This window comes from Dromiciops gliroides, chromosome X (assembly GCF_019393635.1).
Source record: "Dromiciops gliroides isolate mDroGli1 chromosome X, mDroGli1.pri, whole genome shotgun sequence".
Taxonomy (NCBI): Eukaryota; Metazoa; Chordata; class Mammalia; order Microbiotheria; family Microbiotheriidae; genus Dromiciops; species Dromiciops gliroides.
This window is the reverse complement of record NC_057867.1, coordinates 3,212,690-3,280,261: the sequence shown is the minus strand read 5'-3', so window position 1 is coordinate 3,280,261 and position 67,572 is coordinate 3,212,690. Positions and strand designations below refer to the sequence as shown.

The following is a 67,572-nucleotide window of genomic DNA, read 5'->3' as shown; positions in this document are numbered from 1 at the left end:
GGGGCCTTTTAAACAGACAAATGCACTAAAAACCAAACCTGCGTTTCCAGTAGTGTGTACAGAATTGCATTTCTTTGTGGACTGACTTCTTCAATGAGCCTGCAAGTAGGAGGGCAAGGAAGGGCTAGAGTGGGGAAGACCAGAGCCAGACCTCCTTGAGAGAAAAAAGGGCAATGCAGGGTGATAAGGGCTCTCAGCCCTGGCCTGCAAGTGGCAGAACAATGTGGAGAATGCCCCTACCTCTTCCTAGGCCATTCAGCCTTTGCATTCTTCTTGGCTTCTCCCAGGTGTCCTGCCCCAGTATTCTGAGCCTCAGAACTCTGCTCCCTCCCAGCAAAGGGAGGCTACTTTGTCCCAGAAGATAGCCAGTCCAAAGCCTATACTTTACTTTTTTGATTTTTTTGCAGGGCAATGAGGGTTAAGTGACTTGCCCAGGGTCACATAGCTAGTAAGAGTCAAGTGTCTGGGGCAGTTAGGTGGCACAGTGGATAGAGCACTGGCCCTGGAGTCAGGAGTACCTGAGTTCAAATCTGGCCTCAGACACTTGACACTTACTAGCTGTGTGACCCTGGGCAAGTCACTTAACCCCCATTGCCTCACTAAAAAAACAAAACAAAAAAAGAGTCAAGTGTCTGAGGTCAGATTTGAACTCGGGTCCTCCTGAATCCAGGGCCTGTGCTTTATTCACTATGCCACCTAGCTGCCCCCACAACTATACTTTCCAAGAACTTTGAACGGCATCTTTGAATGCTCATCCTATGACTGCCATCTCAGCTCACCATTACTGAGGTTCAGCAGTTCAGGGGCTTACAGTGCTTAAGGCAGCTAGGTCATGCCACCAAGAAGCCTCAAGTTCAAATCCAGCCTCAGCTGTTTTCTAGCTAGGTGACTCTGGACAAATCACTTCATCTGTCTGTGCCTCAGTTGCCTTATCTGCAACATGAGGACACTGAAAGCACCTCCCAGGGCTGTTGTGAGGATCAAATGAGATCATATTTGTAAAGCGCTTTGCAATATAGAAATGCTAGCTATTAGGAGTAATGTTACATGAAGCCCAGGCCTGTAGTTCATCTGCATAACTGAGGAAAGCATTCATAGAAAAACATCTATTTTCTAAACACGTTTTCAAATATTTTATATGTGGTTTGGTGGGGGTCTTCTGCTTGCACCCAATTTAAGGGGCTCTGAGTCTGGATCTGCCTGGACCAACTATCACCCATTTAAACTAAGAGAATAGTCTAGCCCTCCGGACACCTTCCACAAGTGGGAACACCTCTATGGAATCCATAGTTCAAAGGCATCGCATGGATTAAAGGCATCAGATAAAGACAGTGCCTTGGGAAAGAACAGTTGGGAAGAAAAGGGTCCAGCTGTATTAAGCTTCTTTCCTTGTCCAAACATTTTTCAGCCAGCTCAATTTTGGCCTAAACTAAGGCAGAGGGCTCAACCTATACCTAAATGTCAGGAATTTGCCTAACTGGAGACTTACCATTCCTCCATGAATGGCTGAGTTCCTAGGACCACAGACACAGACTTAAAAGTGGAAGGGACCGGGGGCGGCTAGGTAGCCCAGTGGATAAAGCACCAGCCCTGGATTCAGGAGTACCTGAGTTCAAATCCGGTTTCAGACACTTGACACTTACTAGCTGTGTGACCCTGGGCAAGTCACTTAACCCCCATTGCCCTGCAAAAAAAAAAAAAAAAGTGGAAGGGACCTCAGAGGTCATCTAATCCACCCCCACCCTACCTCCTCATTTTACAGAGGAGGAAACTGAGGTAGCCCAGAGAAGCGGGCTGGCCTTTGTCACAAAAGCCATCTCAAAGAACAACCAAACAGTATCATCTTTCCACCATGTCCCTCAATACAACCTAAGGGAAAATTCCTGCCCCAGCTTCTCTCATCCAAGGCTACTTTGTACCATCCTGCCCATGAATGTATCAAAAGGAAAAGCAGCTTTTTGTGGTGGCTAAGAATTGGAAATCGAAGGAATGCCCGTTAATTGGGGAAAGGCTGAACAAAGTCTGGTATATGACAGTGCTGGAATATTACTGTGCTATAAGAAACGACAAGCAGGATGACTTCAGAAAGGCCTGGAAAGACTTGTATGAACTGATGCATAGCGAAGAGAGCAGAACCAAGAGAGCATTGTACACAGAGATGGCAATATTGTTTGATGAAGAACTGGGAATAACCTGACTATTCATAACAATACAATGATCCAAGTCAATCCCAAAGGACTATGGATGAAACATACTATCCACCTCCAAAGGAAGACCTGATATTGATGGAACAGACGGAAGCCTGCTATTCTTCACTGTCTTTCTTTCGTTTTTGTCTTTTATTCCATTCTTATACAAAATGACTAATATGGAAATGTTTTACATGACAGCACTTATATAACTTAGATCTGATTGCTTGCCATTTCAGGAAGGTGGAGGGGAGAGAGGGCTGTAGGGATAGAATTTGGAACCCAAAACTTTAACATTTTGGAGGGGGGGTTGTTGTTGTTTTGTGTGTGTGTGTGTGTGTGTGTGTGTGTGGCAATTGGGGTTAAGTGACTTGCCCAGGCCGGATTTGAACTCAGGTCCTCCTGAATCCAGGGCTAGTGCTCTAACCACCGTGCCACCTAGCTGCCCCCAAAAACTTTAAAATTGAGCCAAATGCTTCTTAAAGAGGGAATCTGGCCAGGGTAGTAAGGGAATGGAGATGCCCGTGGGCAAAGTCAAATTCTGGAGAAGCCCCAACAACTCCCTGAGAAGGCAGTCTACAATCAATGTCTCTCGTTTCCTCTCAATCTTTTCCAAACCTTCTCCAGGCCGGCCTCCAGCCTCAATCATTCAACTCCAACTGCAAAAATCACCAGTGCTCTCTCTCAGCTGCTAAATGGACCAGGCTTTTCTCCATCATCATCATCCTTCTTTTTTTTTTTTTTTTTTGGTGAGGCAATTGGGGTTAAGTGACTTGCCTAGGGTCACACAGCTAGTAATTGTTTATTAGGGCAGGCACTAGCAGGGAGGAGGATCAGGAAAGGCTTCTTTGTGGGTTTTTTGTTTGTTTGTTTTGCAGGGCCATGAGGGTTAAGTGACTTGCCCAGGGTCACACAGCTAGTAAGAGTCAAGTGTCTGAGGCAGGATTTGAACCCAGGTCCTCCTGAATTCAGGGCCCGGTGCTTTATCCACTACACCACCTAGCTGCCCCCAGGAAAGGCTTCTTACAGAAGGAACTGAGACAGTTAGTAATTGTCTGAGGCTGGATTTGAACTCAAGTATTCCTGACTCCAGAGCTGGTGCTCTATCCACTGCACCATCTAGCTGCCCCCATCATCATCCTTCTTGACCTAAGTGTGGTGGTTGACACTGTTGCTCATGCTCTCCTGGATGTGATCTTTCTAGGTCTGTGTGACAGATCCATCTCCTCATCTGTCTGACTGCCCCTTCTCCATTGCTTTTGCTAGATCTTCATACAGGCTGCAGCAGCTGGGTGTGAATCCCCCCAAGCTCTATCCTAGGCCCTCTTCTCTTCTCTTCTCTTCTCTTTCTCTCATCAGTTCCCATAGATTTAACAATCATCTCTAAGCTGATGATATATCCAGTCCCAAACTCTCCTGAGTATCAAGTCTCCAACTACCCACTGGCCATTATCAAAGTGGATATGCTACACTCAGCTCATCATCTTCACTTCCTCCCCTTGCTCCCAATCTTGTCGGCATCATGGACTCCTCACTCTTCCTCCCCCCACCCCTTCAATCTGTTGTCAAGCCCCATTGACTTTTGCCATCACAACATCTCTCATATACAGTTGGCTATCTCTCCTCTGACATTGGCACCCCTCTGAGGCAGGCCTCACTCCTGGACTATTGCAAAAGGTGCTGGGGGGGGGGCACAGCTAGGTGGCACAGTAGATAAAGCACTGGCCCTGGATTCAGGAGGAACTGAGTTCAAATCCAGCCTCAGATACTTGACACTTCCTGGCTGTATGACCTCGGACAAGTCACTTAACCCTCAATGCCCCACAAAAACAAAACAAAAACCAAAAAGGTGCTGGGGGGCTGCCTGCCTCAAATCTCTCCCCTCTCCAATCCATTCTCCATTCCACCACTAAAGTGAATTTCCTAACAAACAGGTCTGACCATCTCTCCTCTCTCTCTCTCTAAACTCCAGTGGATCCCTATCACATTCAGGATCAGCTATGAAATCCTCTGCTTGGCATTCAAAGCCCTTCACAACCTACCCTATCTACCCATCCTTTCCAGTCTTCCTACGCCTTACTCCCTGACACATATTCTTGGATCTAGTGACACTGACTTCCTGGCAGTTCCTGACTTCAACCATTTTCTCTGGCTGTCCCCCATGCCTGCAAAGTTCTTCCTCCTCACCCCCAGGAAGTCTCCTGGCTTCCTTCAAGTCTCAGTTCAGATTATTCCTTCTGTAAGAAGCCTTTCCTGGGGGCAGCTAGGTGGTGTAGTGGATAAAGCACCGGCCCTGAATTCAGGAGGCCCTGAGTTCAAATTCAGCCTCAGACACTTGACTCTTACTAGCTGTGTGACCCTGGGCAAGTCACTTAACCCTCATGGCCCTGCAAAAACAAACAAAAAACCCACAAAGAAGCCTTTCCTGATCCTCCTCCTTGCTAGTGCCTGCCCTCTGAGATGCTCTCCCATTCATCCTGCCCACAGTCTGTTTGTAGGGTTGTTGATGGGTTGTTTCTCCCCTCCTCCCACTAGACTGGGAGCAAAGTGAGGGCAGAGCCTCTTTTGTATCACCAGGGCTTAGCAAAGGGTGTGACCTAAGACTGGTGCTTAATCAATAAATCTGATCTGCCTTATGGGATGAGTTCCTATGGTTATGATAATGTCAGGTGACTTGGAGCCCCTCAACCAAGTGCATTCAGGCTAGCAAATGTTGATTCAGCACCTACAAGGTAGGATGCCATGTTCTACAGACTTGGAAAACCAGACTCCGATGACCTCAAGAAGTTGCCATTCTTGGGGGCGGCTAGGTGGCGCAGTGGATAAAGCACAGGTCCTGGATTCAGGAGGACCAGAGTTCAAATTTGACCTCAGACACTTAACCCTCATTGCCCCGCAAAAGAAAAGAAAGAAAGAAAAAAGAAGTTGCCACTTTTCTGTGGGATACAGAGAACAGCTGATAAGGAGCCCAGTTCCTTGGGAGAATTTACTTGAGGCAAAGTACACCAATGAGGAGAAATGCTTCCCAGAGGGGCAATCCTTGAGCCAGAATTAGTGAAAAGCTGGACTTTAGCATTTAGCATTTCAGGAACCTGTGCAAGCTTATGGCTAGGGGAGATCTCCTGCTAAATTCAAAGAACACCGAGTAGGCCCACGTGGCTGAAATGTAGTGTTATGATGGAGAGGGCCCTCAAACAAGTTAGGCAAGGTCAACTTGAGCCAAGTGGTAAAGGCTTTAAAAGACAAGAGGGAGCCCCTGAAAATTCATGAGCAGGGGAGTGACATGGTTAAACCTGTACTTCAGGAAGATCATTTGGCAGCTAAGTGAAAGTTGCACTAAAGTGAGGAGAGACTGGGAGGAGGGAATCCTGGAGCCTACTGCAACATAGTCCATAGGAAAAGTAACTGCTGAGGCCCTGAGCTAGGGAGGTCACGTCCAGTGTACAAAGGGGAAGAACTAGGAAGATCTGGCAACTGATGGGCTATGGGCCAGTAGGAGGACAGAAATTCCCAAAGGGATACGCCCCATGGTAAACACCCAGCCATAGCTGAGTCCCTTTTTCTAGTCCTCTGGCCTATTCTGTCTGCCAACTCTTGTTCTAAATAGAACCCAGTAGCCAAGTCTTGATGTCTCTACCTCCATAACATCTGTCCCATTCTAGCTCCTGCCTTAGCCACCACTTTAATCCTAGAGTCCCTCCCCCACCTCTCACCAGAGCTGAAAGCAAAAGCCAGTTCTGACTGGCTTCCGGCTCTCGGCTCTCTCCCTCCAATCAGCTGCCAAAATGATCTTCCTTAAGCAGAGCTTGGAGCCTGTCATTCTCCGGCTCAAGAAGCTTCAGGGGCTCCCTCTTGCTCTAAAATAAAAAACGAGCTCCTCGGTTTGGCATTTAGAGCCTTGCAACAACAACGTGTGGAGCCCGAGTTCTCTTTGCAGACTTCCAAGTGCCTTCCCTTCGCTTCTCTTGCTCTCCTCCACTCCGTGAAGGTGCCGTCTACTCCCCCGGGCCTTTTGCTCCGCCCTCATGCCTGGGATGGTTTCTCCCCTTCCTCAGCTCTGGCTCCCTGGTTCAGTTCAAGGCTAAGCTTCCCACGTGAGGGTTTCCAGACCTCTCCTCACCCTATCTCTGAAGAAGAAAGGTGGTTTCACTTTTCTATCTGTAGCCCCAGCTCCTTGGCCCGTAGTTCAACCCTTAATAACCCTTTAGTTCCTGGGCACATCTTATTAGGGGAGCCCCTCATTCCGGGACTGGAGAGCTGCCTCCAACTCTTAGCAGACCGGAATCCCTTATTTCTTCTAAGCAAGCCAGCACCATCTTGGCACCCAGAGAGAGGCTTTACATACAATCGGCTGGCCCCCTGTTTGTTAGGATTGCTCTCCTCGGTACCCGAAAACACACACCAACTCTTTCCTCCCTCCCAAGGCCGAGGATCGGGCAGGATGGCTCCGGAACCACCATTTTCGTAAAGCGGATCCAGCAGCTCCGCCCCCCCCCCAGCCTGGACCCGCCCTGGCCACTGGCAAACACCGTTACTCCCCCCCCCCCCACGCACCCCCCCACCGGAGGAACAAATGTCAAACGAGTGGAACCCAAGGCATCGGCCTTGGCATCCCGCGGGCGCGGCGGGCGCCTCCCAGCCAGGCTTCCGCCCGGGGTCGACGGCGGCACAGAGGGTGGACGGGAAGGGGAGCCGAGGGGGACAGCCAAGCCCAGCGGCCGGGAGCCGGACGAAGGCGGCCCCCGGGCGTCCCGGCCCCTCGCGTCCCTTCGCGTCGCGTCCCACCCTCCAGCGCCGTCTAGGCTGGCCCCCCACGTGCGGCGCAGCGCAGGCCCCCGCTCCCCGAGCCGCCTCGGTCGGGGGCCCGGCCTCCCCCGCGGCCTCTCACCGTGGCCCGTGGCCCGTGGCCCGCCGGCCGCCGCCGCCGCCTGACTCCTCGCGGCCACTTCCCAGGCTCAGCCGGCCCGCCGCCCCCACTGCACATCCGGGAACTCCTAAAGGCTCCTCCCCGTAGCCGCGGCCCCGTGACCTCCTGGGAAAGCTCGTGGGGAGGGGGGGGGTGTCGCACCCCGCCCCGCCCTGGCTGGCCCCACCCCCCGCTGGGCCCCGGGGCTCGCGAGTGTACTCTCTGAAACTGACTAGCGGGGCTGGAGCCGGAGGCTTCTTAGCCCAGCAGGCCTGCGTTAAGGACTCCAGCTCTCGGGAGTCCTGGGAGACCGGCATCTTGGGCACTCTCTGGGGGATGGTAGTTACGGCGACCTCAGTGAGAACTTCCCCTCGGAATGACCGCGTAATGTCTGATCGCGACCCCAAGGTGGACGGCCACCTAACCACCACCGGCTAGGTTTCTCTCGGGCCTTCAGATAGCGTGGAGGCTCCGGGGCATAGACAGTTTGCTAACGTGTTGCAAAGAGTCCATGCACTAGCGGTCGGGTTTTGGAAAGGGGATGCCATTGGGCATATCAGCGCCTCCCACCCCACCCCCAAAGCTGTCCCAGTCAGAGACTTTTCACTCCGGACAAAGCGAGAGCAGCTCATGAGCTTCTTTGGGGGCTGCCCCAAATCCTCGGAGCCTTTCCCAACGAGGGCTGCCTAGTCAGGCCTCCCTGCCCGATCTTGAACCTTTTAAATTGACACAACTTTCCATTTCGTGCTATTCAATCGGCCAACTCCAGCACTCAAAGATTCCCAGAGGGAGGTCTTCCAGCCGCCAGAATTGGCGGAGGAAGAGAGGGGAGGGAAAGAGGACCTAGCCAAAGCGAAGATCTGTGGCCCTACGGAATCAGGCCCAGACTGCAAACGATCACAATAAAATTCTTCCTAAAGGATTTCAGCCCAAGGTCTGAGCTCTCCCGAGTCTGCCGGCCGGCTGGCCGACATTAGAAACAAAGCCACTCCCTGGAATCTTTGAAGCTCAGGGGCCTGGGAGCGCCGAGCCAGACTCAGGCATCGTCTCCATTCTAGCCCGCCTGTTTTCAAGCAGGTCCACGGGCTTCTTGCAGCCACTTCCCATTAGTAACGCCTACCTACCTAGGATTCGGAAGCCCAGAAACTCAGCCTTCTGTAGTTTGGCCAGCCAGTACTTGGGGAGACTGGAGGAGGAGGGGTTGTCTGATCACTTGTCCAAGGGCCACTGTAACTAAATCCCAAGACCAACCCCCCACCTACCCACCCAGCCCCTCCTCTTGGCAGGCAGGGAAGCTGTCCCCTAATCTGCCCGGCTGCTCACAGGGGGCAGTTGGAAAACTTTTTGTGAACTCATTCGTCTCAACAATTCTGTCTCAAACCCCGGCAGGGCACCCGAGGATTTTCACCAAGTTAAGACTGCTTTTCTCTAAGGTCAAATGCTCAGCTAGCTAGCTTTTCTTCTGAAAAGAATGGAACGACCACATCCTGCACACCCATCCAATCCCTGCCTGCTCCCGGGTGCTCCCTCCCCCACACCTCCACTCCCACGCATAGAAACGAAAACAGGAAGTCTGTGCCTAATGACGCCAGCCAGCCAGCCTCTGCCTAGAACGAGAGCCTCACTCCTAGTCCGGATCTGAAGCCCTCAGTTGGCCACCCCGCCCCACACAGGAAACTGAAGAAAACTCCCAGCTTGGTGGATGGAAGTGCAGTTTCGGGGCAGGTAAGAAAGACGTCCCTAGTTTTAAGGGCCCAGGAATCATGCCAAGTTGTGGAGAATTTTAAGGCAATAATTTTCAGGGCCTGTGTGAGCATGTTAGGCTAAAAGAGGGCCTCCTGAAACCTTTTACTAAAAATAAGCTGAGGGGCAGCTAGGTGGCTCAGTGGATAGAGCACTGGCCCTGGAATCAGGAGGACCTGAGTTCAAATCCGACCTGACACTTGACACTTACTAGCTGTGTGACCTTGGGCAAGTCACTTAACCCCAACTGCCTCACACACACACACACACACACACACACACACACACACACACACACACACACACACACAAAAGGCTGAATGTAACCCAACGTCCCACAGGCCCCTAGCTCACTCAAACCCTTTTTGGAAGGACTGTTGCTGATCAGGCCTCCCCCATCTTTGACTTGTTTGAGACCAATCTCTCAGTCCGGCCACTCCCTTTGAAGTGAAGACAGAAATGGCTGCTCATGGACCTAAAGTAGGTGGGGAGAGAAGGGGCAGATGTCTCCAGGATCTCTCTTTGAACCCATCACAATCGCCTCTATACTATACTTAGGAATGTACCTGAGGTATTGCCCTTTCCTGCCATTTTTCCTTACTTGTGGAGGGATAGCATGGGGAAGGAGCAGCTGTGGAAGTTTGGAAAGGCCATAATAGATTCAGCTCGTGAGTGAGCCAAACCAGGGCAAAAAGCAGGAATGGTACTGGAGTCGTTGATCAACCAAATCTACCTTTCCACCCTGGAGAGCCTGTGAGGCCTCGAACCATCCAAAACTGACAGCAGGGCAGCCCTACTAGTAAGTCAGCATTGAGCTTCCATCCCCCAGCCTTGCTGTCCATCCCATCTCCTGTGCATACCTTCCCATGCAGACCATGCCCCATGGCCATGGGCAAGTCACCTCACTATTTCAGCCTCACTGATGAAAACTGGAAGAATACCTTTAACATTGATCTTCAAGGTGGGTGTAGGGACTAAATGACAAGACATATCCAGCACCTGGTAACCCTTCAACACCTATCACCACTATTCTCCCTTCCCAGCAGCCTGAGAGGGGAGGCAACTATGGAAGAACTCAACAGGCCTCAGAATGAGGCACTTATAGTACTGGGTCCGAAGCCCAGTCCCAGCTGCAAGCAAGGCCAGTCTTCCCCTGCTGTCACAACCCTTGAGCCCTTGCACTTGTAGCATGGGAACGTTCGGTCATTTCTCCAACGTGGTTTGTCAGATTTTCTGCCATCCCAACTCAAGGAGAAAATCTGACCCCAGGACTACCAGATCAAGACTGTATGAATGATACACCTCAATTTACTCCAATCCACCAAGCACCCAATAAGAGGCAGGCACTGAACTAGGCTAAGTCCCTGAAGTTCCTCAAAGAGTCTCCCTTCTCCTGGGCCAGGGTCATAGAGAAGTAGACGTGTGTTTGCTGGAGATGGAGTCTTGTCCCAAATACTTGGTTTCTGACTCCAGAGTCAGATAAAGGCTACGCCAGCATTTCTCCCCTGTGTTCATTCAACCTTTACAGGGATGCAGAAGCAGGAGAGGCCTGGATCCAGGGCCCCAAGTCCTTGTCAATAAAGCCCACGTTAAGTGCTCTCTCTCCTCTCAGCCCTAATGGCTGTAGCAGCCATTTTAGCACTGGTCTATCTACTTTCCGGGGAATATCTGCTGTTGTTTTGCCTCTGGTCACCACAAGTGGGGGAGAGCTCCCTTGTCTCATGTTTCTCTTATATTCCTGATTCCCCCCTCCCCACCTAGGCTAGAAGAGGTTTGGGCACATGGCTTATAGTAAACATATTCAAGATTTATGTCAAAGACCAAGGGATAGTTGTGTGGGTTTGTTGGTTTTTATTTGGTTACTGCTGTTGCTTGTTGGAAGGGTAGGGAGGCAGAGAAAGCCATGACCAGGTACTGAGAGAGGGAACCAAGGCTCCATATGTTGTTCTTGGACTAAGGAGAGAGCAAAACAATGATACCTTGTGATCTGAGGCCCATGAAATTCATTTGAGCAGAAGTAACAGCATGGGAAGGCCCCTTCTTATGTTTTCCTCCCTGGCCTACAACCCAGTAGCCAATAACAGCATGCAACTGACCACGCCTGACTCCAAAATCCATGGGGAACCTCTAAGATTCTGCGAAAATACCTATCTAGTGGTCACTCTCCCTCGGCCTCTTCCTCCTCGTCCTCTGTCCAGCTCAAATCATCATCTGAATCCTCCTCAGGCTCCTTTCCCATCATCTCTGGCTCAGTGTCCTCCCCCACCTTCTCAGCTGGCATCCCTTGGCCTGGCTGCTCCAACTGGGCCCAAGGGCCTGGGTTGGCCTTGCTCAGGGAGATCTCGGCCCGGGATGGCATGAGGGAGACAAAACTCTGCTCCACAGTTATGACCTGGGGAAGAGAAAAGAACTTGGGAGGAGATGAGAGGTGGGGACAAGGAAAGAGAGAGAAGGCTACGTACAAGAGACAAGAAGTTACACAGAAGTCAGTATGAAGGGATGAACAGGGAGAAAGGAAGATAGAGGAGAAGAAGAAATCAAAGCAGGTGGAGAGAAAGCCTCTTTGACCTTCCTACTCAAAGCTTCAATGGTGGCCCCAACCTCAGAGATCTTCCAGTGTGACCCTTCCATAGCACTCCCCCAAGCCCACTTGCCCAACTGCACTCACCCCCCAGAGTTCCATTTGTTCTTGGAAAACCCGACTGCCGTCAAAAGAGATGTGGATGTGAAGCTGAAAGGGAACAGTTTTCCAGGTTAGGAACACAAAGGCAGGTGAGGGGTATGGCCCTCTCTCGGTCCCAGAGCCAGTCCGTGCCTGACCCAAACATGTCAGTTTGCTCTGTGCTCCCCAGAACCAGCAGTTCACTCACCTTGGTCTGACTGGCCTTGACCCAGCTGAGTGTGGGTAGTGGCCTCTGGCCATACACGGTCACCACCACTACAGAGGCTGTCTGGTGCCAATCACGGCGGCAGGAGACCAATTGCTGAGGGCGACATAACAAAATGATGAGGTCTCCAAACTCGCTTGGTTACCTAGTAGCTTATGAAGCTCAGGGCACCCAGTTGAATGCCAAGGAAATGTGTCTGCCTCCTATCCAAAAGCACCTGGAACATTGCGACAGAGCAAGGAAGGGGCAAGGGAGACCTCACTAGGCCGAGTTCTGGACAAGGGGTCTAGCAAAATGGGAGCTCAGAGGTCAAGCTTACCGGCTTCTGCCAGACATGTCTCCCAAGGCTGCACCCTGGCTGTGCCAGGAATGTACTAAAATCCATGGTGGTTATACCACAGCAGCTCCAAGATTTCATCCTGTGGTGGGAAGGCCATCAAAGTGAGTCTGGCCCTTTTCGTACCTCGGTTTCCCCTCCTCTCCTTTTCTTGACTCCTCCTTTCCCCCTTCCCTTACCCCTCATGGAATCTAGGCCCTCCAGGATGGAAGCTGCAGGGACTGGCATCACTCTCAGAGCCTTGGAATACCTTGGACGGAGTAGGAAGAAGGGGATGGATAAGCGTGTGTAGGAGAGCATCCCCACTTGGTTTCTCCCTGATACCCAAGCATTCCTCCCACCTCCCCAGGTTTCACTTACAACAGCACATCCTGGGTTCTGGCAGATGGAGCCAGGACAGACCACAGTGTTGGTGGGCCCTAAACAGAGGAGATGGGGAGGTCAATAAAGACAGTCTTCTACACTTCGAAATTCCATCTGTATCTCAGGCTGGATGTCCCACAGACATCTTCAACTCAACATGTGCAAAATGGAAGGCCTTCTTTCCTTGAAAGCTGTCTTCCTCTTCCTAACTTTGCCAGGACTGTTGAGACACCAACCTCCCAGTTACCTAGGCCTAGGAGTCATGCTCATTCAGCACCCTCCCCCCAAACAATCGGATATCATCCATCTCACCAATATCAGCAGACTAGTCTTGTCTTCTACCCTCCCGTCTCACATCCACCTCCTCTCCTGACACTGCCCCGACTCTGGATTATTGCAGTAACCTGCTTGGGGGTGTGGGGGGTGCTAGTCTGCCTGCATCCAGGCTCTCCTCCATTCAGTCACTGAAGTCCTTCCGCTAAAGCACAAGTCTGACATATCACTCCAGAGGTTCCCTAATATGTAATAAGGCTCCAGGATCAGAAAGAAAATCCTTTGGCTTTTAAAGCCCTTCATAACCTGGCCATCCATGTCCCACCTTTCAAACCTTCCCATGATTTACTCCCCCCACTCTAAGTCTTGATCCAGTGACAATGGCCCCTTGGCTGTCCCTCCCACAAGGTACTCCATCTTGGGACTGTGCATTTGTCTAGTTTTTAAACTTTTCAGTTCCAAATGATCTCCCTCCAGCCCACAATGAGAAGAAGGGAAAACACTTCCCCCCACCCCCACAAATACATAGTCATGCAAGACAAATTCCCACAAAAGGAAGGAAAAGAGAAGCAAATGTGCTCCGGTCTGCACTGAGGCCCAGGCTCCATATGGAGGTGGAGGTCATTTTCATCATGAGTCTTGTGGTTGGTCACTCAGGAATCCCACCTTCTGCTATTATGCTAGTACCTTCCCCGAGATTCTCTGCCATTTGGCCTATTTCTATCTTGTATGGACATAGATGTTTGCATGTTATTTCCCCCCAGACAGAGCTAGGCTGCCGCTTCTCTGTAATGCCGGCCCCTCACACAGGGCCGGGCTCAGAGGAGACACCTAACAAATGTGGGATGACTTGTTGACCTGCTCCAGGCCCAGAGTTCTCTAGGGCAAGTTCCTTCTGTTCCAGGGCAGTCTCCAGGGCGGGAGATACATTGAGCGGCAGGAGGTTCAGCTTCAGCCCTTCCCTGTGGAGCACAGGAGGTTCAGATCCCAACCCCTGAAGCAGGATCCCACATCCAACAACCCCCACGTTCCAGGAGGAAGTTCACCCTTACCTAGCATTTAATAGCAAAGGCCTCATTAAGTAATGCCAAGTACTCTTATCCACATTTTTGGGGGGTGGGGTGGGGCAATAAGGCTTAAGTGACTTGCCCAGGGTCACACAGCTAGTAAGAGTCAAGTGTCTGAGGCCGGATTTGAACTCAGGTCCCCCTGAATCCAGGGCCGGTGCTTTATCCACTGTACCACCTAGCTGCCCCCTTTTATTCACATTTTCAAAAGGAAACTGAGGCTCACAGAAGTTAAAGGCCTCTCCAGAGGTAGTTAGTGGTAGAACTTGAACCTGAATGGTCTTACTCTTCCACTAGACCACAGAAATCACTGAATTTCTATGTGGCTCAGTTTTCTTGACAGTAAAATAGAGATGAGAATAGCACCTATCTCCCTTAGTTGCTGTGAGGATTAAATGAATGAAGTGCTTTGCGAATTTTGAAGTGATACATAAATGCTATTAGGGACAGCAAGAAACTTCACTGCCCCAGGTGGCCAGGCAGGCAGGCAGACACACAGAGTAGGACTTCAGGGCTTCCTGGAGCCTCAGCTGCTCAGCTTCACTCCAGCTTTCAGAAAGCTGGCACCCAGACCTACCCCTTATCTTCGTCTTCAGGGCCCCCCCCACTCTAGGTTGTGGTCACCTCATCCTCTCCCTTCCTCCATACTGCTGCCCCCCCCCTTTACCAGCTTTACCCATCTCATCTCCCCCAGTGGCATCCATCAAGTGAGAAAGCTAAAACACTATTATTTTATATTAACCCCTCCTCACTTAGGCCTTTCCCGGCGCAGTGTCTCTGCTGACTTTGGAATGGTGTCCAAATGCTTGGGCCCCTGGAGGGCACTTCTAGTCCCAGGGGTCTCCAGAGGCTTCTTGGCGCAGTGTGGTCCCAGGGTACAGCCCTAGTAGCAATGGAGTGATGAGCATCAGGGAGATTGTGCTCTAGGGACTGAAGGGGGTGGACAATCAAGACAGAGTGCTGGGGTTACCTGGATGCTTAAGAATTCTGAGAAATCTGTCGTCCGCTTATGGCAGCAGGACCAACCCTAAGAAGAAAAGCTCAGTTCAGCCTGGACTGCTCAGCACCGCCCCCCCCCCCAAAAGCCATCCCCAGCCCACAGACTTACCTTAAGGGCATCATGGAAGATGGGCACTCCAGGGTGATGGCGGCAGCCATCTGTGGAGCAGGCAAGATTGAGTATGAGAAGAAAGAAGGTGCTGCCCAGCCCCCAGCCCTCCACTGGAGACAAGTGCAAGCTCAATACTCCATTTTTCATACATATCAATTGAGCTGATGGGGAGGGGCCTACAATTCTGCTCTCCACATGACTGCTTTCGGTACCCAGAATCCACCTCCCTCCCCAAAAGGCAGCTTAGGGAGAGTCAAAGCCACTACTCACCTGGGAGGTTGGCATCTGGGTCGAAGCGCTGCCCACAGCCTTGATTAAAGCAGAGTGTGGACATGATGGCGGGGAGGGGGAGGCAGGTCGAAGTAGAAGTCTTTGTAAGGGTCTGGTAGCCTAACACACAAGTACCTCTTACTAAACTTGTCAGCTATGGCCATCTGGAAGGCCCAGTGTCTATCTTTAGCTCCGAAGGAGGCACCTCCTAACTTGGACAAAAATCTGCAGGTGGCCTTGTCACTCAACAGAGGCAGCAATGGGACTGGTCGTGGGGGAGGGGTCAAATCCAGGAAAAGTGGCTCCTGGGAGAGCTGGATGTAGGCCAGTTTAACTCCACCCCCACCAAGACCTCAAAACCTTAAGAGGCAGGCACCTCTGACTGGCATGGGATTCTGATAGCAAGAAGCAAGCTGTCTTGGGTTCAAGCCAGTGAATGCTCCCCCTCAGGCAAAGGCTGGATTGACCACCTGTCAGCTACTATCTTTAAGGGGGAATTTGTTTTCAAGATTGGGGGCGGTCTACTCCAAGGTTCCACCTCCAAGATCAGTGGCCCGTGACAGTGAGATATGCTCCCCTCCCCAAATCTTTCCAGTGCACTGGACACACATCTCTCACCTCAGCACCCCCCTTCCCCCCCCCAAGACCTCTTCATATTCCCCTACCCCCAACAAAAGAGACAACACAGAAGGTGGCAAAAGGCTTAAAATCTGTTTTTAATAATAATGTTGCTGCTGCATTCCTGTCATTTCTCAAACTCCAGCTACACCAGTGAAACTTGTGCAGCACAGATCCAGGAAGACAGGCAAGCCCCAGCACCCAGCAGCCCCTGCCCCTGCCTCCAAGCTCGCACTTGGACCAACAAGAAAGGGTGTTCACGACACACCAGCACCTCCCAGAGGGAGGCAGCAAAGCTCCTCTACTCTGGGCTGCCCCCCCACCCCCCATCTAAGATACAGAGAAGTTGGAAAAACAAAACAAAACAGATAATGAATGGAAACCTAAAAGCAGATAACAAAACCTTCTTCTCAGGACATAAAAGGAACACTGGGTTGGGAAGAGGGAAGAGGTCTTCTATTGGTATTGTTGCCTGAACTTCATGGACACACCTGAGGTCCTAACCAGAGAGGAAATGGGGGTAAGGATTGTGTCTAAGTGACTGAGGGAGCAGTGAGGGGAGAAAGGTGGAATGGTCAAGGGAAACAGGGATATAGCCGGGTCTGCTTGTGCCATGGCCTCCCCCTAGCCCCAATGTAGCCTTCACATTGAAGTTTTAGGAATGCGCCACATAGAACTGCTTCACTAAATGCCCCTCCCTAACCCCTCTCTGCCCTCAGCAAATTTCCTACCTAGAGTAGTTCAAGTGGGGAGGCCTAACTAGTAGGAGGAGCGGAGCCCCAACACCCCTCTAAGGTAGAATCCTGGCTAGTCCAAAAAGGGTCCTTGTCTGCAGGGTCAGGGGAAACTCGACACTGTGACTCTATTAGTATCTGCGACGTTTGTTTGGGCCAAAGTCCCCTCCAGGAGTTCCTCGGTTGAATGCGGGAGGGTTTCCACCCATTGCCCCAAGTCCTTCCATTGTACCACCCTGGCCAAAGCGGTCACTGGGTGGTGGGGTCTTCAGTGCCAAAGGAGAAAGGGAAAGAGGTGTTAAAGCACATCCCCTAACCCCGAGCTCCCCACTACCCAAAGTCCCTCTTCCCCTAAAAAGGATGGTATGGGCCAGCTGCACGATGGGTCTCCACCAAAAACAGAGCCAAAGCTATCAGGGCCTCTCCACTTCAGTGTGACCAAGGCTGACAACACCAGCAAGAAAAGTTGTGGTAATCACCTCCCTGATAGCTCACCCCAATTTCTCACTGCTGACAAGAATCCAGACATTGTTCAATTCACTAAACTCCTAAATTGATCTTGTTTTGACCAAGCCCCTCAATTTGTGGATACTGGCCTAACTTGACATCCTCCTGGGCCTAGACAAATGAACTGGACCAGCCCAGGCCACAGCAGCTACAGACTTGAGCCTACCCAGTACTGACCCAAGTGGCCCACAAGTAAAACACATTTCTGGCTCATACAGAGCAAAAGTTTTCAGGCTCCTTACATCCACCTCTGTGTACATCCACCCCTTTTCCTTGTCTTCCTCAAAGAACAATAATCTGACCTTCCCCCTCCCCCACAGGAAACAGCTGAACAATCAGCTCCTAGAGTAATGTATCCACTAAACCCAAAGCCTGTCTCCTGAAGCGCCAACTCGTGGAGCCTATCTGCAGTTTGAAACATTGTCTCATAGGGAATGAAGCCAGAGTGGAGTTCAAATGCCGACTCTGGCGCTTACCGCCCTATGAACTCTGGGGCGAGTCATTCCTTTAACCTCCTGGGCTCTGTTTCCTCATTTTGACAATGAGGAAGTTGGACTAGATGGCCTGGGAGGTCACTTCCAGTTCTTGAATGAAGGAGTAGGGGGTCACAGAAAACAAGCGTTGCCTCCCCCACTGGTCCAAGGTACCCCTAAGGCCAGTCCTGCAAATATATTACCATTCCCATGGTTCCATCGGGCATCATTGGACCAGGCCCTGGAGCACTTGGGGCACCAGCTGGCACATTAGCACCTCCCAAGGATCCTCTGTTGTTTATGCCCATAGCACCTAAAAACAGCAATGTAAGGAGCTGGGGGGGACTGGGGACAAGGACACCACCACAATTGATAAACACACTCCCCAAGCTAGACGGGAACCAAAAGTAAGCTGGTACCAAGCCTCGAAGGCTAGACTAAGGATCAATGCTGTGGCCTCACACCCTCCTCTGATTACCTGAGCCAAATCAAGCATGGGGAGGGCAGGGGATAAGGAAGGACAGCAGAAGCTACCTTCACTGCCCACAGCCAACTCTCAAGCCAGATGACCGGCACCACAGGATGTCACACAGGGAGTGATCGCCTCGGCCCATATCTGATCACAGCCACCAACTGCTTCTGTATCATGCCAGTTGTTTTGTGAAGTTGTCTTTTTGTAGTCCTAGGCCCAGGGGAGTCTTGAGCCCAACACTAAACCCCATCAATAATGCTACCTGAACATAGCCATTGGAATCTGGGAGAGGTGAGGGGGAGGGGAACAACTGCTGGAGCTGCAGCCTCAAGTCCTTACCTCCTATACCCATCTGGCCCATCCGCATCTCCTGCTCTCTCTAAAATAAACAAAATGGCACAAAAGTTCACCACAGCCTGTTCACCAAAACTTCATCAGACCCACCTCTGGTTTTGTCCTAAGGAGCATCCACTCAGAGCTGTCCTCACCTCCCCCCCCATCCCTGGGAAACAGTGCTAAGGGAAAAGCCAAATGAAGAGGCCTGCCAGAAAAGCCCCACCCCCCAGCACACTGCTGAGGCCAAGCAGAAGGAGAGTCAAGATCATCCCAGAGCTGCTGAGACATGAGCTACAGGCTCTCCTGTTAGAAAGGGATGCAGGGTATGTGTATCACTATCACCCAGGATCCCAGACCAACAATCTGCCAGAAATACTTCAAGGGCATGAACTGAAGGGCATTGGTGTCACCACAAAACTTAGATCCTAACCTAGAACCACAGGGGAGGACAGTGGCCCTAATTTTTTACACTGAGCTTGAGAGTAGGCCTGATCTAAAAAACGGTTTCTCCCTGCTTGGGGAGGGCCCCAGGTCTAACATTAACATGATTCTACAGCAGGCCATGGTCTGAAATTAACATGACTGCAGCAGACCATACATATCTCCTCTCTGCTGGAGTAAGCTCTCTTAATTCCAAGCCTGGCTTCTAGTGCTACTTTTCTTCCAAGGGACTGGCTCTAGTGTCCTTCAGTGTCCCAGGCACCAGTTTCTAGTTGGTTTGTTATGCCATGAATGAGTAGCCCGTCAGGGGTGCCCGGGACTAAGGCACTCCGTACCGCATCAGGGAAGTTTCCTTTGAAGCCCTCCTGCTGCCGTCGCATCATTTCTTCCTGCTGCCGCCTCATCTCCTCCTCACGCCTCCTGCGTTCCTCCTCCTGCCTAATAAGGGGAGTATAGGGAGTTAGCCAGCAAGATGCTTAGGACACACCAGAACAAGGCAAGCTATCCCACATGGGCTCCTACCAAGCACACCAGGCCTTCTCTTCTGCCCTACTTCTTCATGGGAAAGCCCCTCTCCTGTCCGTCAGGTGCCCCTGGGGGCTAGCACTTTAGCAGCTTCCCTTTAATGTAGTGCCAGTAAACTGCCCCAAACTATGTATGGCCAGCTTCCAGGCTCACCTAACCAGAGAGAGGGCCTAGGAACAGCACTGTCTCAATCAACCTTGTAGGAAGTAGTCAATTAGGAGGCTTTACCTGAAAGGATTTCAGAGTAAAAGGAGAGGGGATCGAAAAGTACCTGAGCTCCATTTGCTTGCGTTTCTGCACCTCCTGGTTATGTAGCTCCTCCATTCTCCGCAGCTCTTCCTGGCGTCTCATCAAATCTAAAAGAGGAGACATCAGGCAAGTGGCACCCAGAGAATTTTTCCCAACCAATATTCCCTTTTACACAGCCAAGTGCATGTCATGAGGCTCACAGATCTAAGGCTGGTAGATACAGCCTCAGAAACCATCTGGGTTCAAACTGAAGCCCAGTGAGGGTACTCCATAGAAGGGTCACTCAGCTAGGCCACATCAGAAGTCGGGTCTTCCTGACTCCAAGTTGAGGGTCCTGTGTACTACGCTATACTGTCTCCCATGGCTGAGTATGTACACCCTCCAATGTTATTCCATGGGTCAGAAAAGAGAAAAGAAGTCTTTGGTCTGCAGAGGCTACCAGTACCCACAATGAGGGAGAAACTGCAGCAAGGCATTGACCCCCATAGTCCCCAGGACCCTTCCAAAACCCCCTTCTGTCCTCTCCAGGCCCTCCACTTGCAGGCCTCAACTCACCCTGCCTCATCAACATGACCTGGTGTTCATGGCGAGCAGCTTCCATCTCCATCTCCAGTTTCTCTCTGGCTTCCTTGATGTTTCGGTCTACTTGATCCTGTTGCTGCTTCTCCATCTCAATCAGTGCCTTCCAGCGCATAGCGTACTCGTACTCAAAAGAGCCAGGCTGGGCAAATCGAGGCGGCTGCTCTCGTTCCCTGGTAACACAAAGAAAGGCCGAGCTAAGTTTCTACCCTAGGATCGATCCATCCCCAACAATGACAATCTCTCAAAGGAAAAAGGCCACAACACAACAGAGAGAAAACCCCTGACCTATCTCTTCTAGTCCAAATTACACAAAATCACAAGTTTGGACTGCCTGCCCCCCCCCCCCACCCATGCACACACAGACCTAAGGCATTTCCCCTTCTTTCTTAGGAATGAAGTGCAACCACATAATAGGCTCGCCCCCCAGGGTCACATACTTGTGAAATTGTTGGTTCTTGATGACCAACTTCTCTGGGAGCCCTTCTTCATCATCCAGCTGGTCCATCGGCTCCACAGTCACTGGCCTAGGAAATCTGGGAGACAGGAAAATGTCTTTAGAGTTAGTCAAGAAGGAACCACTCCGCATTAACAAAGCGAGCTAGAGCTAGGGCTCAGGCCCGGGACTGACTGAAGGAAAGCAATCCTCCAAGAAAGGTCTTAAAAGGCTTTCACACCTAGTCCCAGGGAGCCAAGCCCCTCGTGAGAGCACCCCAGAGGATTTAGGGCCGACATCCACCAAAGATCAGGCTGCAGTTACCTGAGTGCAGCTACAAAGGAGTCATTCACAACAGGCAGAGATACACCACCTAGATTCCAGAACAATATTCCAAGAACTCTATAAAGCACCTTGGGATAACACCCACAGGCACAGGAAGTACTACCATTGGCAACCCAAAAGAGAAGCCCATACTTCAAAGCAGGTAGAGGTTTAAATGTTCAGATGGACTGACAATCCACTAGCACCCTGTGAGCACATGCCAAGCCAAGGGACCAACAATACCCCATCTTCACCAATGTTAAGCTGGCACTGCAGCACCATCAGCTGTACTTGGAGAAAATGGCAACAGACAAGGCTTGGGTGCTTAATATTCTATGATTGCTTATCTGTTATTTTTTTGCTTTCACATGCATATAGAGAGATGACCCTTCATTCTACGCAGTCCTAAAAAAGACTAAGAATGAGGGAGAGACCAAGTTCTCCGGCTTCCAACGAGAATACCACGTCAGTAAAGCTTCTTGGGCAGCTCACCCTAGCTGCTCCAGGTCGAATCGGCCTCATCGGCTTATTCTCTGCAGGCCTAGGGGAAGAAGTCTTAGGAAAAAAAAAAAAGAACCTGGCTCTTACAGGCTCATCCTCCAGACCCACACCAAGGAAGGAAAGTGAACTTTTAAGAGACAAAACAAGAGCACACAAAGTCCCATGAAGTGAAAGCAAAGAGGCAGCTCTCCGTAAGCCCACCCACCCTTTTCCCTCCACTTACGTAGTCAGAAGGAAGGATCCTTCACTGCATCTGTCCAAAGCTTTCCGGGCAGCTGGCTTCCCTGAGAATTCCACAATGCCTTTCCCTGAAGGCCTTCCTCGATCATCCACAATCACTACAGCTCTCTCCACCTGGCCAAAGACAGAGAAAGCCTCCTCCAACAGTTCATTGGACACGAACTGAGGCAGGTTCCTAACTGTCAGGGATGCGCTATGGCAGGCAAAGCGCACTCGCAATTGCTTTCCACGTAAGGGCATGTTGTCCAGCTCCACTTTAGCGATCTCGGCTAGGGTGCGAGTTTCCTAGAGGGCAGAAGAGAGGACATCACAGTCTGACACACAGCCCAAGAACACAAATTCCTCATAGCCAGGAAACGGGCAACAAGAGGCAAGGAGAGGGCTGGGACGCAGGGACGCCAGGGTTTTCTCAGGCCTGTTTCAGACAAGCCAGCGGCTTCTGCAGTGTTATTCCCCCCCCCCCCAGCTCCTCCAGAGTAGCTCACCAGGCGGATGAAGCCAAAGCCTTTGTCCTTGTGAATGAACACCTCGCCTGCCTTTCCATATTTCTCAAACAGTTTCCTCATCTCCTCTTCAGTGATGTCAGGAGGGAGATTGCCCACAAAGAGGCGGCTCCGCTGGGTGAAAGTCTTCTCCCCTGGCTTCCGAAAATTCTTCAGATCAATAGTCAGGCCTTCATCTGTGGAGAAACAAGGTGCACAGATGCTTTCTAGATTAGCAAACCCCAAAGAGAACTGTCTCCTTTCCTAAGCAAATTTCCAACTGCCTCATGCACTCTGTACATATAGAAAACACTGGGAGGTCACTTTTCCTCAGACTCTCCCTGAGGACAAGGAAAAAAGGTTTCCTGGAGAGATTCCATCCAAGTCTTCATCTGCATCAAACTCAACCCAACCCAACCCAGGCTTACAAGGAATTTTAGGTGGAGATAGAGCCTTTTGTCTAGATTGCAGGCCTGAAGAGATTAAACCACACCCAGTTGGAAACTAGTTTGAGGGGGGAATCTTACATTCTTTCAGTCCCATAACCCACCTCCAAGCTTGTCAACCAATTCCATTTGAATGATATTAACCAATTGGATTTGTTAGCTGTGTGATAGGCCTCCTACAGTTAGAAGGGTATATGAATTGAGACCCCATTGCCATTAGGTCTTTGGTCTGAGAGATCCCATAGACCTTTCGTTAATATCCTGCCAGCTATATTCATGAAATGATTAAATTACCCAGAAACTACATCTCTCCAATTTTTCATCGTCACAGGAGTTTCTCATTTGTTATGTTGAAGGCATGAGTCCTCAGCAGTTACCCTCCCTTTAGCAGCAGACAGCATCTTGGAAGCTAAGGTCTCCTATTATCCTGTGGGCTCAATGATGAGGCCAATTCAAGGTAGGCCAAAATGTAAGCACATCTTCTGTCGGAGCCCAGGGCTAATCTTGCAGCTTAGAAGCTTTGATTTGTGCATTAAATTGTTTTTGTAAACAGATAGTAATTAAAACACACCACAAAAAGACATTCCCCTCATTGAAGAGGTCTCAGAAGCAGAAGTCCAAAGGAAGAAATGTCCGCTCTACATCTCTTCCTGACACCAGTTGGGGTGCCAGTCAAGATGGATTCTCCCTCTCCCCACGGGGCTTCAAGCAGAGGCCAAATGACCATTTGTCAGGGACCTAGTGGAGATTTCTCATCCAAATGTGACTTAGACTCAGTAGCTTTTCTCCTAGAGACTCTGAATTTGCCCCAATTCTCTGGAACTGCAGATCCACATGGAGAGTCCTGCTTCTCCAGGGCTTGCAGAGAGGTGGCACTGATAGGAGCCTAGCATATATGTGACAACTTTTAGAGTAGAGCTCCACCTTTTCTGGATCAAGGACTCCCCCTTTTGGCAGAATGGTGAAGCCTATGAACTTCTCCAAATAATATTTGTCAATACAGAAAATACCTCAGATTACAAAGGAAATCAATAATACTGAAATAGTTGTCAAAATATTTCAAAAACAAGCTCATGGGTCCCAGGTTAAGAACCTCTATAAAATCCAAGAAGGAAAACAACACACAGGAACTATGCTCACGCTGTGCACAGGCCAGTCAAGGACCAGTGAAGGACTAGCACAGCAAGATGATTCCAGCTTGCAGGATTTGTGTTCTATCTAAGGCACTTCTAGAAGTGTGTGATACATTCACAGCACAGTAGGCCAATCTGTGCAATCGGTGTTATCCAGAATAAGTTCATGTCTATAGCTAAGGAGGTGGTCCACCATCCCAAGGAGAAGCTACTTGGGAAGAGGTGAGCAAAGAACAGGGAATCCCCGACGAGGAGGAAGAAAGGCCCCGTTCTCCACCCAAGTGCAGGAATACTCACTCTGGCTGTTAGCCTGCTGCCCATTTGCAGGGATCGGTGGCGGCTGTGGCTGCGGCTGCTGCTGGTGGTGCTGGTGCTGGTGCTGGTGCTGCTTCCTTGGAGTATGGTTCTGTTTGTCCGAGCTAAAGCCTTTATTGCTCTGCATTTTTGCACCCTACAAAATAAAAGAGAACAGAACAGTGTACCCTTAGACACATTCATTAGGGCAGCCAGTCACCAGCTAGAGATCTTTTATCACCTTTGGAAAATGGAAGCCTCCACCATAACAGGCATGAGATGGAAGGCATGAAGGAAACAAGGATTTATTGAGCACCGACTATGCGCAGGGTCTGTTACAAATATCGTGATCCTCCCAACAACCATAGGAGATAGGTAGCATTATTGTCCCCAGTTTTACAGTTGAAGAAACAGGATCACACAGCTAGTATATGAGGCTGGATTTGAACTCTGGTCTTCAAGGTTGGAAAGCTCCAAGCACTGGACTACCTGGCTGTTTCTTAGTACAATCCAAGACCCAAAACTTCTACATGACATAAAAAAAGAAACTATACACAAACCACAGCAATAGACGAGCAGAACATGTAACAAAGGAAGGTGACAACAGGGACTCTACTTCTGAGCCAGTCTAGATACATTTCAAGTTCAAATCTCCTCCAATTAGGGACTAAAAAAACTATTTTGCCTGCCTCTATCAAGAGCAGGCCCAGGATTATTCTGATGACCTGGCTCATCCACTGATCCCAAATTTCAATTTTCAGTCTTCAGGAATGAGACCATTAGCTCTTTCAAGCAAAATAACCATTTCTAACCAGCAACTATGCAGCTGAGCTCCTTTCTTTCAGCATTAGTTCTGTATAAAACAAGACAGAGGCAAAGTCAACCCCATACAAAGGCCCCAAAAGTCACGATTCAGCTGAAGGAGTCACAAAATGTGACTTCTGTCATGCTGAAAGTTTTTCTTTATAATTTCAGAGACCACTGCCCTCCCTAGGCCAACCTTAGACTTAACAGTATTGGTAGAGTCCAAGCCAACTCTGCCAAAAAGTTACTTTAGGAGTGATGAGGTGCCATTTAAAAAAACAAACAAACAAAACCACCAACTTTTGACTCGAATACTAGTTGAGTTATAGAGGGCTTTGAGGTTTGCAAAGCACTCTGCATTCTCTTACCTGATCTTCAGAGTAGAAGTTGAGGTCAAAAACACACAATGAATCCTAGGACCATCTCCTCATTCAAGAGCAGTTAAATGGACTGACTGTCCACGAGATGCCAGTCAGCTCACATTTGGTAAGCAAGCCAACAGATCCTGCTATCCAGGAGCTTCCAGTCAAATGGGGAAGACAAGGCAATGACTATACAAACAAGCCACAGACAAGATAACTTGGGGGCAGTCTCAGAGGGAAAGCACTAAGATTAAGGAGGCTGGGAAAGGCTTCTTGCAGACAGCGGGACTCTGAAGGAAGCCCAAGAGGCCAGGAAGTAGATGAGGAGGGAAAGAACTCCAGGCATGGGGGACAACCAGTTAAGACACCTGGAGTCGGAAGATGGAGCGAGTTTCCCGTGTGTGAATGGCCACCTAAAACCCTAATACCTCCAAAGAACAGGGTCTAATTCGAATTTCCATTTCTTTGCTGAAGTACTAGCTGTCCTAGGCATTACAAAAACTGTACTGGAAATCCTTAAACACCAAACCAGGAACTTTGAGCTCGCTGACTTTCATTCTACAGCAAGTCCAGCACCAGCTCAGTTCCGATTTTGCAGAACATTCCCTCAAATTAAGATATACAAGATTCAGACTAGCCAGGCTACCGCCTTCTTACACACTCTAGTAATAATACACAAGGCAGAGGAAGCTTTACCTGTGGCTGGTATATCTGGAGTTAACCGATGCCACCACTTAGGGAAAAGGGAACATTTTCCAGAGGTCCTATCTCTAGGCCCCAACCTCTTCCCTTAATGCCCCTTTGTGATACCACCTCCCCCCACCCTCCCACACACAGCTCAAGGGCAAAGACCCATAATACAGGAGATACAACAGCAGCAGACTTGGCCATAACTCAAGTGTTGTTCTTGGCACAGGCTTAAACACCGATTGGGTCCAGGTGGTCTCTGTCACACTTAAAGCCACAGGCCCCGCTTTTGAGCCCTGACCCTTAGGACTAGACTTTTTGGGCCAGCCTACTAAATTTCTACTGAAAGGATCAGATCCTTCTATTTAGACCACGAGCATATACTGGTGCATAATTTAAATCGCTTGCTTGGTTATCTCCCTCAGCAACTCAGCTGGCACCATCCCCCAGGACCCTGGTTTTTTCCTTACCTCTCTGGTCTAGGACACAAGCCCTTCCAAGAGGCCTGTGTCACTAGTCCGAGTATAACATCCCAGATCCTCCTGGACAATATCCCCATTCAGAAATCCACAATACACATTTGCATGTTAAAGGCAACCCCATTGACTTCCATTCAAGATTTAAGGCTCAAGGCCTTCACACAGCAATTGTACTCAACATTCAATTTAAAGGAAGCCATTTCAAGACAACCATCACAAGCAAATGCCTTTGAGTGTTTCATATACCAATGAGGAATAAGACTGGCTAAGAAAGAGCCAGAATTTCAAAAGTCTTCCTCCAAGGGTAGGATATAGGTATCATTAGATGGATGGAGCCTGGCCAAACTGAACCTGATGATCATGTATTTATTTCTCGGGTTGACCCCTCCCCACCGTTTCACCAAAGGTACACAACCCTTAGATGATGTGTGTGTGTGTGTGTGTGTGTAGTGACTATCTAGAATCCCTCTCCAGTGGGGGATGGGGTGGGTGGAGAACTATAGGTTTAAGGGGTCTGTGGGCTTAAGGAAAGGAAACAAGGAAGTAGAAATAACCTTGCTTCCTGCCTGCCTCCCACCTTTACTCCCAGATTCCTGCGATGGAACAATCTGCACTGAAACAAGCAGCTATTTTAGAGAACAACAAAATCCCAAGAGTATAAACGATTCTTCAAACAGGTGACTATTATGGCACCAGGACACCAATGAATCCCAGACAATCTAATTTACATTCTCTGGGCTTCCGTTTTGGGATCTGTAAAATAAAGGTACTGTCCACCTCCCCATCTAGAATCCTACCAGCTGCATACTAAATTCTGGCCACTATGGGATGCCAACTTCTTCTGCCAGGAAAACTTCAAACCATTCCCCTCCTTCTGAGAGTCTGCATTTTCATACAAATTAAATAGCCATTCCCCCCCCTTTCCCCACTTCCAGAACTACATCCCTCGAAGCCTTTAAAATACAGTGCAAGGTATTTTGAGGTTCTCAATCCCTCAGCCAGCAATAAGAGCTATGTAAGTAGCGCTTTTAGGAAAGTGCTTTATAGATTGCAAATGTGACTAACATTCTATAAATTTGATCCTATGCCCCCCCCCCAACCTTGAAAAATACCTAAGGTATTATTGTCCCCGTTTTCCAGACATGGAAAGTAAGGCTAAGTGAGAGGTGACATCTGAACCCAGGTCTTTCAATCTTTTCAGAGTACTCAAGTGTCAATGGCCACAAAGCACCCCAAAATGTAAGCCTGGAGACTTACAGCCAAAGGCTCACCTAGTGATCAATCCCAAAAAACAATTTCACATTGGAGAGAACTTTTCCAGCACCGTGGCAAGACTTTTCTGGAGAAAACTGTTGAAAATGTTAGTGATGAAGGAGGCAGCTGGCAGTGATTTAAACAGTTAAGATCCGTTTGTGAAATGCGTTCAGTAAGCCCAGGGGATGGGGGTGGGGGGGGCCCATTGAGTCACTTGGGGCGCAGAAAGGGCCGAATGGATTGGTGTAAACATCCCGGAAGGGTCCGGGCCCGGTCCTGCCCAGCCACGAAGAAGAAACGCGGGATCCGCTGGACAAAACGTGGCAGGGCCCCCAGCGCCTCCCTACGGTGCCCCGGGTGGGCTCCCGCGCGGGCCTCGGCCTCTCCCAACCCCCACAGCGCCCCCGCTCCCGCGGAGCACAAAGGAGAAAGGCCGAGGGGCGCAGGAGGCGCCGCCCCGAGCAGCCCTGGCCTGGCTGGGCTCGTCCAGCTCCGAGCGGGTACCCTCCGCGCGGGCCCCGGCTGCCCACGAGCGCGAGCGCGCCGCACACTCGGTACGAGGGCGGCCGCGGGTCAGGGGAGGGAGAAGAGGAGCACGGGGGTGGGGGAGGGGGAGGAGCGCACCGAGGCCAGACCGAGGCTCGGGCAGGCGGGCAGGCGGGTGGTGGTGGCCGCCGCCGCCGCCGCCGCCGCGCCCGCCCCTCTCCTGCCCCCCGCTGCTCCTCTCCCGCCCGCCCGCCCCAGCCTCACCACCGAGCCGCCTCACCGTCTCGTGCCGCGCCGCCGCCCAACCTAACTCCGCCCCGCCCCAGCTCACGCCTCACTCTGCCCCACCAGGGGCTCCGCGTTCCACCTCACCGGGGCCCGCTCCAACCACGACTCACCTGAGGCAAAGCCGTGTCTCCCCCGAGTAGCGGCACCGCTCCGCCGCCTCTAGCGCCTCCAGAAAAGAGCGCGCGGCCGCCGGAAACCACTCAACCTAGTTCGGCACCGCCCTGGGCTTTGAGAGCCGGGACTTTTACTGGCTGGCCTCTCTGCCAATCCGGTATCGTGCTAGGGGAGGAGCCGCGCTTCGGCCAGAGCCTCCCTGCAATTGGCTTTTCGGGGCCTGGGCACCGCCCACAGACCTCGCCGCTCAGCAAGTTCGCCTGAGCAGCGCACGGGGGACAAAGAGCAGGCCTGCGGGGCTCATTGCGCCTGCGCACAGCGAGGCGCGTGAGGGCTCGGACCTTCCCGCCACTGGCGCACTGCGCCTGCGCCCCGGCTCCCGTAACGGTTGGCGCTCTGGGGGTGGACATTGCGCTCTCTGGAGGTCGCTTTCACTTGGGCCTCGAGCTGCGGCGCAGCATTTTCACACCTCCTTCTAGAGCCCCCAAGTGCACCTAAGGCTTCTCACTCCCCAACGAAGACAAAGCGGGCTTCAAATGTGGCGGTGGAAGCTAGAAAAGGGTAGTGTAGCCCAGTCCGGGAGCTCGAGGCCCAGCTGCTGGCCTCGGGACTGGGCCGGGTTGGCTTGGCCCGATGGGGGCTCACGGCCATCAGGGCACTCGTGAGCTGGGCTGGGAAGGAGCCCCATCCCTGGCAGTGAGGAGCTGCTGGCCTCCCGTCCCTATCAGTGTCTGGTGGGCCTCCCTCCATGCCCTTCTGCAGAAGGAGGCCTCAGCCCTGCTGATCACCCCTGGGCGTCCTGAGCTTAGCCTCAGACTGATGATGATCCCAGATGGGTCCCTTGGAGCTCAGGGAATCTAATGTTGAGCTTAGTTTCAGGCTATACCATTTCAGCCTAGCCACGGAGCCTTAGTCAAGTTCTCGTTTGTGTCATTCACATGGGAACCCAGAAGGTACCATAGGGACGTGCTGACGTGACTTCAGGCTCTCCATCAGCTCCCAGTAATGTGTTTGCAGAGGCCTGATCAGGATCATTATTTCAGAGGCAGCTTGGGATAGAAGCCAGCCTGAGCTCAGAAAGCCCTGAGTTCAAATTCAGCCTCAGATACTTCCTAACAAGGTGACCCTGGGTGAGCCATTTCACTACTTTCTACCTCAGTTTCCTCATCTGTAAAATGTCGATAAGAATGGCAGCTAGGTGGCCCAGTGGATAAAGCACTGGCCCTGGATTCAGGAGGACCTGAGTTCAAATCTGGTCTCAGACACTTGACACTTACTGGTTGTGTGACCCTGGGCAAGTCACTTAACCCTCATTGCCCTGCAAACAACAACAACAAAAAAGAATAGCACCCAGGGTTTGTTGTGAGGATCAAATGAGATAGTATTTGTAATGTACTTTGCACATAGTAAATACTTGTTTCCCTTCCCCGGGTCATGCAGAGGCTTCTGGGGTTTATAGCTGTACAAAAGCCTAATCGAGTACTCTAATTGGATCTCTGGCTTCAGGGAATCCCAAGTGATAACACTGTTTCCATGATTATCTAAAAGCACAATCCATATGATGACATCTTCTGGGTTACTCTGCTGGTACTGGGCTCCCAAAACGGGTTTAGATTAGAGCTGACTGGCTGGATATACGCCCAAGTGGAACTGGTAGAGAATTGTAATAAGCAGTGATTAAGGTTTACAAGTGCTTCACATACAATTTCTCCTAATTCTTACCTATTTGGTGTCTAATTTTTACTGTTCAGTGATACATGCCTTTGCTCTAGGCCTGGGATGGGGACAAAGGTAAATAAGAGTGAAGCACACCAAGGGGGGAGTCTCTTGTTCTAAGCTTTCTCTTCAAGGTGCATTCACCTCTCATGCAGCAGGGGGCAGCTGCTGATCTGGGCTGGAATCTTCTGGGACAAGTGAGACTATTCAAACTGTATCACTTCAGCCCAATTTTGTCATTCTTTTCTCCATTCTTTGTGTTTTGCACTCCTCTCCAGAAAAGTGGGGGAGAGGGGCAGGGAAGAAGGGGAATAAATAAGCCTTTATATAGCACATATTATGTTTCAGACACTGGGCTAAGCAGTTTTTACAAACATCTTGTTTGATACTTACAACAACACTTTGAGGTAGATGCTGTTGAGGAAACTGAGGCAAACAGAGGTTAAGAGATTTCTCCAGGATCACACAGCTAGTAGGTATCTGATGACGAATTGGTACTCAGGCCCAGCACTCCGTCTATTTCACCACCTGACCACCAGAAAAGTCCAGGCCTGATTGTTTCTAAGGAATATTACGCAGGCATCACCTTCCCGATCAAAAACCTGTCATTTTTTTTTTCAGATTTGCCAGAACAAAAATCATTCTAGCTTATCTGAAACAGAAGTGATATCTTAAATATAACAATAAAAGTCTCTAGAGCAGACTTTTTTTTTTTTGGTGGGGCAATAAGGGTTAAGTGACTTTCTTAGGGTCACACAGGCAGTATCAAGTGTCTGAGGCTGAATTTGAACTCAGGTCCTCCTGAATCCAGGGCTGGTACTTTATCCACTACTCCACTTTATCCACTACTTTTTTTTTTTTTTTTTTTTTTTTAGTGAGGCAATTGGGGTTAAGTGACTTGCCCAGGGTCACACAGCTAGTAAGTGTTAAGTGTCAGAGGCCGGATTTGAACTCAGGCATTCCTGACTCCAGGGCCGGTGCTTTATCCACTGTGCCACCTAGCTGCCCCCTACTTTTTTTTTTTTAATCAAAACTGCTTACTCTGAATTTGAGAAACTAGACCACATCTCTACATCTGGGTTCTGTGATGCTTTTCTCCTGGATAATGGTGGCTGGAGCCTCGAAAGTTTAGATTTTCCCGGTGGGCACCACTGTTATCAGTTACATAATTCATTCAACAAACAGTAAGCGCTTATTTCACTTAAAGTATTCATTTCCCAGGTTTTTGCCTTCTTTGATCAGCAGATTTTTGAAAATGGTATCTGTGTTGTTCCATCTTCCTGGATGGTAAACAACTTTTTGGAAAATACTCTTTCTTTTTTTTTTGGGGGGGGGTGTTTTGCTTCCTGCCAAGTCAAGTACTTTTTTATGGTCAACAAAGAAAAAGTACAGTGGGATCTCAGTTCCGTTGTTTGTTTTGTTTTGGTCATTTGAATGAAGAGAAAAGATACTGCCTTCTGTGAACGATCACTCCCCCAAAGTCTGCCTGTTCCTCTCTAATAGCCTCATCATGAATGGCCTTCATGCCTACATATGTAGGTTATTCACATGATTTTCCTTGGATGGCAAAGTAGTTATATGGGTCATTAGTTATTGAGGTTCTCTTGGCTGAGATTTTAGGAGGCAGCTGGATGGAGTAGGGAAGACCTGAGTTCAAATCTAGCCTCAGACAATTAGTAGCTGGGTGACCCTGGACAAGTCACTTCACCTCTGTTTCAGTTTTCTTATCTATTCAATGTGAATAATAATAACACCTCCCTCCCAGGGTTGCTGTTAGGATCAAATGAGATAATATTTGTTAAGTGTTTAGCATAGTGCCTGGTGGATAGTAAATATTAGCTATTATTTTTTTGACCACTTGGTAGATTCTCCTCCTTCATCTACAATGAGAATCAGATCTTTGCTGCCCTCAAAACTGTTTAGTCTCTAGCACCCACTTCCTGGAGGTGTGATTGAGCCCAACTGCTTTTCCCGGTTTTGTTTTCTTCAGGGCCATTTCAGTGTCCTCTAGGCATATTATGGGTACTGGGATATTAGAGTCCCAATTCCAAGGGATATCACTGTGTTATGTGCCAAGCCAGGTGCTAAGCAAGACGAGACAAAGTCCCTCCCCTCTCGGACTTGACACAAATAGGGGGATAAGTCATGAACGTGGTTAACTCATACCAAAGATTACAAATCGAAGGCGTTGGAGAATTTTAAAACCAAGTGCACTTTGGGGCCTTCTAGGGGAAAGGACATTGCTACCCAAAGGGCTGGGGAAGGCATCCTGGAAGAGAGGGCATTGGACTAGGGGATATAGGAATCGAGAAATGTTTGCTTTTGTCTTTGTCTTCCCAGTATGGCTTACATAGCATAAGCATTTAATAAATGCTTGTTGAATGGAACTCTGGGTAGAAATTACAGAGGCAGAGTTGGCCTTGATATAAAGAAAAGCTTCTTACCAAGGAGAACTGTCCAAAACTGGAGTGAGCCCCCTCAAAGGTGGCCCTTCCCTCCCTCTCTTTAAATAGAAGCCAGGACCACTTGTCATAGGCATGGCAGGAAGGATTATTGGTCAGACATGACTTAAATCCAGTGACCTCTTCTGAGTGAGGAATGACTGCATGAATGAACACCTATTTATTCAGTGTTTCCTATGGGCCAGGCATTCTGCAAAGCAATAAAAAGTGAGAACAGTGCCTGTTTTCAGGGAGCTGCCATTCTAATAATCATTATAGCTAGCATTTCTAGCTCACAAAAACCCTGCAAAGTAGGTGTTCTTATTATCTCTATTTTACAGATGAGGAAACTGAGGCAGACAGAAGTGAAGTACAAAGGGTGGCTCAGCTAGGAAGTATCTGAATCTGGATTTGAACTCAGGTCTTCCAACTCTATCCATTACACCGCCTTGTAGAAACTAATAGAGGGAGATAACATATAATTGAGTGGTGGTCAGGGAAGAGTATGTTCAGAGAGTCCCAGTGTTGATCCATAAGAGCAGCTAGGTGGTGCAGTGGATAGAGTGCAGGCCTAGAGAAATGAAAACCTGAGTTCAAATCCCATTTCAGACACTTAACTAGCTGTGTGACCCTAGGAAAGTCACTTAACTTGAGGTAAATCTGCCTCAATTTCCTCAGCTATAAGATGGAAATAATAATAGCACCTCCCTTCTAGGATTGTTGTGAGAATCCAATGAGACGAGATTTGTGAAGTACCTGGACAGTGCCTGTGATACAGCAAGGACTTAAGAAATGCTTGTTTCCTTCCCTCTTTCCCTCCTTCCTACCTTCCGTCCTCCCTCCCTTCCTCCTTCCTTCCTTCCTTCTTCCCTCTTCTCTCCTTCCTTCCTCCCTTCCATAAGGCCCAGTTGACAGGCATTTTCCAGGAAGAGTGTGTTGTAGTATTGATTTGATTACTGAGCCCAAAGTAAGAGGTGGAAAGGGATTGGGGGGTGGGGGGTGGGAATGAGAGTGTGGCAACATGGTATATGGTCTGGGGCCAGCTAGCTGAATTTGTCCTCACTCATTCACCAACCTAGACAACCCTGTCCAAGATGAACTCCTCTGTCAGGACTGAGGACATTTTTGTGGCCATCCCATCAGGCAGGAAGTACTGTTAGGGGTGGGGAAAAAGAGTAGAGTGGGCAGAGGCAATGATCAGATGGGGTGTGAAGTTTGAGATTGTAATGGTCCCAGGGCTTGGTGATTTCAAGGACATCCCAGGGAAAGGGGGTAGGATTGACAAGCACAGCTCCTTTCCTCCGCCAACTGTCCAGTCCAAAAAAGACAAAATCATTCCTCTACCAAATGAGCAGAAGCGCATGCTAGATGTGAAAGAGCATGCTTAACAGTGAGTAGGCTATAGAGAATCCAGATTAGGCAGGTAAAGTGACCCTTACCACTCAGACTCGAGATTGGGGTGTTTCTGGAAGCCAGTGAACCTTCAGAATAGCCAACCAGGCATTTTTCTAAGTAAGGTCCATGATCAGGCACATCCCAGAGCACCATAAGCATCCTATGAGTTGCATGATGCATGAGCATCCACCTGTGATCTGAGGGCCAGCCAGGGATGTGGAGTTGGGCTTCTTTCTCAGAGTTAAGATCCTGCAAGATTCTTCTCTTGGTGTTTATGGATATTATTGAATTCAGAAACACCTTTCATTGTCTTCCCTGGTTACAGTTGGTTATGGTCCTTTCTGCCTTTTCCAGAATCCTACAAAATAGGGGTTTAGGCCTATCACTAACAACATAAGCCCAGGCAGGGGAGCTACAAGGTAACTGATTTTCCTGACTCCTAGTAAGAGATAACAGCTGATTATTGTTCTTGTTAATATTTACAAGGGGGCAGCTAGGTGGTGCAGTGGATAAAGCACTGGCCCTGGAGTCAGGAGGACCTGAGTTCAAATCCCAGATCAGACACTTAACACTAGGTGTGTGACCCTAGGCAAGTCACTTAACCCTCACTGCCCAGCTCCAAAACAAAAAAACCAACCAACAAAAAATATTTACAAGGAAGCAGCTTTCTGGTATTTGCATGCATTCAAGAGACCTATTTGCTTGACTGAGTCTTCCCTCTACTTCAAAGTTACTGGTGTGGCATCTCTCAACTCTCCTTCCCCCCCCCCCCCTTCTACACAGGCTCCCAACGTTTCCGTCAAGAGCAGCTGCGTCCATAGTCACCGTTTGAACAATGAAGGAATAGCAGAAGGTATATACCCAGCGCAAGTGTGGGGCACTGTATTCCCTCCAAAGCGTTGGCCTCCTGAGGGTGGAGCATTGTGTGTACCCAGGCTTGCTTCAGACTTGGAAGGGAGGAGTGGCTGAATAATTAAGAGGCGTATAGGATCCCAGAATTTAGAACTGAAAGGAACCTCTGATTTTACAGATGAGGGAGGAAACAGACCCCACTCAGAAAAGTTGAGTAACTTGCCCACAGCCACAGATAGCAAGGGCAGAGAGGCAGGGTTTGAATTTTTACCAAGCCAACTTTTTTTTTTCTACTGTAACACTGCCTTCCTCATAGTTCAGCCTCCTTATTTGACAAATGAAGAAACTGAGGCAGGCCCCCAGGACAGTGAATTAAGTAGTAAGCAGTGGTAGAGGCCACTAGGTGGCGTGGTAGAGTGCCGTGTTTGTAATCGAAGACAAGTTCGAATCTTGCTATGGAAGTGATCACCTTTGTCAGCTTCAATTTCTTCATCTGTCAAGTGAGGATAATAGTAATCACTTGCCCCACAGAGTTGTTTGATGTCAACTGAGATGATGCAGGTAAAGGACTTTGCAAATCTTCGGGGTGCAAAATACACATTAAAAAAAAAAAAGAGATGGGGGGCAGCTAGATGGCGCAGTGGAAAGAGCACCGGCCCTGGAGTCAGGAGTACCTGAGTTCAAATCCGGCCTCAGACACTTAATACTTACTAGCTGTGTGACCCTGGGCAAGTCACTTAACCCCAATTGCCTCACTAAAAAAAAAAAAATACACATTAGCCCGAGGGCCAGGGCCTCATTCAGATTCTCCACTACAATCAGTCTGGCATTGTCTCCATTACACCATGCTAGCTCCCTTCGGGAGCTACCCCGACGATTGCCTTGCCCCCTCAACATGCCCTAGACATTTGGGTGATTAGTGTGGTGGAATGGGAAGAGTGACTTTAGCTAAGCAAGTCAGTTTCCTTTTGTGGGCCTCAGTTTCCTCTTCTGTGAAGTGAGAAGTGGGACTACAGGGTTCTTAACCTAGGACTTTTAAAAGATTATGATAACTGTTTCCACAGACTTGACTTCCTTTGTCATCTCGGGTATTTTCTTGGAATCCCATCAAAGGACAGATGAAGGACATTTGGGGGCATGACCCCAAAAAGGTTAAGAAAGAACCCTTGGACAGAGGGCCCCTAAGGCCCCTTCCAAGCCTTGTTTTCTTTCATTCTGAGTGGTGGTTGTGGTGGGACACCGAAGAGAAGGGCTCAAATGAGATAATGCACGGAGCAGTCGGTAAGTCTCATCGTTATTCTCTTGACTGCTCCCTTAACTATGAGAGAGTGAAGGGGTCACGCATATGGCTACAGGAGCAGAGAGAATGGGAGGTGGGTGTGGACAGCAGTAGGCTAGGTAAAGGAGAAAAGAAGGACTTGGTGTGCCCCTTTGTTCAGTGGAGAAAGATGATAAGCCCCAAGGCCAAGCTGGGTCGGGGAGGTCCACGAGGAGGGCCCTCGGGCCGGAGGCCATCCGGCCTAGGAGACCCAGAGAGCGAACGAGCGAGAAATATGGCGTGAGGGCAAGAGGGAGAGGGGGCCAAGAGCAGAGCTCCGAGCCCCGCCCCCCTCCGCCCTCCCTCTCCATCGAGTCAAGTCAAGAAGCGTGGACTCGCTGTGCCGAGCACAGTGTGCCCAGTGCTGGGGAGCCGCAGGCTGGCTCGGCTCGGGGTTTGAACTTGAACGGGAAGCTCCCCTCCCCAGTGCCCCACCTCTCTGGGATCCATAGGGCCCTCTCCCCCTTCCCCCGCCCGGGGGCATTTCCATTGAAGTGCTAGCGGTGACCTGCTGTTGCAGGAGCCTAACGCTCCCACACATTTGAAAAGCCCCCAGTCGTACCCTATCCCTGGCCGCCCCGAGACCGTCCTAGGGCCCCAGCCGGGCAGCCCCGCACTAGCCTAGTGACCGGCCCGGGCCGCCGCGGCCGAGCGGGTGCCTGTAACCCTCGGGCAGGCGGGCAGGGAGGTGGGGTGGGCGCGTGTGCTTGTGTGTGTGTGCGCGCGTGTGCCTGTGTGTGTGTGTGTGTGTGCACGCGTGTGCTTGTGTGTGTGTGTGTGTACGTGATCGCGGGGGGTCTGGCCGCCCCTCTAACTCGCTCCCCAAAGATCAGGAGGAGGGCGGGGGTGGCCGCCCCGAAAGCTGCGGCTCTACGGGGGCCCGGGGCTGGGTGGGGGCCACGTGGGCCCGGGGGGCCAGGCGTCCGGGCCGCGCCCGCACAACAAGGGGGGGGGGCAGGTGCGGACTTGCGGGGTCCCGAGTGCGGGGCCCTGCCAGCGGGCCGCTGCTTGTCCAGGCGCGGCTCCCGAAGCGCCCCGCCCCGCCTCCGCGCTCTGCTTCACGGGGCCCCGGGCGGGCGGGCGGGCGGGCGGGCGGGGGCTCCGGCTCCAGCTCCGGCCGCCGCGCTGCTCCGCTCCGCGATTTGCAGGCGGCCGCGGGGCTGGGAGTCTCGCGCCGGGGGCCGGCGCTGTCTCGCGAGCCCCCTCCCCGCGCCAGCCAATGGGCTTGGTTGCTGGCGCCGCCCGCCCGCCTGGTGCAGAGCTCTGGGCGCTGCGAGCGGCGCTACCATTTAAAGGGGCCGCGACCCCCGTCCCGGCTGCTAGGGAGGGAGGGAGGAGGAGGAGCTCGGGGCCGTCGCCGTCTGCAGCCCCTGGCTGGTAATCGCCACCCTAGCCACACTAGCCCCGCCGCAGGTAGGGGCAGGGCCGGACCGGGCCAAGGCGAGGAGGGGCCGAGAGGGGTTTTGCTGCTCGCCCCAAGGGGAGCTGGGGAGGGAGCGCAGGTCCAAAATGTCTTCCTGGAAATGCCCGGGGTCGGGGGGAAGGTGGGGGGGGCAATGGGGGGCCCGGGGGAGGGGCCGCCCTAGAGGGGAGGGGAGGGGCCAGAAAGGGGGGGGCCTGGGGGGCCATGCGAGGGGGGGGGGGCGGGGAGGGACCAGCCTGGGTGTTTCTGGGGTGGGGGGGAGATCGGGGCGGGAGGGGGGAAGCTGCGGGGAGGGGGGGGGGGGCGAAGGAAGCAAGGAAGGAAGGCGGGTGTGGGGGGGTAGGAGCCGCCCCCGCGGGGCTCACAGCCTGGGTCAGGGTGGAGGCAGGGGGCGAGAGGAGGGGAACTTGGAGCTGGAGGCGTTGGGGGATAGGTGGGGGGGGGGCGGGTCCGGGTTCGGGTCCTGGAGACCAGGCAGGCGCGGGCACGGGTCCAGGGTGGGGACCTACTTGTCCCACAGGGGGCGCTACGCGGCGGAGGAGTGGTCAGCCAGGCGAGACTTGTGGGAATGCATGTAGAGGAAGGGGGGTGTTCAGAGGAAACCCAAGTAGAAAATGGGGTGTGTCTCAGAGGCAATATAGGGAGGGGGCCTGGCTCCAACCATCCCTTTTGCCTCCTCTCCCACTTCTGACCCACAGCACAAATTCTGTCATCCATGGACCCCAGCGATTTCTCTAGTTCATTTGACTCACTGGCTCTGCCAGAGAAACCCCTGGCAGGAGACCTTCCAGTGGACATGGAGTTTGGAGAAGATCTGCTGGGTTCCCAGACTGCCCCAACCCAGGGCTGGACTCCTCCCGGACCACCACCAACCACTGAGGCCCTAGATTTGTTGGATACCCCTGCTGGCCTGGAAAAAGACCCCAGCGTTCTAGATGGGGCCACTGACCTCCTGGGACTTGGGGGGCTCCTCTACAAAGCACCCTCTCCTCAAGAGGTTGAACACAGCCCTGAGGGAACACTGGGTTGGGCTTCAGGGGACCAGCCCCTAGAATCTGCCCCCAGAGGACAGGTCCCTGAAGTAGCAACACCTGATCCTGGTGCTGGGGCAAGCCCTACCTTGACCGAGGGCCTCCTGGAGCCCTTGGCTCCAGATTCCTTGATCAACCTGGAAGAAGAGACCCCCTCTACAACTGCTAGAAGAAAGGGTCCCCCTGGGCAGGAGGAAGAGCTTCTGCAAGGGCAGCCCCCCAGCCCAAATGCCCCCCCAAGCCCTTCTGTGGGGGAAGCCCAGGGGGATGGACTTAGTGGCTCCAAGAGCCAGCCCAGCCCCCCAGCACACCCCTCCTTGCCAGGTAGGTCACTCTAGTCTGGATAGAAGCCGCAGGGTCCCTGGGGGGGATAGGTGAGGGGGGGGGCAGGGAAGGATTTGCTTTTGAGTCTCTTCCCTGCCCCATTGGCTTCTGTGGCCTGGGGAAAAGACCAGGCTTCCTGGGCCTGAGACCTGCCTTGCTGTGGTTATGTGGCTAGGACCATAGGCCAGAGCCCCCAGCATCACACAGTAGGAAATCAGGGTCGTGACTTGGGCTTGAGGCTTTGTCAGAAAGAGGAGAGGAAAGGTTCTGTGGCCTGCCCTGCCGGGCCAAGGGTGCAGAGGAGGGAATGGGGGCCTGAGAGCCCAACAAGGGGTGTGTTCCCTTCCCCCATGCCCTTGGCTGGCTGCATTCCTTCTTGTTGGGGAAATCTCTGGTTGTGCAGAAAAAGGGGTGTGAAGCCTGTTTCTGCAATCCTTCAGTCTGTGGAGACGACTGGGGGCAGAAAGGCCTTCTGGGGACAGCAGGCACCAGGAACCCTGAGCAGGGCCCCATGCAGCCACAGACCCTGGAGTTTTCCCTTTCAGTTTTGAGGAAGTGGCCCTGCTCCAGGCTCAGGCTGCCTTTTCTTCCTTTTGCAGGGGATGGGCAGACTGAGAAGACCAGTGAGCAGCCTCCGGAGAAGGTGAGCTGGGGAGGGCAGCTACAGTTGCCTGGCTCCTCCTGCAGCCCTGGGAGGGAGAGACCCTTTCCTTCCTGTGTTGCTGTCCTGGGGAGGCTTCCACGCAGAGCAAACACATCCTCCTGGCCTCCCCACCCTCTTCCCCTTCAAGCCAGACCGAGGGTCATCCCCTTTCCCCCCACCCCCCATAGGCCTGGGCTTCTGAGGCCCACCCTTGGTGTCAGCTTTCCTCCTCTCTCCTTCGTCTCCCAGGAACAGAAGAGAAGTGAGCGTGCTCGGAGGGTGGAGGCCCCCAAACCAGAGACAGTGGACTCCTCAGAAAGCAGTGAGTTTGTTCCAAGAAGATTTCGACCTTTGGGGGTAGCAAGAGCAGGCTCTGAGAAAGTGGGCAACGATATTTTGGCTTGTGGCTTCAAGGTTCTCCAGTCTCCTGCCACATGTGGCTTGGGACTCCTCGGTTCCTGCTCTAGCTTGGCATGGGCACCAAGGCTAGTAGTGGGGGATCTGGGCCAAGGGCATTCGTGATGGGCAGCCATCCATCTTAGCTGGGCCATGCTCAGTCCTGAGCAAAGCAGCATGGGGGTGGTAGGCTTGGAGCCAGTCCCCCTGGGGAGGGGGAGGGGAACAACCCTGTGTGTGCCAGGCCCCAGCCTAGGAGCTCTTTACAAAGATGATCTCATTGGCTCCTCACAGCAGCTCAGAGAGTTGGGGGCTGCCATGATTCCCATTTTCCAGCTAAGGAAACGGAGGCAGGCTGAGGTTTGGGGATTTGCCTGTAAGTGTCTGAGGCAGGACTGGCTGGCCCTCCTGCTCTGCCCGCCTGGCACCACCGGCTGCCCTGGGGCAGGACACCTAACCTTTCTGAGTTTCTCTTTCCTCATCTAGGTGAGGAAAATCCTTCCTGTGCCTCTATGTGAGCTATCTTCTTCTCTCTCAGACCCTCCCCAAAGGAGTGGGGGGGGGGGGGGAGAACCGCAGTTAGAGGGTCAGCAGGACACATGGGAAGGCTCTGCGGGTTGGGAAGTTCAGGTCTCTTTGTTGACCCTGGGCTGTGAGCTCCTCACTTCTCCTTTCAACAGTCCCAGTATCGGACGAGGACTCGGATGCCATGGTGGATGACCCCAACGACGAGGACTTTGTGCCCTTCCGGCCCAGGCGTTCTCCCCGAATGTCCCTGCGAACCAACTTGGCACCCCGGGCTGCCCGCTCTGCAGGCACCAAGATGACCTGCGCTCACTGTCGGACCCCGTTGCAGAAGGGTCAGACTGCCTACCAGCGCAAAGGACTCCCCCAGCTCTTTTGCTCCTCCACTTGTCTTACCACGTTCTCCAAGAAGCCTCTGGGCAAGAAAACCTGCACCTTCTGCAAGAAGTGTGTTGATGGCCTAGGGGAGGGAGAAGTGCCTAGAGCAGGGACCCGGCTGGGCGGCACAGGAGGGGTGGGTTGGAGGGGAGAAGGACACTGCTGCCACTGACCACTCTGTGTCCTGCCCTACCTTCAGGGAGATCTGGAACACCAAGGACTCGGTTGTGGCCCAGACCGGGTCAGGAGGCTCCTTCCATGAGTTCTGCACGTCTGTCTGCCTCTCCCTGTATGAGGCCCAGCAGCGGCCGGTACCCCCAGCAGTTGATGCCTCAGATGCCACCCGATGCAGCATTTGTCAAAAATCTGGAGAGGTAGGGGGAGGGACAAGAGGGCAGCCACCCTTGGGGGGGTTGGGGGGGTTCTGACTGAAGCTGAGCTCCACTGTAGGCCCGGGGGTGTCCATGCGGGTGTACTTGGATGGTGCTGAGGCCTATTACTGGGAGGGCCTGGCTAAGGCTGGGTTTCGGTGTGTGTGGCAGGTCCTCCATGAGGTCAGCAATGGGAGTGTTGTGCACAGACTTTGCAGCGACTCGTGTTTCACCAAGTTCCGTGCCAACAAGGGACTAAAGACCAACTGTTGTGACCAGTGTGGAGCCTACATCTACAGCAAGGGGGGTGGCGGGGCCCCTCCCCCTGAACTGCTCTTTCACGAGGGCCAGCAAAAGCGCTTCTGCAGCACAGCCTGCTTGGGGGGCTACAAGAAGGTAGGGCTGGGGAGAAGCTTGGGGGAAGAGGAGCCAGGCTGGCCCAGGAACCCAACTTCAGCCCCCCCCCTCCTTGTCACCCCAGAAAAACACCCGAGTGTACCCATGTGTCTGGTGCAAGACACTATGTAAGAACTTTGAGATGCTGGCCCATGTGGACCGGAATGGCAAGACGGGCCTCTTCTGTTCTCTGTGCTGTACTACCTCCCACAAAGTGAAGCAGGCTGGACTGGCCGGTAAGAGGCAGATTGGGGGGGGAGGGGGCTGTGCCAAGACGTCTTGGGCTTTCCTCCCTCCTTTGGGTCCTTCTGCCTCGAGAAACCTTGTCTTTGGCCTTCACTCTCATCCTCTCTCTCTCTCTCTCTCTCTCTCTCTCTCTTTCCCTTCTGTGTTTGTCATCTCAGGCCCTCCCCGGCCCTGCAGCTTTTGCCGCCGAAGCCTCTCTGACCCCTGTTACTACAACAAGACTGACCGTGCTGTCTATCAGTTCTGCAGCCCCAGCTGCTGGACCAAGTTCCAGGTAACCTGCACTCAGGGCTCAAGGACGGGCTGGGGCGGTGTGCTTCAGGTGGAGCATGGAGTGCTTCTGACCACCCGTTTTGTCTCTGCAGCGCACAAACCCTGAGGGGGGCATCCATCTGAGCTGTCACTATTGTCACAGCCTGTTCAGTGGCAAGCCTGAGATCCTGGATTGGCAGGTGAGGCCTGCTGGTGGCCCCTGTTATAATGGGGCTCAGCGTGGGGTTGGCTCCTTCTCCTTCCCCAGAACTGAGTGTACCAGCTCCTTTTCTCCTGCCCACTTCCCCCTGGGGGACCCTTTCTGCCTCACTCCAGGACCAAGTGTTCCAGTTTTGTTGCCGTGATTGCTGTGAGGACTTCAAGAGACTTCGGGGTGTGGTGTCCCAGTGTGAGCACTGTCGTCAGGAGAAGCTGCTTCATGAGAAACTCCGCTTCAGTGGGGTGGAGAAGAGTTTCTGTAGCGAAGGTTAGTCTGGAGGTCGAAGTGGGCATGGGAGGTGACCAAGGGCTTCAGCTCCTGGCTTCAGCTGTTGGGATTCCAGCAGCATTCAAGTCACTTGAGTGCTGGGGCTGTCAACAGTATCTTGTGCCTATTCAATAAATGATGGTTAGATTGGACAATGGGGGGGCTTCTAGAGATGGGGCTCTTGGGAAGCACCCAGATGTTTGAGGTGTGGGGTTGTCCTGCTGTTGGGGGTAGGTGATGATGAGGCCCCCATGTCTTGAAGTTGATACAACCCCTGTGAGCTAGGTGATGCAGGTTGGCTTTTCCCTGTGTGACAAATGAGGAAACTGAGGCTTGGAGGGAGGAAGCAGTTTGCCGAAGGTACCCCTGTTAAGTGGCAGAGCCAGGCCTCTGGTTCCAAAAACATCTGGGGAGTCTCCCGCTGCTGCCCAGCTCTGCTCAGGCTGGTTCTGAGGGAGCTGACCTCCCTTGCAGGTTGTGTGCTCCTCTACAAGCAGGACTTTACCAAGAAGCTGGGCCTGTGCTGTATTACCTGTACTTATTGCTCCCAGACCTGCCAGCGTGCGGTCACTGAGCAGCTGGACGGTAGCACCTGGGACTTTTGTAGTGAGGACTGTAAGAGCAAGTACCTGCTGTGGTACCGCAAGGTGAGAGAGTACCTGGGGAGGGATGGAGGGAAGGAGGGAAGTGGCATCTTTGTCGAGGTTGAGGGCTGAAAGTCCACTGGTGCCCTCAGGCTGCCCGCTGCCATGCCTGTAAGCGCCAAGGGAAGCTACTGGAGACAATCCACTGGCGGGGGCAGATCCGGCACTTTTGCAACCAGCAGTGTCTGCTTCGCTTCTACAGCCAGCAGAATCAGCCCAACCTGGACACTCAAAGTGGGCCCGAGAGCCTCCTCAACAGTGAGTGAAGTTCAAATCCGGCCTCAGACACTTGACCCTTACTAGCTGTGTGACCCTGGGCAAGTCACTTAACCCCCATTGCCTCAAAATAAAGAAAGAAAAGTGAGAGAGCCCTCAAGTGGCTGTTCTTGGCCACTCTTTTCTGCTCTTTAGCCTAATAGACCCTGCATTTCAGACTTCCTGGGGAAGGGGGCGCTGTGGTCCCTGGTGTAACTTCACTTCTCAGAGGGCGGCCATATTGGTGCCTCACCCTTCTCCATGCTGAGGAGAAAATTTGTTGGTTCCACAATATCTCTTCTTCTCTGTGTCCCCCTTTAACACTCCATTTCCTAAGACCCCTGAAGCCCTCATTTGTGGTCCCTAGAGTAAAGAAAATTTCCTTTTTATTTACAGGTCAGTCTCCAGAGCCTAAACCCTCTGCACCCTCCCAGGCCAAAGCGACCAGCAGCACCACAACGGTGAGAGCTCAGGAAGGATAAGGAGAGGGAGGGGGGTCCAGACCCTGGCCATCCTTACATATTCTGCCACATCTTTGTTCCCATAGGCTACTGCTAAAAGCCGTTCAGCCCCAGCTGATCCTACGCCCCCACCCCCACCTGCAATGCCTCGAAAGAACAAAGCTGCCATGTGCAAGCCCCTAATGCAGAATCGGGGCGTGTCCTGCAAGGTGGACATGAGGTCCAAAGGGTGTCAGACAGGTGAGAAGCAGAGAGAGGGAGGTCTAGGGAGCTGGAGGCCTAGAATTCCAGCTACTTTGGCTCCCCTGAATGAACTTCCCAGGAGCCCTTAGGCCTCTGCTCTTCTGAGCAGGGGCTTCACCAGCTGGGGAGGGAGCCTGGTATCCTGCCTGCCAAATGCAAAGGGGTCCTTGGCTACTATCTCCTCAGAGCAAGACTGGAAGCCACAGGTGATCGTGCTGCCCATCCCAGTGCCCGTCTTTGTCCCAGTGCCTATGCATATGTACAGCCAGAAAGTCCCGGTGCCTTTGTCACTGCCTATCCCAGTAAGTCACCACGTACCCTTCCAAGGACTGAGACACAACCCCAGAGCCATCAGTTGTCCCCTAACTCTCTACCTGCCCCTGCCTCACACTTCCTGATGTTCCCAGGTACCTGTGCCCATGTTCCTGCCCACGACTCTGGAGAGCACAGACAAGATTGTGGAGACTATTGAAGAGCTGAAGGTGAAAATTCCATCTAACCCTTTGGAGGCTGATATCCTGGCCATGGCAGAAATGATAGCAGAAGCTGAGGAGTTGGACAAAGCCTCATCTGACCTCTGTGGTATTCTGGGAAAAGGCTCCTGAGAAGGGCAGGGGGCTTGGGGTATAGATTATATCAACATTAAAAGGTGCAGACTAATGACAACAGGCCTGGGTGGGAGTGGAGAGGTGCCCTAATCAAGTTCCTGTCTCTTCCCATCCCCAGACCTGGTAAGTAACCAGAGCACAGAGGGCCTGCTGGAAGACTGTGACCTGTTTGGACCAGCAAGGGATGACGTCCTGGCCATGGCAGTGAAGATGGCCAACGTCCTGGATGAACCAGGGCAGGACTTAGAAGCTGACTTCCCGAAGAGTGAGTGTTCTCCCCTTGGTGCCCCCAAAGAACGGGGAAGAAGCTAGCAGAGTGCCCCCAGTGACCCCAAGACATTCAGCTGCTGTCAGGGAGAGGGAAACGGCCTAAGATTGAAATGGGCCAGGGGCAGCTAGGTGGCGCAGTGGATAGAGCACTGGCTCTGGAGTCAGGAGTACCTGAGTTCAGATCCGGCCTCAGACACATAACACTTACTAGCTGTGTGATCCTGGGCAAGTCACTTGACCCCAATTGCCTCACTTAAAAAAAAAAAAAACTGTAAAAAAAAAAAAAAGATTGAAATGGGCCCCAGTGATTCTCCTAATTCCTTCATCTCCTAGACCCTTTGGATGATCGAGTTTAGAGGTGGCCCTAAAAGCCAAACCCCTCTAGTGAGACCCAGACCATATAGCCAAAGAAACTTGGACAAGAAGGGATCACCAAGGCATGCAGTGGCAGAACAGTAGGAAAGGACTGAGCTTTAGTGAACTCCAAGCTTGCCTTAGTTTCCTCCTTTGTGAAATTAGGAGGTTGGACTAGCTGGCCTCTCAGGGCCCTTCCACTTCTGAATCTCAGATGACCTTAAAAGGGACCACTAACTGCCTGCTCCCTTCCGGCCCTCTGCCAGATCCCTTGGACATCAACCCCAGTGTGGATTTCCTCTTTGACTGTGGTCTGGTGGGGCCAGATGATGTCTCCACTGACCAGGACCTGCCCCGGGCCATCCGGAAGGTGAGGCAAGATTGTGTCTACTACTCTCCAAGGATGAGGAGTCATTTGGTTACTAAGTTGGCTACTGTGCACTCCCACAAGCTGACCCAAGTTAACTAACCCCCTGCTACTGCCCAGGCCTTAAGAACAGGCTGTGATTTGTGACCTTATGGCCTTTGGAGTCTTGCCCGAGACTCCATCCTGAGGAGCACTGCTGCTCCCTCCCACTCATTCCTAGGCTTGGCTGGCCTGGGTCCCCTGGCCTCACCTTTGCTCTGCAGCCCTGGGTCCCTCCTTCTCCATCCAGGGTCAGAAGAGGTTAGTGCTTTCTGAAAGCTGTTCCCGGGATTCCATGAGCAGCCAACCCAGCTGCACAGCCCTGAACTACTCCTATGGTGTCAATGCCTGGAAGTGCTGGGTGCAATCGAAGTATGCGGGTGGGGAGTCGAGCAAGGGCGAGGAGCTACGCTTTGGCCGTGAGTGACGGGGATGGGGGGGCAGCAAGGACACTGGGCTGTATCTTTTCTGAGAATGTCCCGAGGAGCGAAGGACGTCCACATTCCAAGGGTGCAGCCGCTAGTCAGGGCCCCGAAGCTAAGGGCTCTCATTCTAGAACTGGCAGAAATTTCGTAAAACAGAATTGTGTCAGGTGTCATCATTGGACTTGGGTTTGTGTATTTGTCCATCCCTGTGTTTGTTTCACCTCCCAAACTCTCCAGTCCCTTCTTTCTTTGGCCTGGGTGGTGGAATCTGTTCCCTGAGAGCCTGTCCTAAGACCTAGAGACTCCTGCTTCCTTAGGGGCATCCCCCTTTCCCTGTGCCCCGCTCCGCTCACTGTCCTTCCCTACAGCCAAGCCAATGCGGATCAAAGAGGACATCCTGGCCTGTACAGCTGCTGAGCTCAACTATGGGTTGGCCCAGTTTGTAAGGGAGATAACACGGCCCAATGGCGAACGCTATGAGCCTGACAGCATCTATTATCTGTGTCTCGGCATCCAACAGGTAACCCCTGTAGCACCCCCCCCCCGCCCAGACCCTAAAGCATCCTGGCCAGGAGTGACCCCCAGGTCCAGCCACTCTGCCCTGAGGGGGACTTCCCAACCACTCCAGGGCAGGCAGATTCTCCTGAGTCCTCTCCAGCTAGAGCAGAGTCACAGTCATGTTCTGAGTCTCCATTGATCCTTTCTGGGCTTAAAGACAGGGTGGGGGCTGTCTGTTCTATGGGTGGGATGATTTGGGTTGGGGGGGGCGGTTTCTATCCAAAGAACAGAAGCAAGAGAGGGGAAGATGGGAGACTTCCTTTCGTAATTAAAGAGCTCTTACTGTGTGGCCCTGGTTCCTGGTGTTGCCTTCAGGCTGTCTGGGCCAGGGCTGGGGCCTGGGCCGCCAGCTGCCACCGTCCCTTAGAACCAGATTGCTACAAGGGCCTGTGTTGCCCTGGAGGAGTCACCAGGGCAGCCTGGTCACCCAGCAGGAGTCATGGGGTGGGGTGGAGTGGGGTGAAGGGGGCAAACTTCATGGCTGCTGCTGTCCTCCTGCAGTACCTACTGGAAAACAACCGAATGGTGAACATTTTCACGGACCTTTACTACCTGACCTTTGTTCAAGAGCTCAACAAGGCCCTGAGCAGTTGGCAACCCACAATCCTCCCCAATAGTAAGGAATGGTGGCTCCCTGTTCCTCCTCTTTCCCTTTCCCCTGTCCCCAATTCCTAGAAGTTCTTCCAATGAACGTCCCCTGTGATCTAGGCTCTTCTCTAGGCAGGAACACAGTGGAATGTGGGAAGTGGCTTTTTCAGAATTTAGAGGGGCCAGGCCAAGGCACCTGCCACTCCTAGTGGCCTTGGGTCCTTTGTCCGTGACTGAGCTCCTGAGGAAACCTGGTGTCCAGACTGTCTAAAGAGCTGCCTTGGGAGGGGGGGTGTGGGACAGGACTGAGGGAAGCAGCATCTTCCCAAGGTACAGAGCTTTGTCTCATCTCCACATTGTCTCCCCAGCGTTAGCAGCCACTAGGCGTCTGGTAATGATGCTGCTGGGCAAGGAGGTAAAGAAAAGAGATTGCTTATTGGGGCCATCTCATCCTATTCTGCCTCTGGAGGCAGGGGAAGGGGCTGCTCCCCATGTAGTGGAGAAGCCGTGTGTAGGAGGGAGAAGCTGGAGAAGCTTTAAGGCTTCATTCTCTGTACGTTAATTAGCCTGGGAGGCTCCTTTTCTTTCTTTCCTTTTCCCTGGAAGGACACAAAATGATACCAATAATACAAAAGAAAAGTTTCCATGTCAAATTTATAAACAGATCCTAAATGAAAGCCAAAAGCCATATCTTCCTTGCTAGGTGGGGTCAGGGTTAGGGTGAGGGCCACCAGCCCCACCCTGACCCTCTGCTCCTTCTCTCTTTGTGCCAGACACAGTGTTCTCCCGGGTAGAGGAGGAGCATCTCTGGGAGTGTAAGCAGCTGGGCGTCTACTCTCCCTTCGTCCTGCTCAATACCCTCATGTTCTTCAACACCAAGTTCTTTGGCCTGCAGACGGCAGAAGAGCACATGCAGCTGTCCTTCACCAATGTAGTACGTCAGTCACGCAAGTGCACCACGGCTCGGGGCGCCACCAAGGTAGTGAGCATCCGCTACTATGCACCTGCCCGCCAGCGAAAGAGTCGAGGTAGGTACCGTGTCCACACCACTCCCTCTCAGGCTTCCCCCTCTTAGCTCTCTCCATGCAACTGCATGGGGACAGGTCTGTGTGTCATCAGTCCTTTTAGATTAACCTCTCTCACTGAAAAGACATTCCTTTTCTACTTGTGCATGCCTATGTGTAAATGTGTAATAAATGTGTGTGTGTGTATAATGTGTAGTGTGTGTGTGTGTGTGTGTGTGTGTGTGTGTGTGTGTGTGTGTGTGTGTGTATACACACAGAGGGAAGGAGAGAGCAGAGGGGAAAGAGATTTTCCTCAATTTCCTGTTGACCCTTGGTTCTCATATTTCTTGTTACTTGAATCCTTATGTCATCTGAATGATGACCAGGGGGTAGGGGTCGCCAAAGGAAGCTGCTGTTTCTTGTGTGTGCGCTAGGCACATATGGATGTGTGTGAGTGAGTGGCTTCCCAGGTGGCTGGGCTAATGTGGGGCAGGCAGGCAATGGTGTGCACTGGCCCACAAGATGGCAGCTTGTTAGCAATCAGATCTTTGGGAAGGTCTGTTGGTCTGAAGCTAGGAGCTGACCCAGACTACCATGGGCTCTCTTATGCCTATGGAATTCCAGGGCTCCATGATCACCATGGGCCCTCCAGTCCCCAAAGCCAGGGGTCCTTCACCCTGTTAGTGTGTGGGACCCCTTTGGCAGTCAGTTTGTCTGTCTGGGGAAGCCCAGGGATCCCTTCTCAGAATGACATGTTTAAAGGCATGAAACAAACTCCATACAATTCCAAAGGAACCCAATTCTATTGAAATAAACTTATCAGAATATTAAGACAGACAAGTTCTTGGACCCCCTGCAATCTTTCCATGGATCCCTCAGTTAAGAACCCCTATTGGATGTTCTTCCTAGACCTTGGAGACTGTGTGAGCCAGGGGCTCTTAGCCTTGCTTGTGCCGTGAAGCCCCTGGGCCTCTCCTCATAATCACGCATTGAAATGCATAAAGGAATCGAATTCTCTGGAAATATAGGGCGATCAGAATTTGTTTTTTAAGTCCTAAGACCCCAGGTTGAGAAGCCCTTCCCTGAGCTGACTTGCACTCCCTCTCCAGACACCAGTTCGGGGAAGCGGAAGAGGGAGGAAGAGCTTCCTGTCTTGGAACAACGCGAGAACCGTATGAACCCTCTGCGCTGTCCTGTCAAGTTCTATGAGTTCTATCTCTCCAAATGGTGAGTTGGGGAGGCCGAGGCAGTGGGTGACAAGGGAGTGGGGCCAGGCCACAGGCCACTGGGCTGTTCTTGGGCCCTCTGCTCACCAGCTCGCTCTCCTCTTGCAGCCCCGAGAGCCTGCGGAGTCGGAATGATGTGTTCTACCTACAGCCAGAGCGGTCTTGTATTGCTGAATCTCCTCTCTGGTACTCTGTGATCCCCATGGACCGGAGCATGCTGGAAAGCATGCTCAACCGCATCCTGGCTGTGCGTGAAATCTATGAAGACCCAGCTCGTCCTGGCGAAGAGGACCTGGACTGAGCGTGCCGTGCATCTACACTCTCCACACCAATGTCTGTCCTGTGGCCCACCCCTGCCCTTGAGAGGGGCCAGCCCAGGCGCCAATGCTGCTCATTCTGAAGGGCCCTGCCTGTCTCTCCCCACTCCTCCCAAGGCCTGCCCTGGGAGCACCTGTTTTTCCATCTTCCTCCCTACATACCACTTGTCAATGCTGAAGGCCCTGTTCCTTTGTTCAGGGGTTCTTGTCCCAGTGCTTGGTCCCACTGGGGGGCTCTCCTCTGAGCAATGTTCTTCCCCCTTGGGCCAAATGGGGTGGGGGTGGGGGGTGGGGTAGAAGGGGGAAGGCTTGATGACAGACATAATAGTCTTCACCTTGCTGGTCTGAGAGGCCTTGAACCAGCAGGCCCAGGCTGGGGAAGTCGGTGTCCTGGTACCTTCCCTTTCCTAAAGGTGCCATTCTAGGGCCTTCACCATAAAAGATACCAGTCCGGGGGGGTGGTGGTGGTGAGAGGACCATTTCCCCTGCAGCATAGGGTTTAGGGGATGCCCTTGTTCCAGGGTCTAGCCACTACTTCCTCTGCCAGGCCTCCCATCACTTGCTGGAGCCCTCTCAGCACTTCCTCCCTTGCAGGCACCAGGGCCTCACGCTATGAGTTTAGTGATTTTTCCCAGTGCTTTTTCCCTTTCTGCCACAGGCAGAGAATGGCTCTTGAGTACGGGGTGCAGACTTCCTGCTCCCTGGGTCTGTGTGTCCATGTGACTCGGCCAGCCACGGCATCACCGTGCTTACCCCCTTGTTATGGCCTCCTGCCCGCTCCCCCCACAGCAATAACCATGCCTGTTCCTGGCATGGGATTTGATTCCCACTCCTGTCCTACCCCCATTGAAGAACCAGGCTGAGCCTGTGGGGGCCTCTTGACAGTTTGGGTGGCATCTGTTAACAAGATCTTACTGGGGAAGCTGAGTAGGGAGGCACCTCCTCCCCCGTTGCCTTGTTTTTCTTCTTTCCCCTCATTGCCTTGTTGTTCCAGGTTAGCCGAATAGGGTCAGGCAAAGGGGTGCCCAGCTTCTCCCTGATGGCTTTGCTGTGCCCTGGTCCCATTTCTGTGTTTTTATAACTGTTATCGGTTTAGCCGCTGTTTAAATTGTATATATTGTTGTGAGGCGCCTCGCCTGTCCCCGCAGTGATGCTGCCGCCCTCGTGTTGTAGTGAGAGAAGCTGTTGTCACAACTAACCTTCTGTCCCTGGAACTGTTCGTTTCAAATAAAGATTCAAAAGTACTGCTCTTTCCCCTCTTTGGGAAGGTCAGAACCAGGGTATGTGGTCTCTCTGCCTGAAAGGGGGAGAAGTGGGGGGGACAGAATCTGGTTGAGTGGGGCCCCTGGCTGGGGATTGGGGGTTCTCAGGGCCAGGAACAGTAGGCAGGGTCCTGAGGCGGACTCTTCCCTTTCCCCACCCTCCACCCCCGACCCCTACCAAAGCTGGGAAAATCATGGAAAGCAGAAGGAAGAGCTGCAGCTAGCTAGGCCTCCTGGGCCCCCATGTGGGCCCTGCTGATTGCCCAGGCCTTTGGGTGGGGGCCTCTCCCCACAGTTAGCCCTGCCCAGGCGCTCCTGCTCCCTTCCCCGCCTCCTCCCAGTGTAACCACCAGGCTGCACTGAGTCACAGGCTTAGTAACTCGTGTTGGCTTGCTAAGCCTTCTTTTTATCTCTAATTGAGGCAGAAAGGCTCAGCCCCAGTTCAACCTAGCTTTCAGGCTTCCACAAGCAGGCAGGTGTGGGAAGATGCGGGGTGGGAGCTGCCAAAAGGCAGACTCAAGGTGGGATCAGCTTCATTTAGGCCGGGGCCGTGTGTGTGTGTGTGTGTGTGGGGGGGGGGGGGGTGCTACAGGAGAGATGGGCCTCCTGCTCCTGGGGACTTCTGGTATTTCCTAGACGGGGCCACCAAGGCCCATATCCCTCTTGTCACCCACCTTTAGGGCCTGGAGCTCTCCCCTAGTGCAGGCTTCCCTTCTACCCTTCTAACTAAGCCAACCCACCCACTCACTCCCTGCCCATCAAGTACCCACCAGGGCACAAAAACAGGTGGCATTTTCATCCTTCTCCCTCTGTCCCTTTGGTCCTGTGTTTCCTGGAGTGTTCCAAGGGGTCATCAGAATAACTCCCCTTTTTTACCTCAGGTATTGGGCCACCTCATTGAATTGTCGATAGCTCTGTGCTGTAGACAAAGGGGCAAAAGTATTAGTCCCATTTCTGAGCTGAGGAACCATCCTCAGGGTTAAGTGACATGGGCGGGGGAGCACTAGGCAGGTTGAGTGAGAGCAGGACTTGAACCCAGGCCTCGTGTCACTATCACTCCTACAACACCAGGGTCAGTGACCTCAGGAAGGAGGAGAGTTGAATACTGATGAGCCGTGTTAAATTTGACACAGTTTTAAAAATAAGACGGCCCAGGGAGATTTTGCACCAGCCTCCTCAGCAATGGCTTGCATAGTTTTCTTATCTAATTCACCTTTGAATCTCAAGGGTTGGAGGGGCCTCAAGTCCAAGCAGTATCTGGACAGGAATCCCATTTGGGACAGGCCCATCAGGGGCCATGCCGCTCCACCTGCTTCCAAAGAAATAGACCCCATCGAACCTCCCAAGGCAGCCTGTTCCACTTAGGGGTACCTCTAATTGCTAGCAAGCTGTTCTGACTCAATTGGCCTCCTTTTTCACTAGCTTAAACAATAGGAAAGCCCCCTCCTTAAGTGGCACAGGGATTGCCTTCTAGTCTTTGGTCTCATAGAGTCTTTTTTCTTTCTTTTGGTGGGGTAGTGAGGGTTAAGTGACTTGTCCGAGGTCCCACAGCTAGTAAGTGTCAAGTGTCTGAGGCCGGATTTGAGCTCAGGTCCTCCTGAATCCAGGACCAGTGCTCTATCCACTGCGCCACCTAGCTGCCCCCGGTCTCATGGAGTCTTGAAGGCCCTGAACAAGCTACAGCTGTCCCATCATGCTGAGTGGTCCAGTGACAGTTGCAGGAGCATCCCAGCCTGACAGCAGAACCAGAACCCTAACCACCAGGTGACCAGTATGCTCACTGAGGCATGGACAGAGAGGACTTGGCAGCTTTCTCCATTTCAAGTTGGAACCCCTTCTTTTTACTTGTGGTCTAGAGAGGGTCAGTAACTTCCTCACACAGGTAGTAATGAGCAAAGCCAGGATGAGTATCCAGCTCCTCTGACTCCAAATACAATTGCTTTCTTTCTTTTTAAAAATTTTTTTTTTTTTTTGCAGGACAAGTGGGGTTAAGTGACTTGCTCAGGGTCACACAGCTAGTAATTGTTAAGTCTCTGAGGTCAGATTTGAACTCAGGTCCTCCTGAATCCAGGGCTGGTGCTTTATCCACTGCGCCACCTAGCTGCCCCTATAATTGCTTTCTACACCACCAGATTTTGGTCAGTAGAAAAAGACCAAATATAGATGTATTGTCTCCAGAAGGCTATTATATTGCACGTGTTTAGCCCAGGAACTCTGGGCGGAGGACTCAAAGAAGTCCCATTACCATAATGTAATGTAGTTTAATGGAATTACCCCAAACCCATAATGAGGAAGAGCTCCCTCCTGTTGGGGAAGAGTGGGAATGTATCTGCTCCCTTGAAAGCTGTGCATGCTAGGCAATGTACAGACAGACTGAGGGGAGGGCTTCTTTTCTTGTCTGGGAGGCCTTGGGGTAAAAAAGCAAGAAATGATTCTGTTTAGGGGTTAGGTGACTATTGGAGAATCTCGTTCTGCTACAACTTTGAAGGAATAGCTGGCTGTTGGAGGCTACTTGGGGCCTCCAGAAGTCCATGAACCTCCCTCAGAGCTCTGGTCCACCTAGGCCCCCCTCTCTAGACCTTGACAACATCCAGCCTCCACTTGAAGGCCTGCAATCATACAACAGTGTGCATCTTTGGACAGCTCTACTTCTACAGCTAGGTAGTGCTGCAGTGGATAAAGCACTTCCTTTGGAATCAAGAACACTCATCTTTGTGAGTTCAAATGTGACCTCAGTCACTTAACCAGCAGCATGACCCTGGGTAAGTCACCTACCCTTTTGCCTCAGTTTCCTCATCTGTAAAATGAGCTGGAGAAGGAAATGGCAAACCACTCCAGTATCTTTGCCAAGAAAACCCAAAATGGGGTCATGAAGACTCAGACACAACTGAACAGTAACAACTTTGTGGAAGGGCCTACATAATTATATTGACCTCAGTTGCACCCCATCCCTTTAACTTCCACCCAGAGCTACCCTGTGATTCAATTCAAATACTACCCAATTACACCTACTCTGACCAAAGTCCTGTGCTCAACCCTGGTGCACATCTTCAAACTGCCTACTAGACATCTTGAATTGGATGCCCCATGGATATGTTCAGCTCATCATCTTCCCCTCAAAAGACTTCTGTCTTCCTAACCCCCTTATTACTGCTGAAGGCATCCTCCCAGTCACCCAGGTTCACAACTTAGATAGCTAGCATCCTAGTTCTCTCTTGCCTGTCCCCTCCCCCATCTAATCTGTTGCCAAGTCGTATCGATGCTACCTTTACAGGTGTCTCCTAGATGCCCCCTCCTCTCCTCTGACAATGCCAGGACACCTGGACCATGCCACAAGTCTCTCCCCAAGCAGTCTATCCCCCCTTCAGCTGTCAAAGTGATCTTCCTAAATCACAGCTCTGACCATGTCACCCTCCCTACTCAGTACACTCAAGTAGCGCCCTCTCAGTTCTGGGATCAAACAGAAAATCCTGTTTGGCTTTCAAAGGTCTTCATCACCTGCCCACCACCAGCCTTCCAAGCTTACATACACTTTCTAGCTCCTGCTGCTTCTGTTTCCTGGCTCCTTGCTGCCTTCCCTCAAGAGACCAGGTGGGGCCAAATTTCATCTATGCCAGTCCGCAGCGATGCTTACCTCCTGCTACCAACCCAGTCTCCTGACTGAGATGCAGAGAGGAACAACCTTCCCTTTGGCCTCAGGCCTTCCATCTCTTGCTTTGGCAGTCCCTTGAGGAAAGAGAAAGAGAAAAGGGGAGCAGGACTTCCTTCTCCTGCCATGTAGATTTGATTTTCATCTCCTGTCTAATCTCCAGCCTTCAGAGAGTGAAAAAAGGCAGACGATATGATTATCACACTGTCCCCCCCCCCATCTGGTGCTGTGCTTGTCTCCTACCTCATCTCTAGACTCCTTTGAGGGTACAGGAGTGGCATCTTCTACTCAATGATGAACATTCTTATACGTGGTCATACCCTACTTCATCCTAGTGATTCTGAACCCCCTGTAGCTCAAACTCCAAATCCCATTCCCCACCTCCACCACCCAATTCCTCACTCTCACCCCCCTCTACCCTCCTACCCCAAAGTTTCAACCTAACTCCACCCAGTCCTTCCACTGTGCCCTCTGGGATGCCTGTTCCATAGGGAACAAACTTACCTTCATCCTAAAGATTTTCCTTTCCCATTCCTCCCATCTACTAGCTATTACTGAAACTTGGCTTCCCCTCACACATACACAACCACACACATATAACACAGCCACCCTTGCCAGTATTGGCTGCACCTTCACTCATTCTCCTCCACTCGCTGGTCCAGATGGAGGAGTTGAAGTCCTTCTTGCTCCCCACGGCCACTTCTTCTTCTTCTTCTTCTTCTTCTTCTTCTTCTTCTTCTTCTTCTTCTTCTTCTTCTTCTTCTTCTTCTTCTTGGCAGAGCAATGAGGGTTAAGTGACTTGCCCAGGGTCACACAGCTAGTAAGTGTCAAATGTCTGAGGCCGGATTTGAACTCAGGTCCTCCTGAATCCAGGGCCGATGCTTTATCCACTGCACCACCTAGCTGCCCCCTTTACATACTATTTCACTGGATGATCTCATCAGGTCCCATGGACTTAATTACCATCTCTAAGCTCATGATTCTCAAACTTACCTATCTTGTCCTAATCTTTCTGCTGACCTTCAATCCTGCATCTCCAGTTGCCTTTCAGACATCTTAAACTCGATCTGTATAAAACCAAACGCATGATCTTTACCTCCAAACCTCCCCTCCCCCAACTTCCATATTGCCGTGGAGGGCATCACCTTCACAGGTCCTCAGGTTCTCAGCCTAGGTGTCATCCTGGACTCCTCATACTCTCTCACCACCATCACCCCCATATCCAATATGTTGCCAGGGTCCATTAATTTGACCTTCACAACATTTCTTGAAGATGCCCCCTTCTCTCCTCTGATGCTGCCACCCTTCTGCCACAGACCCTTGTTACCCCATGCCTGGACGATGGTAATAGCCTGCTGGTGAGTCTGCCCGCTTTGAGCCTCTCTCCCCCCAGTCTATCCTCCATCCTTCATCCTCCATCCAGGCATCAAAGTGACTTTCTTAAAGCACAGGTCTGATGATGCTACCCCCTATTCAATTCATTCCAGTGGCTCCCTATTGCCTCCAGGATCAAACACCCAAAGTCCTTCATAACCTGTCCCCTCCTCCCTTTCCAGTCTTCTTGCACCTCAGTCCACCACCACGTGTTCTTCAGTCCACTGCCCCTGGCCTCCTGGCTGTTCCACAAACAAGACCTTCCCTTCCATCTCTCAGCTCCCAACATTCTCTCTGGTTGTCCCCCAGGCCTGAAATGCTCTCTCTCCTCAGCTCTGCCTCCTGGTCTCTCTGGCTTTCTTCAAGCCCCAGCTAAAAGTCCCACCTTCTCCAAGAAGCCTTTCCTGATCCCCCCTTAATGCATGTACTTTCCCTCTGGTGAGCACCTCCAAATTATCCTGTATACAGCTTTTTTTTGTACACAGTTGTTTGTATATTCTCTCCCCGGTTAGATTGTGAACCCTCTGAGAGCGACTGCTTTTGGCCTTAGGATGTCTCCAGCACTTAACCCAGTGTCTGGCACATAGTAGGTATTTGATAAGTATTTGTGGACTCACTGACTGGGCACAGAAAGATGGCCCCTATCTTCTCATTGCTGCCAGGTTCTGAGGAAAGGCAGAGCTCAGGCCTGCTCCTGTCAGTAGAAGAGAAGGAAAGTGGAACAGGGGCCCACACACCTTTGGATGGAGCAGCAGCTCAGAGCAGACTTCCCAGAATCCACTGGGCTTGAGCTGGCTTGATACCAGGCACCAAGAGATGAGCATGGGTGGCAGCCTTGGACGGGGCCTTGTGGGAATGCCTTTCCAGGGAGGCTGGAGAGGGCAGCATAGGATCAGAGAACAGTAAATGACTTGTTTGGGCTGGATCACAAGAAACGCAAAGGGTAGCAATGGGAAGGAATCAGGCTAGAAAGGGAGAGCACCCAGTTGCAGGCCCCAAAGATGGGAGTTGATCCTGGAGAGCCAATGGAGGCCTCTGGGAAAGAATTTCAGCCCTCAGGTGAGGAAATGTTTCCACTGAAGTTAAAGATGGAACTGTTCTTCACCCTTCCTGTGGGTGGGGGTGGAGGACAATGAGAGGGCTATGGGAAAACCAGCAAGGCCAACATAGTTTCAGCTCTCTTATACATAAGGAGATTTCTCATTCATTTTAATGTCATAGATTTTACATTAACAGAGACTATCAAGTCAGACTATTTTATTTTATTTTTTGTGGGGCAACGGGGTTAAGTGACTTGCCCAGGGTCACACAGCTAGTAAGTGTGTAAAGTGTCTGAGGCCGGATTTGAACTCAGGTCCTCCTGAATCCAGGGCCCGTGCTCTATCCACTGCGCCACCTAGCTGCCCAAGTCAGACTATTTAAAAGAGGAAGAAACTGAAACCCAGAGAAGTGAAGTTACTAACCCAAGGTCACACTGGCTATTTAGTGGTCCATAATTGGACTCCTCATTTCTCAGCAGATCTAGAAGGATAGTGTCAGAGAAGAAATGACTTTCCCTAAGTTGGGTGACCAACATTCAAATTCTCTGCTATGGACAATAGCACCTCACCCATTTCCCATTGTTCCACCATCCACCATCCCAATTTGTTGGGCTTGTTCCCACGTCTATACCAGTTCATGGTCAGGTGGCACAAGACTAGGTCACACACACACACACACACACACACACACACACACACACACAATGTGCTTTTGGAGCAATGGGAAGCACTCCCAGGCCAAAAGCCTTTCTGTCAGTCTTCCAGTCAGAGCTGTGAGCTTGGTCTTCTGGAAGAGAAAGGGAATTTCAAGACTTCTGCTCTGAGAGCAGACCGGACAAATGCTTAAAGAATCCTGAAGATAATTTCTCTCAGAGATATGAGTTTCAATATGGCCTCCCCACAGAGATAGTGTAGAAGAAAGGAAGGAGGAGCTCTCTGAAGATGGAAAATCTTTCCCAAGCTCCTTTGTTTCAGCTGAGCAGACAAAACCTTACCTAGGGAGTTTAATAAATGGGGTGAGAAGTATTTCTGTATGAAATCAAAATGCTAATGAACATTGAGCTCTTGGTATTCCCAAGAGATTTCTGTGAGCAGGACTCCAAAAGAGTCCAGAGGCAGTCCTTGAGAAGGGTTTAGGAGGGACCTCTGTCACTCTGTAAAGGAACCTCAGAGAGCTCTTGATAACCTAATTAATGAATTAAGGTGCACCATGGTGGTTTAAGTAAGGCGACCCACAACTAGGTTAATAGAGTGTAGCCTGGCTCTGAGAGCCCTTCATTCATCAATGAAGGAGTTCCCCATCCTACCCAAGGTCTGAAGACTCCTCTTCCCCTATAGAGCTAGAAGCCCTGGTTTAGAATCCTGCTCCAGCTGCCTACCACCTGGGCGCTCTTGACCAAGTCACCTCCTCTTTGGGATCCCTCCTACTAAAATCCCATTACCTTAAAGGGGAGAAAAGTCTGTGAACAGTTAAAACACACAGAGTCTTCCTTTGAGGAAGCACCTACTCTGTGCCAGGCACTTTATAATTAGGATTTCATGACATCCCTGGAAGGCAGGTGCTATTATTACCCCCATTTTACAGAGGAGGAACCAGAAGCAAACAGAGGTGAAGAGACTTGTCCAGGGTCACACTGCTAGTAAGCTTCTGGTGTCAGATTTGAACTCAAGTCCTCTCGATTCCAGGCCCAGCACTCTATCCATCCACTGTGCTACCTAACAGCCTGTGAGGAGGGTCCTTACCTTTTTTCCTCACTTTTAGAATGCTAAGGAATGTAAATTGAGGTTCAAAATCTCTCCTAAACTTGACTCAAGGCAAAGAAAGAGCCTTTCATTTGGAGGAAATGGTCCTGGTTTCCAATTTTGCCTTTGCCACTTACTACCTGTGTTCTTTGGGGCAAGTTACTCACCTCCCTGGGCCTCAGTTTACTTATCTGTAAAATGAGGGGAATGGGTAGAGGATTAAACTAGCTGGTCTCTGAGGTCCTTTCCAACTCTAGAGCCTAGATCCAGGAACCTTGTCCCTGGTTGAAGTGAGAGACAGGGTTTTGTCTTATTGCTTGAGGCTTTGAGGGGGAAAGTGTAAAGGGGAATTAGCCGATAGATGGGTGGGATCTTGGGGGCTGGGGAGAAAAATACTTCCCCACAAAGAGAATTGGAGAAAAAAGACAGCCAGACAGTGTGGAGAGAGTCTGTCAGGTATGGGATCTGGGGTGCAGGGTGGGGTGTGGGGGACCTGAGCTAAGGGAAACCTGGGAAAGCTAGCTGGCTGGAGGGCTGCCCAAGGGGATGGGCCTGGGCCCAGCCTTCCTTGAGTTCCCTTTCTGGCTGGGCAGACTGGAGGGTCAGAGTTAAAAGCTAATCCTATTCTTTGACTCCCCCGAAGGCAGGCGGGAGGCTCCCAGGTTCTGCAGGAGCAGGCGGTTCCCCCTCTTTTCTACTGGTTAAAGAGTTGTTTTGTCAGCCTCACTCCTTTCCTCATTACCTGAGGCAAAGGCAAAAGCAGGGGCAGAGGCAGGGGGAAGAGGCAGAGGCAGGGGCAGGGGCAGGGGCAAAGCCAGCTCAGTTGGGGGAAGTCAGAATTCTGAGGGGAAAGAACTCAACAAATACACGAGTCACAGCCACATTTACTGTAAAATCCTGTTTAATGTGTAACATTGCAGACCCAGGCCCAGGGCCCTAGAGCCAAAGGTAGTACTGACCAACCCCCACCCCCAGCTGATCAGATGGAATCAGAGCCTTGTTCTTCCCAGCCATCCAAGCCCTTCCCAGGTGCCAGCAACAATCCCCACCCCACCCTACTGGCAGGATCCCCAAATGCTGTCAGGGTTAAGGTTAGTGTCATCAGTGGAAGTGTTGGCAAAGCCCCTCCACCCCTGACCCCAGAAGTACCCAGTGGTCCCAGGGAGAGGAGTAAGAATTAGAAAGGGGGAGAAACAGCAAGAACTACACCCTCCTTCACTCCCATAAGCTTGGGGAGGAGGGGGCAAGATCTGTCCCATACCATCACTCCACCTTCTCTTTCCCTGCCCCCGACTCAGAGTGCCCTGGGCTGGAGGGAAAGGGGTGGGTGCTTCTGTTGTGGCTGGCCCGGCAGGCTGAGGGGGCTCAGAGTGACTGAAGGCTAGGACTGGCAGTGGGTGTGGCACCAACTGTGCCCTCAGCAGGCAGAACAGCGGTCACTCTTCTCGGCCAGGCCGGCCCCGGTGCCAGGGCTGCGCCGCAGTATGTCTTTGAGGGAGCCATCCTGGTCACTCAGCAGCTTGTTGATCTCATTCTGCTTGCACTCGTGGGACAGCCGGTGGCCGAATCCAGAGCCCTTGCGCGAGGGGGGGTTGGAGCGGCGCTGGGAACGCCGGGCACAGGCCCGGATGATGAGGTACACCACCTCGGCCACATTGAGCACAATACAGATCCCTGAAGCGGCGAGCATGAAGACAGTGAAGACGGTCTTCTCAGTGGGCCTGGACACGAAGCAGTCCACCACATTGGGGCAAGGGTAGCTGTCACACTTGACCAGTCGGACCATGGCGTAGCCTGGGTAGAGCAGATAGAAGACATACATGAAGACGGCCTCGAAGAGCAGGCGGAAGAGCACGCTGATGACGTAGGTCCACCACAGCGTGCCCGAGATGTGCACCTTGTGACGCTTGACCTCTTCCAGGTGCAGGGGGTCTCCATGGCCCTCAAGCCTCAAGAGCTTCTTCTCCATGTGCTGCTGGTGGGCCACATGCATGGCCACGAGCAGAGCTGGCGTGGACACCAGAATGAGCTGCAGGGCCCACAGGCGCACATGGGAGATGGGGAAGAAGTGGTCGTAGCACACGCTGTTACAGCCTGGCTGCAGGGTGTTGCAGATGAAGGAGGACTTCTCGTCCCCCCACACGCTCTCGGCAGCCACCACCAGCACCATGATCCGGAAGATGAAGATGACCGAGAGCCACACGCGCCCAATGGCCGTGGAGTGCCGGTTCACGCCACTGAGTAAGGCGTACAGGCCCGTCCAGTTCATCTTGCCTCACTTGCACCTGGAAAGACAGCAGCCAGAGTGGGGCCATGAACCCTGCCAGCCCCCCACACCCCCAACAGCCTGAGCGAGTCCCTTCCCCTCTCAGGAAGTTGCCTCTGCCAAATGAGGAGGAGGTTGTGTATTGGGTTAAATGACCTCCCAGGTTCCCCTGCAGCTTGAAATCCTCGCTGGCTCTATTGCCTCATGTCTGCCCTGTACAAGGAGCTCTTCCCATCATCTCATTTCCTTTGTCCCCCCTCCTCTCTCCCCTTTCCCAGTTCTGATCTCTCCTTAGGTCGCTAGGCTCCATCCCCCTAGGGCAGTCTCTCTCCCTTAGAGGCCGTTCCCCCTTTCCCCCCAGGTCTCCGATCCCCATCCATAGCACATATTACCTTGGGGAGTGCCTATCCCGGAGGCCACCCGGACAGGTCCCCTATGGTTTCATGCCCGTGCTGGGGGAGTGATCCCTGGGTCCGCGCCTGCGTCCCAATTCCTCACTGCCCTATGCTTGGGAGTCATATGCTGCCTTATACCCAGCGTGTACACAATGGGAGCTTTGTGGGGCTCTGAACAACGCCCTTTAGAATTCAGATCAAACGCCCTGACTTCCGCCCACCCTGGACACAGAGCACTTGTGTCCCAGAGCCGGACACCCAGCCTGCACCCACCTGTTCTGTGCCCGCCCGGTCCATCCCCGCACCCTCCATGAAGCCAGAAGAATGGGAGGAGAGGGGGGAGGGGAGGGGGAACCAGAGGTCCTTGGGGCAGAGATAGAGGCTGGGGCGGGGGTTAGATTGGGAGGACAAGAACCCCCTCCCCCCATTACCAGGATCCCCTTGGATCTCTCTCTCTCGGTCACTTGGGGCCTGTCTTCTCAACCCATGTGCACTTGCCTCAATGACAGCTTTGGGCAATGCTGAAGTTCCCCTAGGCAGGGCAAAGTTGGGTCTTTTCCCTCTCTGGGAGATCAGCGGCATCCCCAAAGCTCCCCTTCTTTCCCTGCTTCTCTCAGGGAAGCCAGGAGAAGATACCATGCCCCATACTGAGGCTCCAGGATCATAGTGTCACAGATGGAGAAATTGAGGCCAGAGGCATTCAGGAACTTGCCAAGGTCAGTGTGATAGGTAGCGGCAGAGCCCGAAGTGGAACCACTCTGCCCCTCTGAAGAGGAAAAAAGGCAGCATGGTGGGCTCTTCTGCACTTCACAAGCCTCTGGAAATGAGTGGTCTCTTGGATAACTCAGGAACACCTAGCCTGTCCTCCCAGTCAGTTTGTTGACCTGAAATGTCTGGCCTAGATAAAAGAACAGCCTGTTCTGTCCCGACCTGTCTATTGTAACCTCAGGCCAGTGGCTGGAGGGCACAGACTCCCCCAGGCCCCTGACACAAGCTCTGTTCATCCCCTCCCTTTACTGTTAGCATGAGCCAGCAGCTGAGGGCTCTGGGTAAGCCAGAAATCGGGGTGAGGGGCCACTAGAAAACAAACACAGGGCCGACCTCCCACTACCTCAGTCAGGCCCTTGGTAGGGACCTGTGCCTGCTTCTGCTCTCCACAATCAGAGAAGGACTCAAGGAGAGGCCTCAGAGCCCTGAGAGGATGCTGGGAAATGACATCACTGAGGAAAGAAGTTTGGGTCCTTTAGTTTACAGAAGGACCCTGTGCCCAAATTCCGGTTCGGACTGTCACTTCCAAGCTGCGTGACCTTAGGGAAGTATTGTTATAGTGGAACATCACTTAGAGGCCATAGAGAACTGACCTCAGAGGTGGCTTCAAGTACTTTCTCTGCTCCATCCTGGCTCTATGACCCTGGACAAGGCAACTGTCAACATCACACTTGCACCCCACCCCCAACCCCCAGATCAGTCCCAGCCAAACAACACACATCACCTGACTGCTACAAATTGGGAGTCTCCACTGCTCCATAAAATATTTTTCTACTCCAGTATGAGATTCTTTAAAAAAACAAACCCAACAAAAAACAACTTGCCATTATGGGGCAGGCCCCTGAAAGGCACTGTGGAAGAGTTGGTAAAGGGTGGCCTTGGCTTCAAGAAGATCGAGGCTCAAATTCTGACTCGGACACACACGAGTTTTGTGATCCTGGGCAAGTCACAACTCCTCAAGCAGCTCTCAAGGAGAGCTGAAGGTCACAGCAGCACAGAAGTTGAAGATGAATTGTTTGCTGCATTAGTGAAGGGAATTTCCACATTGAGTTCTCCCCACACAGATGGAGCTCACAGGCCCAGACCTCCTCCCTATATCACCACCACCACCACCATCATCAGGACAATTTGTCTAGTATGGATGAAGTCTGAACATATACTTTTCAGTTACATACTGAGCTTTCTGCCTTGGTAACAGAAACTATGTGTCAAGGAGTCATCTTGTTGGGCCCCTTGTTTCGTCTGCTCTTTTTGCATGGGACACGACTGCTCTGAAATCAGGCCCCCCATCTTCATTGAGAGTCAGAGGAAGAAAGGAGAAAACTGAGGCCTGGAATGGAGCAGGGAGTCCCTGACTTTGTGCTTGGGTTGGTGTGTCTCAGTGTGTGACCCTTCCAAGTAGCCTGATTGGGCATTTAGAGACACTTCACAACAACACAAAGTGGTAGGTGCCATCATTATGCTCATTTTACACAGAAGGAAAGTGAAATAGACAAAAGTGAAGTGACTTTCCCACAGTCCCGCAACTGGGATGTGTCTGAGGCAGGGTTGGAACTCAAGTCTTCTTAACTCTAGGTCCAGTGCTCTATTCGCTGGGCCACCTAGCAGCCTCTAATGTGGGCTGCCTTTCCCTCCAAGACATGATGAATGGTTCCCCTTTCCCTGAAGGCCTTCAAGCAAAGAGACCCTTGTTTGGGCAGGAACTATGGGTTAATCACCACTGAAGTGTCTTCTAAATCTGCCATTCTGTGATTTTGCACACGTCCCTTCTCAACATAGGTTGCCTCGGCTGCCCCTCTGTAAAATGATAGGTAGATAATTGCTAAGGTCCTCTCCAGCTCTGCCAGTCTCCAATCCTCTGACCTTAAGGGCAATCCTAGCTGGTGGGTGACAGATTTGGGCCACAAAGCTCCTCCTAGGAGACCACGCTGCCTGGCCAAGACAATCGTACCGTGCCTTCCTGGGAGCACTGGTGTCAGCTATGGAATTCGTCAGGCAAGTGTTGTGAGCACCTGCTGAGCACCCAGCGATGGGGCAGATAGAAGAAACTGTTAGTGGAGGGAGAACTCTTCACAGGAGATGGGGCTGGGCTGGGGTAGCTTCAGGAGTTCTGAAATGGCCTTCTTTGGGAGCCTTTAGGAAAAGGGAGACTCATGGGACTTCTCTCTTCCTCCCTCAACTCTGACCCTTCCCTCGCCCACCTACCCCACGCTACCCAGTGGCAGCCTTTACCCTGGGCCCCTGCACTTCTTCTTCTCCCTGATTTACCTGCCTTTCTTGCCTTTCTCTATCTCAGAGGGAAGGAAAGTCAGATGTGGCCTTGAACCCTCATACCTGGAGCCAAGGAGCCCCCTTCAGTGATCCTCCTCTTGGGGTTGTCCAATGCTGAGCCCCTTACTCGGGCTCGGGAGCAGAAAGGGAGCGTGTATGGCTAGGATGCCGGTGACTCCTGGCCAGGCCTCTGAGGGACTTTGGTTGAGCCCAGCTGGCCCCTCGGGAGCAGCTGCCTTTGCCACCACCACCAGCTCGCCAGTTTTTCCTTTGGGAGTCTGGCAACTTCCAAGCCTTCAGGGGGAGGGACTTGGTTTTGAAATCCAGACTGGTTGAGTGACATTTGTTTAAAGTCCAGCTATCAATCTGTTTTTGTATCGCTTCCAGCAGGGGGAGAGGGGACAAGAGAAAAGCCAGCACACTGGGGCTGTCCTAGAGGAATCAGACAAGACCCCTCCCCCCAGCTCTGGCCCCAGCTGGCAATCAAAGGTCCGGTATTCTGCTAAATGGGATGGCATGGCAGCTGGAGGGGAAGGGCCACCGTTCAGAACATGCAGGACACACAGGACTGCCTCTGAGGCACTTAAAATCTACTGGAATTACAACACGCCTCCCCAGAGCCAAAACATTGTGCACCCCACTGCCTTCTCCAACACCCTGAAAGTCTGAGAATGTGGGGAGGGGACCTTATTTGACCAAAGGGTAAACAGAGATGCAGAGAGGGGAGGGGTCTGCTCTGCTTGACCCAGCTAGTTAGTATCAGAACTGGAACAGGCCTCCCTTGTCTCCCGCCTTTGCCTGGTTGCCCCAAACACACACTTAGAACAAATCATTCCATCTGTGCAGCGTATGAAGGGAAGAGCATCCCAGGTGAGGTGCTGGAGGGGGCTGAGGGCAGGCCATTTGTGCTCGCCTTTGGCTCAAGGCTCGCTGACCCCACTTCCTCCCCACCTCCTTCCCCCTTCCCCTGCCCTCATGCCACTTCTGCCTCACTATGGACAGAGTCGTCACTAGCAATAAGGGGAAATTTGCCCTCAGATCAACCCTGGAAGGGAAGGGGAAAACAGCGATGTTAACCCCAGGGGAAATGGCCCAGGAAGCTTGCCCTGTGGAAGAAGAGACCCTGGGATACCGAGAGGGCTCCTGAGAAGCTGCTGCTGGGGGAGGGGAGCTCATATGTTTGTTATGTGGCTGCTGGAGGCGAGAAAGGGAAACAACCTGATTTCTTTTTTCATTTATCCAATTATCCTTGCTTGCTAAATTTTATGCTACCAAAGGAATGACAATATTGTCAAACTGTGAATGCAGCACATTTAAAAATTTCATAATCTTTTAAAATGATTATTTGAAAATTTTGAGCCCTTTAAATTTTGCTGCCCTGGAGCAAAGCTCTATCACCCTGCCCTGGTTATGGCTGTGTCCACAAGCATCACAAACTCTATTCAGGGAAATCCGAGGCCTGCTTTTCTCTTTCCTGCTCCATGGCCCTGATATGGTGAAGGCAAAGTTGCTGCCATATTGAGACATAATTAAGTTACTAGTGCCTCACCCCCCTCCTCACCACTGAGGCTTTCCATTGAATCTCTTTGAGCTCCCCTAGCAGAATCCTTAGCCAGGCCCGGTTTTCCCAACCCCCTCCTGAGGCCTTACCTCCTGTTTGGCCCCCAGAACCTGAGCCCAGAGTGTCTCTGGTGCACACTGCTTTGGGGCTTCCCCAGGCTCCAGCTCCACTGAAGTACACACCCCCTGACTGTGTGTTGGGCCTTAGGCCCCCAGAGCCAAAGGAAGCCCAACCTCTGCTCTTACAGAGCTTGCAGTTTGATAGGAGGAAATAACAGCCTTGCTCACTCTCCTGCCTGATCTCATCTCCCTTGCTTCTGTGGGCCCGGATCTCAAAGATCCCTGCTTTCTCCCATGTGTCTGGGCCAGCTTCCTACCTCCGGGCAAGCCTCAGCTCCTTCGGACTTCAAGGTCCAAACTGCTTGTCCAAGCTTGACCTGAACCTCCTGGGCTCCCCCCTCCCCTCCTCAAAGCCCTCCATTTCCCACCCCCATTCCAGGCTCTAGAAGGAGCCTCCCCTACCCCCACCCCTCCCATGCAGGCTAGGTGCCTTGTTTGCCTTGGAAGCTAGCAGGGCAGGTAAATAGCCCCTGGCATCACCCAGCTGTCACAGTGAGGAACCTGCTCAGATGGGCAGAGAGTTGGCCAGGCAGAGCCCACGGAGCCTCCAGTTTGGGTGGGGGGTAGGGTGGACAAGTTTCAAGGGCTGGACACCCCTGTGGCTGGGGAAGGGGGATGAGATTAAGGAAGGGGCTTGAGAGGAGGCAGGCCAGGGGAGCCCAGAGCCTGGCAGGGGACTCCCCTCCCTTCTGGGTAAAGGAAGAGATCCGGTTGGTTTGACCCCGAGGCCAAGAGCCGAAGTGGCTGCCCCCTCCCCCACCCACACACATAGTTTCCCAACCACCTTCATCCCCTCCCCACCCTCCTCACCTCCCTGGCACACTGACACAGTGCTGCTGGTGCCCTTCCCCAGGGAATAGCTGCAGGGGTGTCTGCCTGGTGCCACTCGCTGCTGCCAGCCTGGCCCAGCCCAGCTCAGGGGAGGGACGACAGAGTCCAGGGCCAGTGGAAGATATGGCCAACAGCCTAGGAGGAACTGGACAAACATTAACCAGCCCCACCTCCTCCTGTGCAAGCAAGCCTCCAGCAGGACAGGCCTACTGATGAGTGACCCTGGCCCCTCCTGCCTGGGCTATGACCAAACTTTGGGTACCCATCTGGGGCAACATTTCTGTCGTCCACATGGCCAACCTTTCCCTGCCCTGCTCCCTGGCCCATCT

General features: G+C 52.1%; 5 protein-coding genes across 12 annotated transcripts in view; 1 reads left to right on the top strand and 4 right to left on the bottom strand.

Annotated features, from left to right (window-relative positions):
* Positions 1–1,548, bottom strand: part of LOC122733738 (rho-related GTP-binding protein RhoG-like) — a 6,430-nt gene extending 4,882 nt beyond the window's left edge. Inside the window, exon 1 of the mRNA XM_043974409.1 lies at positions 1,490–1,548. Within this exon, the coding sequence (XP_043830344.1) occupies positions 1,490–1,500 (11 nt within the window). The 5' untranslated portion in view covers positions 1,501–1,548. The remainder of the gene's footprint in view (positions 1–1,489) is intronic.
* ITGB1BP2 (integrin subunit beta 1 binding protein 2) overlaps positions 1–15,707 on the bottom strand; it is a 17,281-nt gene extending 1,574 nt beyond the window's left edge. Inside the window, exons 1-12 of one of the 2 annotated variants that reach the window (XM_043974407.1) lie at positions 15,148–15,706; positions 14,875–14,924; positions 14,737–14,793; positions 14,519–14,649; positions 13,558–13,661; positions 12,424–12,482; positions 12,243–12,313; positions 12,046–12,145; positions 11,709–11,822; positions 11,507–11,569; positions 10,986–11,230; positions 10,673–10,791 (exon numbers count right to left, since the gene is read on the bottom strand). In XM_043974407.1, the coding sequence (XP_043830342.1) occupies positions 10,997–11,230; positions 11,507–11,569; positions 11,709–11,822; positions 12,046–12,145; positions 12,243–12,313; positions 12,424–12,482; positions 13,558–13,661; positions 14,519–14,649; positions 14,737–14,793; positions 14,875–14,924; positions 15,148–15,211 (1,047 nt within the window). In that variant the 5' untranslated portion in view covers positions 15,212–15,706 and the 3' untranslated portion in view covers positions 10,673–10,791; positions 10,986–10,996. Of the gene's footprint in view, positions 1–10,672; positions 10,792–10,985; positions 11,231–11,506; positions 11,570–11,708; positions 11,823–12,045; positions 12,146–12,242; positions 12,314–12,423; positions 12,483–13,557; positions 13,662–14,518; positions 14,650–14,736; positions 14,794–14,874; positions 14,925–15,147 lie in introns of those variants that run through there. The other variant, XM_043974408.1, reaches the window with a different exon arrangement.
* Positions 15,708–15,841: 134 nt separating this feature from the next.
* NONO (non-POU domain containing octamer binding) lies at positions 15,842–28,536 on the bottom strand. The gene is made up of 11 exons (XM_043974436.1): positions 28,408–28,536; positions 23,941–24,094; positions 22,068–22,261; positions 21,566–21,867; positions 20,522–20,617; positions 20,058–20,254; positions 19,525–19,609; positions 19,064–19,166; positions 18,291–18,330; positions 17,683–17,792; positions 15,842–16,765 (listed from the first exon to the last, which is right to left on the bottom strand). The coding sequence occupies exons 2-11, from the start codon at positions 24,083–24,085 to the stop codon at positions 16,631–16,633; spliced, it is 1,407 nt and encodes a 468-aa protein (XP_043830371.1). The 5' UTR covers positions 24,086–24,094; positions 28,408–28,536; the 3' UTR covers positions 15,842–16,630.
* Positions 28,537–37,356: 8,820 nt separating this feature from the next.
* On the top strand, positions 37,357–50,234 carry ZMYM3 (zinc finger MYM-type containing 3). 3 transcript variants are annotated; one of them, XM_043974428.1, is made up of 25 exons: positions 37,357–37,546; positions 38,255–38,911; positions 39,511–39,554; positions 39,804–39,873; positions 40,631–40,922; positions 41,053–41,227; positions 41,396–41,620; positions 41,706–41,856; positions 42,025–42,140; positions 42,232–42,318; positions 42,455–42,605; positions 43,080–43,252; positions 43,342–43,507; positions 43,901–43,965; positions 44,052–44,205; positions 44,395–44,510; positions 44,616–44,790; positions 44,935–45,081; positions 45,707–45,810; positions 46,097–46,265; positions 46,640–46,791; positions 47,331–47,445; positions 48,191–48,445; positions 49,474–49,648; positions 49,756–50,234. In XM_043974428.1, the coding sequence occupies exons 2-25, from the start codon at positions 38,272–38,274 to the stop codon at positions 49,946–49,948; spliced, it is 4,110 nt and encodes a 1,369-aa protein (XP_043830363.1). In that variant the 5' UTR covers positions 37,357–37,546; positions 38,255–38,271; the 3' UTR covers positions 49,949–50,234. The 3 variants fall into 3 exon arrangements, with proteins under 3 accessions (XP_043830363.1, XP_043830362.1, XP_043830364.1); XM_043974427.1 differs by having other exon boundaries at positions 39,804–39,876; XM_043974429.1 differs by having other exon boundaries at positions 37,358–37,546; positions 39,804–39,876; positions 49,531–49,648.
* Positions 50,235–59,915: 9,681 nt separating this feature from the next.
* Positions 59,916–67,372, bottom strand: GJB1 (gap junction protein beta 1). Of its 5 annotated transcripts, XM_043974440.1 has the most exons (3): positions 64,796–65,034; positions 63,286–63,480; positions 59,916–61,317 (listed from the first exon to the last, which is right to left on the bottom strand). In XM_043974440.1, the coding sequence occupies exon 3, from the start codon at positions 61,299–61,301 to the stop codon at positions 60,450–60,452; it is 852 nt and encodes a 283-aa protein (XP_043830375.1). In that variant the 5' UTR covers positions 61,302–61,317; positions 63,286–63,480; positions 64,796–65,034; the 3' UTR covers positions 59,916–60,449. The 5 variants fall into 5 exon arrangements, with proteins under 5 accessions (XP_043830375.1, XP_043830373.1, XP_043830372.1 ...); XM_043974438.1 differs by lacking the exons at positions 63,286–63,480; positions 64,796–65,034 and adding an exon at positions 67,223–67,372; XM_043974437.1 differs by lacking the exon at positions 63,286–63,480 and having other exon boundaries at positions 64,796–65,032.
* Between the last annotated feature and the right edge of the window lie 200 nt (positions 67,373–67,572).

Coding starts and splice junctions, on each gene's coding strand:
- ZMYM3 (XM_043974427.1), top strand. CDS start 38,272: ATGGACCCCAGCGATTTCTCTAGTTCATTTGACTCACTGGCTCTGCCA. Junction 39,555..39,803: donor GTGAGCAGCCTCCGGAGAAG/GTGAGCTGGGGA, acceptor TTCGTCTCCCAG/GAACAGAAGAGAAGTGAGCG. Junction 46,792..47,330: donor TGTGTCTCGGCATCCAACAG/GTAACCCCTGTA, acceptor GTCCTCCTGCAG/TACCTACTGGAAAACAACCG.
- GJB1 (XM_043974438.1), bottom strand. CDS start 61,301: ATGAACTGGACGGGCCTGTACGCCTTACTCAGTGGCGTGAACCGGCAC.
- NONO (XM_043974436.1), bottom strand. CDS start 24,085: ATGCAGAGCAATAAAGGCTTTAGCTCGGACAAACAGAACCATACTCCA. Junction 21,868..22,067: donor GCTTTGGCTTCATCCGCCTG/GTGAGCTACTCT, acceptor TCTGCCCTCTAG/GAAACTCGCACCCTAGCCGA. Junction 19,167..19,524: donor CGCAAGCAAATGGAGCTCAG/GTACTTTTCGAT, acceptor TCCCCTTATTAG/GCAGGAGGAGGAACGCAGGA.